Here is a 72,089-nt window from a genome sequence, read left to right on the forward strand (position 1 = left end):
TTAGTTATACAGTATAGTACAGAAATGCAACTTTTATAAGTTTTGACAAAAATAATCAATTTAACACCATCCAGTCACAGAGTCAGTGAATTTGCACTTCACCCTACCATGTGTGCAAAAAAAGTAAAACTAGTAGTGCTATTGGATTTGCACCACTATCAGTCACTAACTGTTTGAGACAGCCACACTTGGATGCTGCGGGTGCTTGACCCATTTGTATCAGTGAGTCAGTGCAGTTGAGTAGATACACTGGCTGGAGCTGATGCACAATGAGGTCATCAGTCTTATCACCTTCCTGGAGCCTCTGCTTTCACCACAGTTGGATGGGTAAGGTAAGGTTGTGAGGTCATCAGCAAGTGCTGGGAGATGAGTTACCTGAACAAAGTTCAGCGGGAGGGCTATCTGTGTCATGTATGGGCACTGTGCTGTGCGAGGGTTTAACACAGTCTAATGCATCGTCACAGAAACAGACACAAACAGGTTGTCACTCTGATTTACAGTGGACTCTCAAAGACGCCACACGACAGGAATACAAATCTATTACTGAGACTGCCATAATTTATGTTGCATCCCTGTAGACATCTTTCTTGTAGCTTCCATAGTGCATTAATCGGACATTTTTGATAAGGAAAATACAGTTGTAGGTTAGAGAGAATTTATATGGCTGATTCTTGAAATAACATGATGACAGGGACTGAGATTTTGGGTAACAAGTAGGATGAGGTCTCTTTTTTTTTAAATAGATTTAATATGAAACTGCAGATTGTAAGCTTTGAAATGATGTATCATACATTGAAATCTGAAAATAGTCAAATTGCCCTGAAAGCTTGGTTTGTCCTGGGCTTTGTTTGCTAACAAATGTAATGATCCTGAAATGTGTGTTTGTTATATTGAGTGTGTTCTTCAACATCTAAACTTGTGTACCGGTAATATGGAGGAAGGGGGGAATTGTGTGTGTGTTTTTTTTACGACCTTTTATCTTGGTTTGTGCGATTTCACGGTTACCTACTTGTTACACCTTTCACCAGACCGTGTCACAAATATATCTGATCATGTGAATAAGAAAACATGCTCTATAGACAGGAACCAGGAAGTGAACTATGAATGCTCATCTGGTGGTCAGACAGATGGAGCTGGAGGGGATGAATGCTACCAGCGGGCAGAAAGCCGTTTTAAGTGCAGTGAGATGTATGCTCCATCTTGAGTGATGCCTCTGACAGGTTATTTATGTCCCTGGTTGTCCTTGCTGTGGGGGCACTGCTGCACTCGTTTGTGGTGGGGGGTCTGTTTTGGTGCTTTTAGATGAGTGCACCTATAAGCTGGAATCCAGCACACTTATATAAGTTGGCAAAAGGAGATATTTGAGTGATAGCTGTCCTTTGTGCAGCATCTGGGATCATCGCCAAATAGCCTAATTGTAAGATCTTTCTATGGCGACAATTAACACAAAGGTGGATCATTAATCTTTATGACCACAAAGGTAATTTGTATATTCTTATTTACATAATTACATATTTACATAAGCTATACTATAAAATAGCAGTTTAGGTTTTACAAGTGCTTAGAAAAGGAGGTTTTGACATGGGCCTGTTATTTTAGATTTGAATGATGCAGCCTTCTCCATGTTAAATAACTATGGACATTTGAGCTTTGAGTGATATGGCACTGCAAAATTCACCTGGATTTGTGATAGGCATATTGGCATTGAATCACTTCATATTAATTAAAAGATACTGCCCCCATGTTCTACCCAAAAGTAAGTGAACATCTGAGAAATTAAACAGATGTAGGCCTAGTTGATAGCTGTGTGGTATACTGCAATGTGGTATACTGCAACTACTCATTCACTCAGTCACTCAGTGATCTATTCTGCTCAAGGCTATCAGGCCAGCCTAGCCATTGCCAGCTGTTGTGACCGATGTAGCTTGTCTGTTTTGGACAGCCTCCCCAGACTGCAGCCTAAAGTATGTAATGTAATCTTTCCATCACACTGTATCACTGGCATTAAGTAATGTAACCTTTCCTTCACACTGTATCACTGGCATTAAGTAATGTAACCTTTCCATCACACTGTATCACTGGCATTAAGTAATGTAACCTTTCCTTCACACTGTATCACTGGCATTAAGTAATGTAACCTTTCCTTCACACTGTATCATTGGCATTAAGTAATGTAACCTTTCCATCACACTGTATCACTGGCATTAAGTAATGTAACCTGTCCTTCACACTGTATCACTGGCATTAAGTAATGTAACCTTTCCATCACACTGTATCATTGGCATTAAGTAATGTAACCTTTCCTTCACACTGTATCACTGGCATTAAGTAATGTAACCTTTCCTTCACACTGTATCATTGGCATTAAGTAATGTAACCTTTCCTTCACACTGTATCATTCGCATTAAGTAATGTAACCTTTCCTTCACACTGTATCATTGGCATTAAGTAATGTAACCTTTCCTTCACACTGTATCATTCGCATTAAGTAATGTAACCTTTCCTTCACACTGTATCATTCGCATTAAGTAATGTAACCTTTCCTTCACACTGTATCATTCGCATTAAGTAATGTAACCTTTCCATCACACTGTATCACTGGCATTAAGTAATGTAACCTTTCCATCACACTGTATCACTGGCATTAAGTAATGTAACCTTTCCATCACACTGTATCACTGGCATTAAGTAATGTAACCTTTCCTTCACACTGTATCACTGGCATTAAGTAATGTAACATTTCCTTCACACTGTATCACTGGCATTAAGTAATGTAACCTTTCCATCACACTGTATCACTGGCATTAAGTAATGTAATCTTTCCATCACACTGTATCACTGGCATTAAGTAATGTAACCTTTCCTTCACACTGTATCACTGGCATTAAGTAATGTAACCTTTCCTTCACACTGTATCACTGGCATTAAGTAATGTAACCTTTCCTTCACACTGTATCACTGGCATTAAGTAATGTAACCTTTCCTTCACACTGTATCACTGGCATTAAGTAATGTAACCTTTCCATCACACTGTATCACTGGCATTAAGTAATGTAATCTTTCCTTCACACTGTATCACTGGCATTAAGTAATGTAACCTTTCCTTCACACTGTATCACTGGCATTAAGTAATGTAACCTTTCCTTCACACTGTATCACTGGCATTAAGTAATGTAACCTTTCCTTCACACTGTATCACTGGCATTAAGTAATGTAACCTTTCCTTCACACTGTATCACTGGCATTAAGTAATGTAATCTTTCCATCACACTGTATCACTGGCATTAAGTAATGTAACCTTTCCTTCACACTGTATCACTGGCATTAAGTAATGTAACCTTTCCATCACACTGTATCACTGGCATTAAGTAATGTAATCTTTCCTTCACACTGTATCACTGGCATTAAGTAATGTAACCTTTCCTTCACACTGTATCACTGGCATTAAGTAATGTAACCTTTCCTTCACACTGTATCACTGGCATTAAGTAATGTAACCTTTCCATCACACTGTATCACTGGCATTAAGTAATGTAACCTTTCCTTCACACTGTATCATTCGCATTAAGTAATGTAATCTTTCCATCACACTGTATCATTGGCATTAAGTAATGTAACCTTTCCTTCACACTGTATCACTGGCATTAAGTAATGTAACCTTTCCTTCACACTGTATCATTGGCATTAAGTAATGTAACCTTTCCTTCACACTGTATCATTCGCATTAAGTAATGTAACCTTTCCTTCGCACTGTATCATTGGCATTAAGTAATGTAACCTTTCCTTCACACTGTATCATTGGCATTAAGTAATGTAACCTTTCCTTCACACTGTATCATTCGCATTAAGTAATGTAACCTTTCCATCACACTGTATCACTGGCATTAAGTAATGTAACCTTTCCTTCGCATTGTATCACTGGCATTAAGTAATGTAACCTTTCCATCACACTGTATCATTGGCATTAAGTAATGTAACCTTTCCATCACACTGTATCACTGGCATTAAGTAATGTAACCTTTCCTTCACACTGTATCATTGGCATTAAGTAATGTAACCTTTCCTTCACACTGTATCATTCGCATTAAGTAATGTAACCTTTCCTTCGCACTGTATCATTCGCATTAAGTAATGTAACCTTTCCTTCACACTGTATCACTGGCATTAAGTAATGTAACCTTTCCTTCACACTGTATCACTGGCATTAAGTAATGTAACCTTTCCATCACACTGTATCACTGGCATTAAGTAATGTAACCTTTCCATCACACTGTATCACTGGCATTAAGTAATGTAACCTTTCCATCACACTGTATCACTGGCATTAAGTAATGTAACCTTTCCTTCACACTGTATCACTGGCATTAAGTAATGTAACCTTTCCTTCACACTGTATCACTGGCATTAAGTAATGTAACCTTTCCTTCACACTGTATCACTGGCATTAAGTAATGTAACCTTTCCTTCACACTGTATCACTGGCATTAAGTAATGTAACCTTTCCATCACACTGTATCACTGGCATTAAGTAATGTAACCTTTCCATCACACTGTATCACTGGCATTAAGTAATGTAACCTTTCCTTCACACTGTATCACTGGCATTAAGTAATGTAACCTTTCCATCACACTGTATCACTGCCATTGATTGTTTATTTTCAGTTATTTTGTCGCTCATGCCAGGGCTTAGTTCACGTGCAGCTAATGTTCCCTGTTACTTGACTCAAAGCTGTATAATCCGTGTTCAATGCTATCATTCCGAATGTCCTCTTTGTTACATGGACACCAAGGCTGCTCATTCATTCACTATTGTTATCTCACGACTCTACCCTAAACTACACATAGAAGCTATGTGGTAACCAACATTCTGTTTAGACTCATAATTTATATCTCAGTTGCTCCTGCAATATGTTTCCACATGCATCTGTGTTTCAGAAATAAACATAATCCAGGTGAGATTTCCCATAACCCTCTGTGGCAACCCAGGGGAACTTCCAGGCAAAATTCCAGAATAAAGGGGAGTATTTGCATTTGCAGTTGTGGGGACCTGGCTTGTTTCCAATGGGAGATTTTGTTGGTTTGGTTCTCCTGGGGGGAGGGGTAGAGGCAGAGAGAGATGGGTGGGGGGGGGGGAGGGGGTAGAGGCAGAGAGGGGGGGGGGGGAGGGGGTAGAGGCAGAGAGAGAGGGGGGGGGGGGGGTAGAGGCAGAGAGAGAGAGGGGGGGGGGGGTAGAGGCAGAGAGAGAGGGGTGGGGGGGGGGGGGGGGGGAGCAGGTGAGCCACAACACAATGGAGTATCCAGCAATGTTTTGCAAGATGGACTGACTTGATTTGGCAACCTCTTCAAAGCATCTTAGTGGGTGTTGATTATTTTATTTACACCAGGGTGATCTGCATCTGAATATGCTATCTTAACCAGGTTTCTCATAATCTGTCATTTGTCATATTTACTACTGAGCACCAAGGAGTAAATAGCAGTCTAATGCATCACCATGCATAGAAACAGACATGAACAGGTTGTGACTCTGATTTACTCACTCTCAAAGCCACCACAAGACAGGAATTACAGATCTCAGGGCGTTTGTGTAGTGCGGTGATAGATTCCCTGCCTACCAACACGACGGTCACAGGTTTGAGGCTCGTGTTACCTCCGGCTTCATCGGGTGTCCATGCATAATCTAATCTAAATGGAGTGTGAGTGTACCTGGGTTATTCTGATCCAATTGTACATGTGTTGATCCAAATCCAGGTTACTTAACTGGGTAAGAAGAGAATGTTGAGCATGTATATATAGCCAGCAATTATTTGATGGGCCTCAGGTGTGTCCAAGAGCTCATTTCCTGCAGCACATCTTCTCCATATCAGCTTACCCAGCCTCAGCTTGCTGCTGAAGTTCTTTGGCTGATGTTGAGACATCACTGTTGACACTTTCTCTCAGTTTGAGCACAATATACACTTTGTACAGCAAGATGGTTCTAAATTGCACTCCGGACAGTAAAGCTTGTTCTTATTTTACGATTTTTGGTCAAATTCAAGTTTCAATGCAACTAAATGTGACTCACATATTTTAGTAAAGACTTTAGTAAAGACTTAGACTTATGTTGTTGTTGTTGTTGATGGTGGTAGTAGTGATGTGATGGTGGTGTTATTTTAGAGCCACACTTCTTTTGTGGCTCATGGAAACAGTTATTCTTAGTGTGATTACATTATGCACAAAACAGAACATAGACACAGGCATCACGCAAGAAACTCTGAAGTGCTCTCAAATAAGCAACTCTGTTGGATGGAGATCTGGTAACTGAGACAGCAATGGTATGTTATTCACATCATTTTCATGCTTAACAAGCCAATCAGTGACCACTAACGTGGATGTGCATCTCAACCTGGAGGATTTCACTCCCATCAGGATAGAAATGTTTCCCCTATGATGAATGTAATGTCTCTGAATTTGTATGTAGTGATTTTTCATGTAGCTCTCTGGGGCCTTATCCATGCCAGGAAACAGCTCTCACCAGAGCTTCACTGTGGGAAACAAGCACTTGAGAGACCTGAGCCACAAATATACTCATCTGCTTGTTGACAGCAGGGCGAATAATGACCATATATGACTATTTTCCATTGCTCAGTAAACCACTGTCATTGTTCTTTGACCCACCTGATTTGCAAAAGTGCATTTTAAGGTAATGGGGAGTATATATATAGTCGGGTGGCTGCAGCCAGGCAGGGCCGGGCTTGGGTGGTCCAAGGCCACTAAGAAAGAGAGGAAAGAGTTGGTGGTCACGGAAGTAACCAGAATGGAGGAAGACACGTACAAGATCAAAGCTGTAAGCCAGCGGCAACAAGGGAGGTGGACAAACTGGGAAGCAGTCACCAACAGGGCCATAACATGGGCTGAAATGTGGAAAATCCCACAAGCGAGACTGAGCTTTCTCATTAGGTCCACATACGACACCCTCCCAAGTCCCAGAAATGTACATCTCTCTGGTATGGCTCAGAAGTGAATTGCCATCTCTGCGACACCCAGAACCCCAGCCTGCAGCACATTCTAACTGGCTGCAAATCAGCTTTGACACAGGGCCGGTACTGATGGCGCCACGACCGGGTCCTGCGAAAACTGGCGGAGGTTTTGGAGGCACGCAGACTTGAAGCGAATAAGACCAGCCCGTCAACATCCCAATGGCGGACACACTTCACCAGGGAAGGAGCTGAGGCACAAAACATCAACCAGAAGGAGTGGTCTGTCCTGACACCTGGATGCGAGTGGAACATGGTTGTTGATTTGGACCAGCAGCTGAAGTTCCCATGCGAGATCACCACAACTTCCCTATGACCAGACATCACCCTGTGGTCAGCCTCTGCCAGGACCGTGATCGTGGGTGAACTCACTGTCCCATGGGAGGAAGGCATGGAGGCAGCCTATGAGAGGAAGAAGGAGAAGTACAGAGAGCTGTCTGCAACATGCACAGAAGCAGGGTGGAAGGCATCCACCTACCCCGTGGAAGTGGACTGCAGAGGCTTCATTGGAAAATCCATCCCACATTTCCTAAAGATCCTCGGTGTCACTGGATCCAGGCAGAGGAAGGCACTCAGGGAACTGGCCGAGGAGGCGGAGCAAGGGAGTTTCTGGCTTTGGCTCAGAAGGAATGACGCAAAGTGGACAAAGAAAGGATCTTAGGGTCCGCTGCAGAGAGCGGTAAGGAGACATCCCTACCGCTGCCCCACCACCTGGAGATGTTCTGGGATCAAAGGGGCTAAACATCTGCGAAGGGTGGCTCCCAGCTGACGACCCTGCAGCTGACCCGATGGCACCGGCGGAGGTGCGAGAGGCAGCAATGCCTTGCAGGTAGCGAATACCTGTGCTTCCATCTGCTTGTTGACAGCAGGGCGAATAATGACCATATATGACTATTTTCCATTGCTCAGTAAACCACTGTCATTGTTCTTTGCACCACCTTATTTGCAAAAGTGCATTTTTAAGGTAATGGGGAGTATATACTGCAACAGAGCACCATGATCATATCCCTCTGTGTGAAGTTATTGGTGAAACTGTCTACTCACACCTTCAGTTGACATTTACGGTCAACTGATTCAGAGTTGCTTGTCGGAGAAGTACTTCAGTTGCCCTGAGTGGATAATGATTTTCTCTCAGACTTCCATGCCTACATGGAACACGATAGCGACTGTTCATTTTGAAACATCAGCAAATTGAGCAGTTTTTGTCAATAAGTGATGAAATAATCAATCTAGTAGCCTATTTCTTCAGGCTATAGACCCACTTCACAGCAATCGTTTTGACATGGTAAAGCAGGTGTAACCAATAACATTAATGATGTGTCCATTCCATTTAGGTGGTCCAGTGCCAGAGTACACCTGCTTTACCTCCTGCTTTACCACCTCAAAATGGTTGCTGTGAAAAGGGCCTAAACAAAATAACATGGTAACGGGTCTTTCCAGGATTTTGTGATTCTAAGCATGATTGATGTAAAATACTTGAATAAAGATTCTGGAGTCAGAGGTTGGTCTCAGATGAATATTATAGCTTGCAAGCAGAGGGATGCAGAGTATAGCTTTATGGCTGGTACAATGTTTCGTCAACTGGCCAAGACAGAGGCCAGGGCTTAAAATACAGTCAAACGAGAGGAGCTGTTATCATAGTACTGCTGAATAAAGATGGACGTCAATGGCAGATAAAGATGCAATGTATGTTCTTCAAAGAGTAGCCTACAATCAGTGTTGGACAAGTTGCTCAGGGAGTGTAATTAGTTACATATTACTGATTACTCCTACTTATTACTTGGTATCAAAAGTAATTAGTTATGTTACTCGTTACTTTACTATATTACTTTCGGTACCCCCCCTTCCGTAAAAGTGCCAGCTCCTTTTAGAACTGAATCCACTTTACGGGAACAATAATTAACCTGGCAGGAGTCAACAATCAGCCAAAAAATACATCTTTTTTTATTTGCCTATAGGACAAAAACCTAATCATGTCCTGACAACACAGTAGTCTGATATAGCCAGACCTATCTCCACACAGTTTGTTTTGGCACTGTGCCAGCGCTGAGAAAGTAATGCAGTAACTTGAAGTTACTTGGATTAGTAACTGTAATATAATTACTTTTTGGAAAATGTAATCCCTTAGGCTACATTACTAGTTACTGGGGAAAGTAATACAATTACAGGAACTAAGTTACTGTAACTCAGTTAGGCTACTGTCCACTGCCTACAATACAATACAGATAAAGACATGCACTTATCAGGATGTGGTCTGGAGTAGCAGTCTCATTGCCGGTGGAAAACATGGGGTCACAGGATATGAGAGACCTGTGCGATATGAGGTCTATTTGGTCCGGATTGAACTAGATAGCAGGGAAACTGTACGTGCCATGGGTGAGTTTGCTAGATAGATAGTTCAAATTCACAACAATGATGCTATGCTAATGATCCTGGTGACATAATTAATAGTTTAGGGTTAGTTAATGGTTAGGGTTAGTTAATGGGTTTAGGGTATTAAGCATTAAGGGTTAGTCAAAGCTTATCATTACGCATTAACAGTACATTACCTACCCTTATTGTAAAGTGTTACCAAGATTATTGTATTATCTGATAGCCTATACATTTAGGATATAAAGATAAGCCTTTGCGACATATAATTGACATTCATGCAATAGGCTACTGTTTGGTATTTCAGCCACGTAACCTATTTCTCTAGCCTATAGGGGTACAGGGAATGAGACGTCTGTAGCCTATTATTGGGTCTACCGCGGGCATCTCAGATATGATGATGTGAGCTGACAGTGTGGGGTCTTTGCTGTGACAGTGATCGCTGTGTATGGAAGGTTGTGATTGTCAGTGCTTCCATAGCCTGCTGCGCCTTGCCCAAATGGTCGCCATGCGTTATGCAGCTCAGACAAAAGAGGACAAACATGACCCAGCCTGAGTCCAGTCCCAAACACCTGCCTTTATTTGAGAAGCTGGGGCAACATTAACCCCCGGGGGGGCAGGGTGAATATTTTGTAGCCTATATATATTACCCAGGCTGGGACCAATTGCTGATGAGAGCAGAATCCAGACACATTCATTGTGATATTAAGCCACATTATTCAGGTTGCTAATATTCTCAATTTTAACAGTCCATCAATCTTGCAAACACATGTGCTGCACTGCACGCAGCTCCTACAACGGTAAGCTGAATGTTGACTGGTGTCACAAAATGAAAAATACTGGTCGTCATTCTTTATCCTTGAGGTGCTGAAATGCGCTGGTTGCCTATTAGATCTCAGACCTACTCCGACATCGCCATGGAGGGATGGAGAGGAGAGAAAAGGGTGGGGAGGGAGGAGGGGGAGCTGCGCCACTGTGCAGAGAGCTGGCGTCTGGGTGCGCGCTAGGGTGGGATACGCTGCTCGCTCCACCAGTGTCTAGTCAACCACATTAATAATACTTCCGGTTTGTACTTTCAAAATAATACGACAATTGAGGAACATGTAGCCTACTGGGTTATAACAGTTTTTGAATTTAATAATCTAAAGTCGCTTCTCAAAGTTATTTCCCGGCTGGCCCCCACAATGGCTATTTGGGCACAATATTCATATAGTTTCTAGATGCAAGATATCCTACATAAGACTGCCAAAAATCACAAAGACTCAAACACAAAAGCTCACACAAGAACATAGGCTACATTTTAAGAGGCACAATTGCGGGTAAGGGGTCACAGATGCTCCTTGAAATTATGAGCCCCACAAGATTTGACTCTCTCTTCTCCTCCTCTCCTTTCCAAAGCTTCCAGCGCCCTCGGTGAAGCCTACACCTCAGCGCCACAAGTGACAGTAGACTACACTGGACTGTTATTTTGAAGGCAGATTATTTCTTTTCCGGTCGGGCGCTGGCCATTTGTTGGCCATTGACGCATCTCGCGGCTCCAGCGGACAGCGGCAGGGAAACACACCCGTCACAGCGCGCAGTGGAGACAAAAAGCGCATCACGGACAAAGGAAATATGGGCGCGCTGGAGAGGATTCACCTCAGACGGGAAACGCAATGGATGAGCCGCTCCTGTTTCACCTACCGGGAAACCAATTAGCCCACTTTAATGAGGTGGTGGGATGCAAGATACTGCAAGCTAAAAAGGCGGAAAGCTGCGTTTAATCCGTCTGCGGATCATATGTGCTTGCGATGGCTGTGGCGGGGATATGCAACTGGATAGGGAATAATGTGCCTTTTTATTTTGTGATATTTTTCTTATTTTGTGGCCTTTCCTTCGGACAGTTGCGATACTCTGTTACAGAAGAATTGGAAAATGGAGCACTGGTCGCAGATCTGGTGCAGGACCTGGGACTGGATATTCGAAAGCTTGCCACACGAAAAATTAAGGTAAACTCCAACAGCGGTAAACGCTATGTGATTGTCAACCCCAAAAACGGTAAATTGTTTGTCAATGAGAGGATCGACAGGGAGACACTATGTGATATAACCAGCACCTGCCTTATAAACCTGGAGGTGCTTCTCGAAAACCCCAGTGAGGTGCACCATGTCGAGGTGGAGATTGTGGACGCCAATGATAATACGCCGCAGTTCCCCAGAGACGAGTATCAACTGGAAATCACAGAAGCGGCTTTACCGGGGTCTCGTTACCCAATTGACATGGCTGAGGATCCAGACATGGGGTCCAACTCAATCCGTATGTATCAGCTTAGCACAAACGAACACTTCGCCCTGGTTTCTAACAAACCCTCCCTAAATGCAAAGCACATAGAGCTTGTGCTCAAAAAGCCCCTTGATCGAGAACAGACGCCTTACCACCAATTAATTCTAAGTGCTGTGGATGGTGGGACACCAGAGAGAACAGGCACTGCTAGAATCAATGTGCGTGTCTTGGACTCAAACGACAACGTCCCCTTGTTTGACAGCTCGGTGTACAAAGTGAAACTGTTGGAAAACTCTCCCAAAGATACCCTGGTAATTAAGTTGAATGCCACCGACCTAGATGAGGGCACAAATGGGGAGGTGTATTACTCGTTCAGCAGCTACACTCCAGAGAGAGTGAGGCAGATGTTCAGCATGGACACCAACACAGGAGAAATAAGAGTGAGGAGCAACGTTGACTATGAGGAGACCAACTCCTATGAAATGTACATCCAGGCAATGGACAAGGGCCCTGGAGCTGTGGCGGCACATTGTAAGGTTGTGATAGAGGTGGTGGACGTGAACGACAACATCCCTGAGATAGTGTTGTCATCGCTGTCGAGCCCTGTGAGGGAGGACGCCCGTGCAGACACAGTCGTGGCCCTCATCAGCGTGACTGATCGGGACTCTGGTGCCAACAAGCAGGTGAGCTTGGAGATCCCCGCGGGCCTCCCTTTTAAGATCAAGTCATTCCGCAATTACTACACTCTGGTTACCTCAGCCTTCCTGGACCGTGAGACCACCGCTGCCTACAATGTCACTCTCAGTGCCACTGACGGAGGAGAGCCACCCCTCTCTTCGCAGAAGACCATACAGGTGGATGTGGCCGATGTCAACGATAACCCGCCGCGCTTTGAGCAGACGTCGTACACCGTCTACGTGATCGAGAACAATGCCCCAGGGGCCTCTCTGTGCACTGTGAAAGCTCGAGATGCAGACATCAAAGAGAATGCGCGCATCACCTACACAGTGCTCAATGACAACAACCACGGCATCCCAGTCACCTCCTATGTGTCTGTGAAGGCCGATACGGGCGAGGCGTACGCCCTGCGAGCCTTTGACTATGAGTCACTGAGAGAGTTTCACTTCCAGGTCAAAGCCCAAGACGGGGGCATTCCCCCGCTCAGCCGCGTGGCCACCGTCTACATCTACATCATGGATCAGAACGACCACGTGCCGCAGATAGTCAGCCCTCCAGGCAATGGCACACGCTCCATCGAGACGGTGCTAAAGAACGCAGAGCCTGGCATCTTGGTGACCAAAGTGGTGGCGTACGATGCAGACGCAGGTCCAAACGCCTGGCTGGTCTATGTGCTGGAGACGGCCACTGACCTGGACCTGTTCAAGGTGCACGAGCACACCGGAGAGGTCAGGACCACGCGGAGGGTCCTGGAGGACAACTCCACCTCCTTCTCCCTGACCGTCCTGGTGAAAGACCACGGCCAGCCCGCTCTCTCCTCCACTGCCACCATCAATGTGGCCGTCATGGAGGTGCCACCCAAGCTGACCCCCGACCCCAAGAGGATCATCCGCCCTCACAGCACATTGCTCTTCTCCAACGTGACTCTCTACCTGATTGTGGCTTTGAGCGCGACCACATTTGTTTTCTTGGTCACTGTGGTGGTGTTGGCCATCGTACGCTGTCACGCCTACTGCACCCAGCCTGGGTCCTGCTCTCCCTGCTGTGTGTCGCAGAAGCCCCCGCCAGACGGTGGTAGCAGTAGCGTAAGTGCTGGCGGAGGAGGCAGCGGCGGAGGTGGACCTCAGCCTAATAACAACGTGGTGCTACGGAGAGACCTCAAAGTGGAGCCTCACTACATTGAGGTGCGTGGGAATGGCTCTTTAACAAAGACGTACTGCTACAAGACCTGCCTGACAGCCACCTCTGGTAGCGACACGTTCATGTTCTACAACACGGGACGTCCCATCAGTGGCACGTGGGGCAGTGGCGCCGAGCGCTTCTTCACAAGTGGAAGTGGATTTGTACGCAGACTGAGTATGCCTGATGCCTCCCTGCAAATCTGCCCAGAGGTGTGTCATTATTTTGTTATAATTATCTTTGTCTGTATAACTGGAAGGTCATGAATCATCATGTTTACATGTGCTAATATTAGCCTTTTTGTTCTAGTTGGAACATTATTGGTTACCTTTTTTATCATGTTTTTTTTTGTGCCCTTTTCTCTCCAATTGTACTTGGCCAAATCCCCCTGCTGTCCCAGTTGTTGCTCCACCCCCACTGCCGATCTGGGGAGAGCTGTAGACTACCACATGCTTCCACCGATACATGTGCAGTCGCCAGCCTCTTCTTTTCACCTGACAGTGAGGAGTTTCATCAGCAGGACGTAGTGCATGGGAGGATCATGCTATTCCCCCAGTTTCCCTCCCAGCGAACAGGCGCCCAGAGGAGGCACTGCTGCAGCAATCAGGGCTCATACCGCACCGGCTTTCCACCCGCAGACACGGCCAATTGTGCCTGTAGGAACGTCTGACCAAGCCGGAACTACCGCTGCCGGGAATTGAACCTGTGTCTCCGTGGTGGTAGGCGAGTGCTTTTACGTCTACACTACCCAGACGCCCACAAACAACATTAGTTCCAACTAAATGTATTATGCCTTCCTGCCGAAAGTGAATGCTAGTGGGCCTCATTGTTTGTTGTGGTCCCAGTTATACTGTGCAGTCCCTCCACCCTGCTAAGCTCTCACAACACATTAGTGTCAGTCCTCGTGTTTTTCAGGTCTTGTGTTACTTCTGATGATTGAGCGATTTGTGTTTCAGTTTGATGTTGTCATCATTTATCCACTAGAACAGAACAGGCCATACTGTCTCCACCACCTGCTCACTCCCTGTGCAAGTGGGTGTGACCTTACAGTATCACAGTGTGCCTCTGTCTGTCTGTCTGTCTGTCTGTGTGTGTGTGTGTGTGTGTGTGTGTTTGTGTGTGTGTGCGTGCGTGCGTGCATGTGTGTGTGTGTGTGTGTGTGTGTGTGTGTGTGTGTGTGTGTGTGACACTGGACAGCTTCACTGGAGCAATTGGAGTTAATTGCCTTGATCAACGACACCATGAGAGTAGTTATTGATGGGGATTTGAACCACCAACCTTCTGTTCGCTCATGTCCTTCTCTGCTTTTGTCACAACCTTGTAGTTTGATTGTGATACTGGGTCAGGTATCCAGGATGGAACACTTGTAGCAGGTTGTCTGCATCATAATAATTTAAAGGACAGATTTGAAGGGCTGTTAAGTAGACAGTGGGGCCGTGTTTAGTTCATGTGGGCCCTAGTTCACTTGGCCACACTTACATGGTTTTTCACCGTTTGTTGATGTCTGTTTGTTCTGTCCTGTTTAACTGGCATGATCTCATGACATGAGTATACATGAGACTCATGTATATTTTATTTAACATCTAGTCTGAGTTGCTTACTTTCCCAGGCTTAGGCTAGGCTAGGCTAGGCTTTCCTAGGCATTTTGTAGTCCTCAAAATGCTCAAAAAGCAGCAGTAGAAGAGGTGGATGGGCATATAAATATAACCTTTAAACTAAAAGCACACTGACAGAATACACATAATATACGTACTTAACCGACTTCAACGTTAACATTGACAATATTGTATTAGACTTAGGTTCAAGCAGTCAAGAGTCTGGACATGACACCAACACGGATGTCCTGGTGTCTGTGTGTATGTGTATATATATACTGTACATATATACAGTATATATATATATATATATAGAACCTGATATATACAGTATATATTATATATGTATACGTGTATATATGTATATATCTGTAAGATCGACAGTCAGTCACTGGTGCAACACTGAGGAAATGTTTGACAAGTGTGGCAGTGGAAATGAAATTAACCTCCAGCCTCTCTCTCAGCCCTGCAAATTAGATTTAGTCAAAGAGGCTGGGTCCACCAGCAGGAAATACTCCCCTCTGAATTGAACTGAAGGACATAATGTGCCAACTTTAACTGGGACACTTGCTACTGCCTAAGCAGGTTTGTGTCTTAAACACAGCTTTTCTTATTCATAATTCTCCAGTTCCAACCACCTTGATGGTCATCTTTGGTAGTTGCTGTAAATATTGCTCATAATCATTTTATGGAATGCTTATACAATATTTACTAATGAGGAAAATGATGAGGCATGATCACCGATCATGGAAACTACATAAAAATAGCTTGATAAAAATACTTCTTGTTGTTTTCCACTGAGTTTCATACGACTGTTTGACCTGAAAGGCATAACATCAGCAGAATTTGGTCACCACCCGTGCTAAATAGGGATGGGGATCGTTAATATTTATTGATATTGATACCATTTTCGAGACTGTTCGACGATCTGAGTCTTTGTCGATCGATACCACTACTATACTTTTCTATTATTTGGTGAGAAGACGAGATGACCATCAATTCTTAACAGAACTGGTATTGCTTAACTGTGAATCTGTGACTGTTTGATTCCTGAACAGAATTAAATTTGCCTAGCCTGGTGAGGCAATTCAATTCTTCTTTGTTTAATTAAGGGCGGTTGGCAGGCAATTCAATTGAATTCCAAAACTTTAATCCATGTGTGTTTGTGCACCAGTGATTTGATTTAAATGACATCTCATCTCTCGAGACATAACATTACATTATAGGACCCCAGTGTTTCCCCTACCATTCTACAGGCCTGGCGGGCCCACCAGGCCAACGGCGCCCCCGCCAGGCCAGAAAAGAAATTGCAAAATATATAAACCTTAATGGCATATTATTGCAATACAACAATACTGGTGTTGACAGTAATAGAAGATGCCAAATCATTCAAAACAATAAGCATTTTGCTTTTAGGAGCATTGTGCCAGCATGCAGCGCTGTTCCAAAACGTGTCAACGTGTGTCGTTGCCTGGGAAACACACATCCCATAATACAACTGTTTGCATCGCATCCCATAATAGTATGATGATACTTGGGATGCCATTGCGAACATAGATGTGAACAGGTTAGCTAAAAGTTTAGCGTCGCCAGCGACGGCCCCCACCGACGGCCCCCACCGACGGCCCCCACCGTTGCGGTCGGGGTACGTTTCGAAATCCCTCCAGGCCTGAAAGATTTTCTAGGGGAAACACTGGACCCGCTATTCTCGATAGCAGTTATTGATTTTAGGGTTTTGAGAAATTATCGATTGGTAGCCTATCAATATTGGGTCTCCATCCCCATCCCTAGTGCTAAACGAATAGGAGCCATAGAAGCTGTGACATGCTGAATAGTTTTTAGCCCAACAAGCTTAAATCAACACTATTTAAGCTAAAGGAGGCTGATTTAAAATTCATGAAAATATGTTGCAGTTCCCCCTGGGACCCATTTAGTCATTTAGAATTTGCAGCAGAAAAATATTGCTCATAATTGTATGGGTGTTAGCAGAGAACCACACCATGCATTTTAATTTCACCTGGTTTCTCTCCGTCTAAATAATCTGAATAGCACATGAATAAACCAACATCGTATGAAAGAGATCACGTTTTCAAGTGAAAAAACACATTTAAGTGCAAACACAGAAGTGTCTACTTGATGCAGTATTTTGCAATGATCAATATTAATCAAAGTGAATCACCAGGGAGGAAAGAATATTAATTCTTCTGCTACACGTCACCTCAGAAAGACTATGCAGCTCAGTTCCTGTGGTCTTTTGTAACACTAGGCAGCGCTACGCGCGCTTGATTCCTAGGCTAGTTGCATGTAATCATTGCACACCAATTACATTAGTAAGAATAAAAAAAAATAAGAATTTGTGTTTTTTATAGGTATTCAAGAGTATTTTATTAATCGCCTGGCATGTGATGAGCAACAAAATGCCAACTGCAGGTCTCTCATAGAGGGTCAAAATTACCTGAGCTCGGGATGGATTGGCCAAATATTGCACACTCTACCAGATGATAAACACATCATTCTGAAAGGACCTGTCCGATATTCACAGTCCATCAACAACCATCATAATGTTGACATAACCCATGTCATAATCAATAAGCTTAGGCTAGGCAGCTGCATGCTACTCATTATGAGGTTAAATAACGTTAGCGATTTACGACTGTTACCCAAAACCAATCATGCTGTTGTTATTGGGAACAAAGTCCTTTCTGTTAATATTCTTGATCCACCTCTGGCGAACAGCTCGGTCCTCTGCACGTCCAGGGAATCTATATTTGTATGTTTATGTATGGTTTCAGACAGGGGCACTCTTCATGTAGTAAAGGCTTGTGTATTTCACATTCGATTCTCTTCCAAAGCTGAAGTTTGCCACTACTGTTGGAGCAGCTGAGAACTGCACAGCTTCTTCCCGATTTCCTAGACATCGTTGTCAAAAGTAACGTTGAATAAAAATGTAAACGTAGAAAAATATCAGGAAAAATATACACTCGAGGACAGCTTTCATTCAAACGCGCGCGCCATGTATTGTAATCCCCCAGGAGCCACCGCAGTAATGGCGGCTTGTTTACGTCCGGGACTTCGCCGGATTCGTGTATACTATAGGGTCTAATTTATGAACATTAATAGGCCTCATTTGTATATGATTGCCCTCACTAGCACACCATTCATGCTGGGCTAATACAGTCCAGAGGTATAGGATGCAGTTGCCCTGGTGATGAGGGCTCTTGCTTATTAGGTACAATGAGGCAGTAATTTGCCAGAGGCCTGCTGGCTGCTGGCTGGGAGCTTCAAGCATTCAGCACGACTACATCAGGAGCAGGCAGATTTACTCTTGTTACATACAAACACATACATAAGACTTCATCAGGAGCAGGTAGATTTACTCTTGTTACATACAAACACATACATAAGACTTCATCAGGAGCAGGTAGATTTACTCTTGTTACATACAAACACATACATAAGACTTCATCAGGAGCAGGTAGATTTACTCTTGTTACATACAAACACATACATAAGACTACAGCAGGAGCAGGTAGATTTACTCCCGTTACATACAAACACATACATAAGACTACATCAGGAGCAGGCAGATTTACTCTTGTTACATACAAACACATACATAAGACTACATCAGGAGCAGGTAGATTTACTCTTGTTACATACAAACACATACATAAGACTTCATCAGGAGCAGGTAGATTTACTCTTGTTACATACAAACACATACATAAGACTTCATCAGGAGCAGGTAGATTTACTCTTGTTACATACAAACACATACATAAGACTTCATCAGGAGCAGGTAGATTTACTCTTGTTACATACAAACACATACATAAGACTACAGCAGGAGCAGGTAGATTTACTCCCGTTACATACAAACACATACATAAGACTACATCAGGAGCAGGCAGATTTACTCTTGTTACATACAAACACATACATAAGACTACAGCAGGAGCAGGTAGATTTACTCTTGTTACATACAAACACATACATAAGACTACATCAGGAGCAGGTAGATTTACTCTTGTTACATACAAACACATACATAAGACTACATCAGGAGCAGGTAGATTTACTCTTGTTACATACAAACACATACATAAGACTACATCAGGAGCAGGCAGATTTACTCCTGTTACATACAAACACATACATAAGACTACATCAGGAGCAGGCAGATTTACTCTTGTTACATACAAACACATACATAAGACTTCATCAGGAGCAGGTAGATTTACTCTTGTTACATACAAACACATACATAAGACTACATCAGGAGCAGGTAGATTTACTCTTGTTACATACAAACACATACATAAGACTACATCAGGAGCAGGCAGATTTACTCTTGTTACATACAAACACATACATAAGACTTCATCAGGAGCAGGTAGATTTACTCTTGTTACATACAAACACATACATAAGACTTCATCAGGAGCAGGTAGATTTACTCTTGTTACATACAAACACATACTGTACATAAGACTACATCAGGAGCAGGTAGATTTACTCTTGTTACATACAAACACATACATAAGGGCCTATAAAAAAAAACACACCAACAAAGGTCATCAGGCAAAGGGTGTAACTCTCACAGCTCTCACATTTACAGAATAGAGAGAGATGGTGCTGCAGTAGAGCCCTGAAATTCTGATAAGCCGTAGAGCTCACATCGGGGGCGGGCCCGAACATGTAGGGCCCGGGCCAGGCTAGGGCCTAGATTTGAGGCCCGTGCAGGGCTCTGCAGTGTTGGACACCCAGAGTAGCTGTCAGTTGGTGTCACTGTCTTGTTTGTGTGTGTGTGTGTGTGTGTGTGTGTGTGTGTGTGTGTGTGTGTGTGTGTGTGTGTGTGTGTGTGTGTGTGTGTGTGTGTGTGTGTGTGTGTGTGTGTGTGTGTGTGTGTGTGTGTGTGTGTGTGTGTGTGTGTGTGCGTGCGTGCGTGCGTGCGTGCGTGCGTGTGTGTGCATGCGTGTGTGTTTACAATGGCGGACACAACTGCAGTGTTCCTATTGCATCCAGAGCTGGGATGTGCATCATGATTAATTGATGAGGCCATGGCTGAGCCTGACTCTGCTCTGTATGAGATCAACTAATCTCTCTACTCGCTCTCCCCCTCTCTCTCTCTCCCCCTCTCTCTCTCTCGCCCTCTCTCTCTCTCGCCCTCTCTCTCTCTCCCCCTCTCTCTCTCTCCCCCTCTCTCTCTCTCGCCCTCTCTCTCTCCGTCTTTCGCTCAGCCAAAAGCCCCGAATGCTGACTGGCGATATTCCGCATCTTTGAGGGCAGGGATGCAGAGGTAAGCACTTTCCTTTTTAACTGTTTTGTGACTTTTGACCACGTAAAATATCAAAGTTACACCTATTCACCCTATCTACATCCAACCCACCTGACCATACTGTATGACCACCCTCTGGTAAAGTATTCCCCTTTACCACAAGTTGAGCTCCCTTTAGTACAATATGTATTTAGACATTAGACTACCCATTCATTCCTGCACCTCAAACTGACTTCTCTCTGCAAACACACCCGTCTCCAGACAGTGCAACATAATACTGCAGATCAGCAACTGTCACGATCAGCAGTGACCACGAGTCTCAACATCTCTTTGAACCTCAACCCCGCCCTCTTCCTTTGGGGAAAGTGTGCGCTGCTCCCCTCGGTGGCTGCACAGCGCCACTCCTCTGCAGTGTAATACTATATAGGTCATCTACATTCTGAGTGCCACTTCCCCCAGTTGCAGTCTTTATAAGCAGGAAGCATGAAGGACAAATGAGCTGACTATGACCTTCCTCAGATCATCAGATGCACACACGCATCTATGTCTGCACGTACAAACACACATGCATCCATGTCTGCACGTACAAACACACATGCATCTATGTCTGTACGTACAAACACACACGCATCTATGTCTGTACGTACAAACACACACGCATCTATGTCTGCACATACAAACACACACGCATCTATGTCTGCACGTACAAACACACACGCATCTATGTCTGCACGTACAAACACACATGCATCTATGTCTGTACGTACAAACACACACGCATCTATGTCTGCACGTACAAACACACACGCATCTATGTCTGCACATACAAACACACACGCATCTATGTCTGCACGTACAAACACACACGCATCTATGTCTGCACATACAAACACACACGCATCTATGTCTGCACGTACAAACACACACGCATCTATGTCTGCACGTACAAACACACACGCATCTATGTCTGCACGTACAAACACACACGCATCTATGTCTGCACATACAAACACACATGCATCTATGTCTGCACGTACAAACACACACGCATCTATGTCTGTACGTACAAACACACACGCATATATGTCTGCACGTACAAACACACACGCATCTATGTCTGCACGTACAAACACACACGCATCTATGTCTGCACGTACAAACACACATGCATCTATGTCTGCACATACAAACACAAACGCATCTATGTCTGCACGTACAAACACACACGCATCTATGTCTGTACGTACAAACACATGCATCTATGTCTGCACATACAAACACAAACGCATCTGTCTGTACGTACAAACACACACGCATCTATGTCTGCACGTACAAACACACACGCATCTATGTTTGCACATACAAACACACACGCATCTATGTTTGCACATACAAACACACACGCATCTATGTCTGCACGTACAAACACACACGCATCTATGTCTGCACGTACAAACACACACGCATCTATGTCTGCACGTACAAACACACACGCATCTATGTCTGCACGTACAAACACACACGCATCTATGTCTGCACGTACAAACACACACGCATCTATGTCTGCACGTACAAACACACACGCATCTATGTCTGCACATACAAACACACACGCATCTATGTCTGCACGTACAAACACACGCATCTATGTCTGCACGTACAAACACACATGCATCTATGTTTGCACATACAAACACACACGCATCTATGTCTGCACGTACAAACACACACGCATCTATGTCTGCACCTACAAACACACACGCATCTATGTCTGCACGTACAAACACACATGCATCTATGTCTGTACGTAGAAACACACATGCATCTATGTCTGCACGTACAAACACACACGCATCTATGTTTGCACGTACAAACACACACGCATCTATGTCTGCACGTACAAACACACACGCATCTATGTTTGCACGTACGAACACAGTGTGTTCAACACACGCATCTATGTCTGCACGTACAAACAGATGCATCTATGTCTGCACGTACAAACCACACATGTGCATGTGTGTGTTTGTGTGTCTTTATGGGAGATGAGTGGAGAAAGTGTGAACACAGACTGCAGAGGACTGCAGAGACAGCATTTTGGACTCCAGTTACTTGTTAATTCAGCGGGCGTGTTTGTATGCACATTTTCCAGCTAGTGGTTTATATCTCGATTAAAGGGATAGGCCAACTCTTTGGGAGATTCGCCTATTTGCCATATCGCCCATAAACAAGATACACAATGTCTTTATCGTCATCGTCACTCTCCGCGCAGTATACAGTGAGCTACAGCCATCCAGTTAGTATTGCCAATGAATTGGAGGAACCGTTACAGCCGTTCAAGTCACCAAAAACACACATTCTAACAGCAACACAAATGTGATGAAATAATAATCCATAGTTACGTAGTAAAACAAAGATGAACTCAAGTTACTATCTGCCTGTACACAGCGGATCCACTGTACACAGCGCATGCGCCTGTGTACAGCCCATGCGCCTGTGTACAGCGCATGCGCTGTATGCAACGCCTCATGCAAACAAGGAAGTAACATCAGTCATAAGCCACTTTCACACGTCTGGAATTCAGGAGTTATCTAGAGGGCATCCGGATGGCAGTGTATGTGCGAACACGCTTTGGGAGGGTATGCGCGCTCCCGCGATCCTCCTCCTAGCCGTAGGGAAGTGTACCCCCAGCCCCAGTGGCAGGAGCGGATTGTCCCCCCCCCCCCAGAGCTCCATGAAGTAGCCAGCTCAGTGAGTGCATGAGGACAGAGACAGAAAGCCAGCGTGACAGATTATTATTATATAAATAGTCGATGTGACTGAGCGAGCAAAAAAAACATCATGCCGTTTCAGTGTTTCCAAATGAAGCTCAAACCTGCTCCGTGTGCGTCAGCCAAAAGGCTGGATTGAAAGGCTCATGGCTCTGATCTGATTTCAACGTCTGCATAGCTTCGCACAGGACACACATTTAATAAGCATTTTTGGACGCGAGGGTCGTCCCGCTTCCCAGTATTGGACATCGCTAGGTAGGGTATCTGGATCTGGTTGCGTTCATGCCTTTGATTTAACGTTTACACAGCGTTTGTGTAGATTCAAGGGCAGAACCGCAAATTCCAAGTAGCGTCAAGCCAGGCAGTATAAAACGAAAACTTCCGGGTATAACCTTCGCAATAATGGCAATTAAATAAAGTAAATGCACGTGTAATGTTTTTGTGTGTGTGTTTCGAAAGATACAGAACAGAGATAAACTGGAAGAATATCTGCTCCCTTCGAAAAGTCAATTTTAACCCGTAGTGAGTCGACCATTCAGATTTTTTGTTACTAAGTAACACAATATTTATTTTATTTTGAAGGTAAAAACGTCTAGCTTCCTGTATTCTGTATAATTCTAGTAGGTTTGATGCATTTTAGGACTGAACATAGCAAAGACCTGTTTTCTTTGTAGTGCTTGCGACTCGAGGAAATCGATGCATCTGGGCGTGAGTTGTAGGGTTGTTTAATTAATTACTAACGTTATGCGCAAACGATTATATGCCGTGAACGTTAGGCAGTTAACGCCCATTATGTATTTTTAGTTTTCACAACTCCGCATTGTGTGGTCATGCCCAAATCCCCCCCCCCCCCCCTCTCTACTTTACAAACTCTGCGGATGTGCTACTCGTGTGAAAGCAACATGCCTCATGTCTGAAAGGGTACTGTTAGTTCGGTTACTCTTTGTCTGTTTGACGCGCAGTGTGAAATCACTGCGCCTGATGGCGGCCATGTTTAGAAAGTAGTTCCGGCTATCTATTTACCTTAAAAAAAGAGCGTTTCTCTGCATTTTGGATTAATATTTCATTTCATGGTGAGTACACGCTGTTAGAATGTGTGTTTTTGGTGACTTGAACGACTGTACCATTTCCTCCAATTCATTGGCGATACTAACTAACTGGACAGCTGTAGCTCGCTGTATACTGCACGGAGAGTGATATGTCATTGTGTATCTTGTTTATACAAGGGATCTCACGCGCTACGCGCGCTCGATTCCTAGGCTTGGTCGCTTCGCGGCCTCGCTGGCCCTGCAGCTCGCGGGCCAATGAGACCAGCATCACTGAAGACATAACTGATGATGTCACTGTGGGATTTATGACATAACTGATGATGTCACTGTGGGATTTATGACATCACTGATGATGTCACAGAGGGATTTCATCAGTGGGATTTATGAGGGATTTATGACATCACTGATGATGTCACAGTGGGATTTATGACATCACTGATAATGTCACAGTGGGATTTATGACATCAGTGGGATTTATGACATCACTGTTAATGTCACAGTGGGATTTATGATATCACTGATGATGTCACAGTGGGATTTATGACATCACAGTGGGACAATCACATTGGGACATAGAAACAAACAGACAGACAGAGCCCTGGCTCCCATTTATATACTACTGATGATGATGATGATGATGACTGATGATATGGGCGAGCCGCGATATGACAAATGGGCAAATCTCCCATAAAGTTGGCATATCCCTTTAAGGCCTTATTATTCATGCTCTTTGTATGTTTTTTGTTGTTCTTGCGCCAAACACAGATATCTCAATGAAACAGGACTTACTGAAACTGTAAAAATCAACCCTTAAATGGGACAAGGTTTATGCATGTTGCAGTATCTCAGCTAATAGCGTCATGTCCCAGTTATAGTAAGCAGGTTTTTATTATTTTGACTATGAACTTATGAGCTTATCCTGGCTACAAGCAACTAGAAATTCTCACACTTCGCTTCGCGCACTCAATTCTCGTTTATTTTGTGCGCTTTGCGTGCTGCTGCAGAGAATATCCATCTTTGGGATCTCAAACCGGAACCACATTTGTGAGTTCTTATGGAGCTATCTTCTGAACTGTCCATCCTTCTGTCTTGACTTCTTGTCGTTATTAAAAAATACTTCCATCTTCATCTCTGAAATCCAGTATTCTGCCTCTAACCCCAGTAAACTGTTTTCCACCTTCTCCCCCCCCTCCCTCATCCCTTTCAGCTGATGATTTTGTCACCTACTTTGCTAAGAAGGTGGATGACATCAGCTCTTCCTTCCATCCTCCTCCAGCCTGTCCCTCGGCTTGCTTACTTCTCTCCCCTCTCCCCCGAAGATGCCCTTAAACTTGTCAGGACTAACCAAGCCACTTGCTACCCTCTTGATCCTATCCCTTCCTCTCTTCTCCAAACCATCTCCACCGACATATCCCATTCTCACTACCCTTATCAATTCCTTTTTGTCCTCTGGTCTTGTTTCGTCTGCTCTAAAAACTGCTAGAGTCAAGCCTCTGCTTAAGAAACCCTCCCTTGACCCTACTGCTATCCAGAACTACAGACCTGTCTCTCTTCTCTCATTTCAATCCAAAACACTTGAACAACTTTCTCTCCATCTCTCCCGGAATGAGCTGCTGGACCCTCTGCAATCTGGTTTCAAGGCTTCTTCTCACTCTACTGAGACAGCTCTCCTTGCAGTCACAGAGGCCCTGCACACTGCTAAGGCCTCATCCCTCTCCTCTGTCCTTGTCCACCTTGACTTGTCTGCCGCTTTTGATAGTCAACCACCAAATCCTTCTGTCCATTCTGTCTGACCTAGGTATCTCACGATCTGCACACTCCTGGTTTGCTTCCTATCTCTCTAACCGCTCATACCAGGTCTTATGGAGAGGGTCCCTCTCCAGACCCTGCACTCTTAGCACCGGTGTCCCCCAGGGCTCAGTCCTGGGCCCCTTGCTATTCCTGCTCTATTCAATTACCTTCTTATCCTATTTCTTTTACTTTTCATTTAATCTTATTTTAATGTTTTATTCTTCTACTCTTATACTCTTTTATCCAATATCTCGCTGCTGGTTTTTATTGTTGATTTTATATTCTCTTTTACCTACAAATTGTGCAATAGGGCATGTGCAATTTTATGTCTCAGTTGGCATCTCCCCACTGTGTCTTAGTGTAATGCTGTGTCTGTTCTGTTTGTGTTTACTTGTGTTTTTGTAACGCCGGATGGGGCTACGTGCACTTTTTGCGCAAGGCAAATTTCCTCCTATCCTATACCAGATCTCTTGGCCATGTGATCTCATCTGATGGCTTCTCTTATCACTCCCCCTCCCCTTTCTTGTGTGTGACCAGACTCATGCCAGACCCCTGAACAGTGTCTTGTGTGTGACCAGACTCATGCCAGACCCCTGAACAGTGTCTTGGCAAACTTCTGAGGCAATCGGAGCAACGGTGCTGTCGGTGCACCTTGCATTAGCTAGTTAGTCAGAATGTTTGGGTATCATATAATCATATAATGTATCATATAATGTCTGCACTGTTACAGTATGTAAACACACTCGTTAGCTAAATTTACATCCATACTATAGATATTAATGCATTAGGAGCCTTGCCAGACCACATGTACATTGGAGGATGACGTGACAACAATGGGAATAAAATATTAATTTGATGCATTCTACATAATCTCACTTAATGCATTTTGACATGAGGTAACAAAAGTTGTGAAACCAAGTGTAAGAAAAAAGGTTTTACTGATACGATATGAGGACAACTGGAAATTCGTCTCAGGGAGTAATGCGTTTCATGTGTTATGCCTCCACATACAGTTTTAGCCTTTCTACAGAATCTTCATAATTTTATGCTAACAATGCCGGTTGCCCGGGTGTGCAGTCTTCTGCAGTCTTGATTTAATTGGATATTAGTGCTAATTTATCTGGTGTGGAGAGTATCATAATGTGTATCATGTCATCAAGTCATTGTAACATGACATGGATTAACTAAATCATCATTGCAATTTGCTGCTGCCACTTCTAAAATGGCAGTGCCTGTAACGCACACAGACACTCACATCAACACTTAACCCCCACACTCCTACTGTCCCACACTACACAGTCTAACAACTGCAAGCATACAAGAGCAGCAGCATGCAACTCACATACATTACTGACCCACATTCCTCATCTAGACAGTCAGTGCTATCTCTGTCATATCTCACATATTAAAGCAGCACCTTATTTAAAACATCGAAGCCCACAATGCTCAGGCAAATCCCTATTCAATACAAGTCTGTTGCAGTTTGAGAGAGAGGGAGAGATAGCACACACTGTGCTGCATTGCAGAGGCCCCAGCTTGGGTAGTTCCTCCTGTATAAGCTCTGATCATTATGAATGTATAGGGGGGAAACACAGTGCAATGTGCATAGAAGCATACTTGGCTTTGTCTGTTTGTCCGAGTATTATGAGTTGTATGAAAATGAGATAAATATGAATATGCATCAATCTGGTCATTTTTGCCCCAGTGCCATTATGTTTTAAGGGGATGTTTGGGAATTTTGGCCATAGGCTGACTGATAATTGAGAACATTGTTATCTGTCACACCTCTGGTTCAAACCATTGACTGTGTATATATGGACAGGATATCAGCTCTCTAAAAGTGAAGCCAAAACAACTTAGATTGTTTTGGCTAGGGGCGGCTGTAGCTCAGGAGGTAGAGCGGGTCGTCCACTAATTGCTTTGGATAAAAGAGGTCGGTGGTTCGATTCCCGGCTCCTCCAGTCTGCGTGTCAAAGTGTCCTTGGGCAAGATACTGAACCCCAAATTGCTCCCGTTGGTGTGCCAGCACCCTGCGTGGTAGCCTGCCGCCATCGGTGTGTGAATGGGTGAATGTAACTACTGACTGTAAAGCGCTTTGGATAAAAGCGCTATATAAATGCAGGCCATTTACCATTTATTACCATTTAGATCGCCACCCTGGTGGCCGGTCCCAGTATAGGTCACAAGACCCGCCTCCGCCATGTTAGTGGATGGGACATGAGCCAAACTAAACAATTTAAGTACAGGTCTCTTCCCCCCCCAAATATGGTCTACATCATATTAGGCAGTTCTTATCATGCTGATGTATGTTCAAGTGTTAATTTTTCTGATAAGTTTGTTTTTAAGTAGTTATTTGATGATATAAAAAGGGGTGATTGACAGCTGTGACATCAGTCTCAAGCACTCACTGGCAGCTCCTATCATGACAGCCCTGCGAACTTGTGTTCGGAAATAGCAGGAATAACGTTAGGACCATTGAGTGTATGGTCAGCAGGCTCTCTATGGTGCCTTGATAGAAGTCCCTGAGGATTTGGGGCATCAGGCCAGATTTCTTTAGGCGCTTGAGGCCGCACAGTTGGGCTATTTTCACAACACAATACAACAGTGGTGGTGTGGTTGGCCCATGTCAGGTCCTGGTGGATGTTGATTACCAGGTACCTGAAGCTCTCCACCCTCTGTGCCATTGATGGTGACTGGTGTGTCCGCATTTCCCATCAGATCTGACATAGATATCTCTTGCTTATCTAGGTTGAGTAAAAGCCTACTGTAGTTTGGCGGTTAGAAGAAAGGAAGGTGGATGAGAGCAGATATGGCGTTAGGTTTATTAAAGTAGGCACCTCTGAACACATGTCTAGAATGATTTAGGTCCATGACACCTCCAGAGAGCTCAGTTCTACCATCCCAGCACCCCTCATTGATAATCCTCTATACCTATAGAACACCACCATGACATTTTACCTGTAACTATGCTTAGACATCACATTCACATGCAGCGTTTATTAGCTGGAGGAAAATAGAAAAAGAAAAAAAATTAAATTTAGTCTGAGGGAGGGTACACTCTCTTTAATTTGAGTCCAGGCGAGGGGTATACAATTTTGATTCGATAAAAATATATAAACCTTTTTTTTATTTTTTATGTTTGCTTTTCGGACTTCAACAACTACTGAGTTGCTTCATTTACACCCCTCCTGTCAAAACTGTTTGGTATGTCCCGGTGCATTGTTTCTCTTTGGCGGTCCTATCTGTCGATCTTTGTGCTTGGCCTATCCAGACAGTAGGCGTGTACAGTATCTGGCGAATCAGTGGCGCTTTTCTGGTGATAATATGGAAGTACATTTCCAGCGCGAATAACCCACTGGAACAAAGCAAACAAACAGACATGGCATAAAAAAAATATATGGGCTCTATCATTGCATCGGCCTATAAACTGCGCCCAGCGCAGCGCAGATTAGTGGGCGTGGACCAGCCCACTCCATATTTTGGTATCGGCGCTACACGCAGCCTTAAGCATTACAACCACGCCTATTAAGCTTAAAATTATGCACAGTCTGCTCATTGGAGAAGTGCAGTAAACGAGTCACAAGCTTGCCTTTTAAGCTCCAATTCCACGGAGCGATCCAGTAAAGCCAGAAAAGCCAAGCGCTCTGCTCCCCCCCTCCCTTTCATCCCCGTCTGTCTGTCTCCATATATAGGCTATTATTCCATATTATTATGCTTCTCAAACCAATCTAACTGCAGTTTAAATACTGCAAGCATGTAAATATGCCACACTATAGCAAGATCAAAGTGAAAAGAATGTTCTAAACGCATTGGCTAGAAAAATATATGTCATGATGAGATTAGATTGGTGAAAGTTTGTCCAGAATGATATCGTTTTCTCTCCCCTGCTGCACAGGTAGGATGATGCACATAAATATAGCCTACATTATGTAAAGTCATTGCATAAATGTGTTTTTATTATGCCTCCGCCGGCGATAGCCAGGCCGAAGGCATTATGGATCCGGGTTGTCCGTCCGTACGTCCGTCCGTACGTCCGTCCGTCCGTACGTCCGTCCGTACGATGTTTGTTAACGCGATATCTGAGGAACGCCTGGACGGAATTTCATCAAATTTGCCTCAAACATCGACTTAGACTCAAGGATGATCTGATTAGATTTTGGTGGTCAAAGGTCAAAGGTCAAGGTCACTGTGACCTCTCAAACGCCATTTTCAAGCTTGTTAACGTGATATCTCAGGAATGCCTTTACGGAATTTAATCAAACTTGTCTCAAACATTGACTTGGACTCAAGGATGAACTGATTACATTTTGGTGGTCAAAGGTCAAAGGTCAAGGTCACTGTGACCTCTCAAACACCATTTTCCAGCTTGTTAACGCGATATCTGAGGAACGCCTGGACGGAATTTCATCAAATTTGCCTCAAACATTGACTTAGACTCAAGGATGATCTGATTAGATTTTGGTGGTCAAAGGTCAAAGGTCAAGGTCACTGTGACCTCTCAAACACCATTTTCAAGCTTGTTAACGCGATATCTCAGGAATGCCTTTACGGAATTTAATCAAACTTGTCTCAAACATTGACTTGGACTCAAGGATGAACTGATTACATTTTGGTGGTCAAAGGTTAAAGGTCAAGGTCACTGTGACCTCTCAAATGCCATTTTCCAGCTTGTTAACGCGATATCTCACGAATGCCTTGGCGGAATTTCATCAAATTTGCCTCAAACATCGCCTTAGACTCAAGGATGATCTGATTAGATTTTGGTGGTCAAAGGTCAAAGGTCAAGGTGAGCTCTCAAACGCCATTTTCAAGCTTGTTAACGCGATATCTCAGGAATGCCTTGACGCAATTTAATCAAACTTGTCTCAAACATCGGCTTGGACTCAAGGATGAACTGATTACATTTTGGTGGTCAAAGGTCAAGGTCACTGTGACCTCTCACACACCCAATTTCCAAGCTCTGTAACGCAACATCACAGGAGCGCCTTGACGGAATTTCTCCCAAATTTGCCTCAAATGGCGATTTGGACTCAAGAATTAACTAATGGCGGAGGCATAAGTCCGCGTTGCGGTCGTTCTAGTTGTAAAAGAAAATGTGAAGTAAGTCGTCTTATTGGAGCGACATCACAGTAGGAAGTCACAGTAGAACCGAGTTACGGCTGTCACTCATCTCCTAAATTACGTTAAATCTGCGAGGGATATTTATACCACCAGGATGACGTGATATGTTTCACATAGGGTTGTGTTTTGATTTCGAGATTTTATTTTGTCCAATATTGAAATGTTCTACAATTGCATGTTGTTACACATTATTTCTATCTACCTTTCTATCTATTTAGGCTAATTTGGATGCTATTTATTATCGAAATGTATTAACAATGCATGCTGGGAGATTTCACATGTGTGGCTTTGTGCCTGTCTGCTGTCTGATGCGCGAGGGAGTGAGAGAGAGAGGGGGGACAGAGAGTGGAGAGTCCGCGGCTCCGCACAATTACGCACAATAATAGAACCAGCAAACTTTTTTTCCATCAGTCATTGACCGCTATTTAAACACAAATATTGATATACACAGAATGAAGATTGTTTCACATAAATAGCATATTGTTTGGGGAGGGTCAATCCTATTTCTGAAATCACTTGGGGAGGGTCAAGGAAAAATATATTTTGATCAGAGAAGGGGCACAGCTTTTTATTTTAGAGCACACCAAATCCCTCCAGTGACCCCCCCTTCTAAACAACGAACGGTCCCTAAAATAATTGAATTCCATTGATTCCCATGAAGTTCAACTTCTAAGAGAGGTTGCCTTGACTTACTAAATATTATAAATTAAACATTATGAAACAAATAATCAAATACGTTGCATCTGAATTTGTCTACTACGATTACGTTATGCATCAAACACTGCCTGATAGATCCCTTTTGCATGTTATGACATTCATTATTGATATATGTGTAATCTCAGATATGTGGTCAAAAGAAAAACAAACATGGCATTTCAAAGAACAGATGTTTGGATGTGGCCAATTAACGTTTATTAATGTGTTTGTTCCAGCTCGGTCCACATGGAGGAGTCCTCTGTAATGCAGGGAGCCCAGGGGATGCTGGTTCAGAACTGGCCCACCGTGTCCAGCGCTGCAGGTGAGGTGAAGTCTATCGCAGTCACTGTCTAGACTGATTTGTTTTGATTTATTAGGATCCCCATTAGCTTAGGCAAAGCTAAGCTACTCTTACTGGGGTCCACATAGAACATTAAACATCATACATGTACAAACAAGACAATCAGATAAGCAAAAATAATACAACACAGAAAAAATAAATAGAGAGTTAAGCTCTATATCCACGAGAGTTCGGCTCTATACTGTACATGCAACACTAGTACGTTTTCACTTTACAAACAAAATAATCTCACAGGACAGACAAACGAGGCGATGTGCGTGCAGCCATCTTGGATTGCACGCAGACAGAAGTAACTTCTCAGTCTGATTTACATGAATGACCAACAGTGTTGGGGGTAGCTCATTACAAAAGTAACATATTACATGTAATATATTACTTTTAGCAGTAACTCAGTAATATAACTTATTACTTATAGTATTTCAGTAATATTATACCAGTTACTTTGTCAAGTAACTCAAGTTACATATTGAGTTACATTTTATTAAATCAAAGCACATATTTAAAAAAGATACAATCATTTCCTAATCAAACTGTGTGTTTTTATGCACACAAAAAAAACACTATAGATGACAATAACAAAGGAAAAGAATGAAATTTAGAATTTTGGATTGTTTACACTGACTTCAAGGCGGTTGAAATTATTTTTTTCGGGATGTTCCGGGGCGGCAATGTCATTCTGCTGCTGCTGTTGTTTTGGTCAAAGTAATGCAAAAGTAGTGTAATAAGTAACACGTTACTCTACACAGAAAGTAATATTGTAAAGTAACTTATTACTTTCAAATGAAAGTAACTAGTAATATGTAGTATATTACATGTTGAAAGTAACTTGCCCAACACTGATGACCAATCAAAAGAAGCTACTGGTCTGCATTTAAGAAGTAACATCTCAGTCGGATTTGCATAAATGACCAACCAAAAAGAAGCTACTGGTCTGCATTTAAGAAGTAACATTTCAGTCTGATTTACATGAATGACCAACCAAAAAGAGGCTACAGGTCTGCATTTAAGACTGAGTCCCACCAGAGTTCTGAATCGGACCGTTTTACTCACAGATGAGACCTACATTTAAACTGTGGCACCTTGACATAAATCTAGCAGCACTGTCTGGAACAACGGCAAATCATTGTGTTGAAGTGACTTTTAATGCCAGATATTAAAGAGAGAGTACTTTATTTATATTTAAATTCTGGCATTACAGCAGCAGTACTCATCAATAAGATCAGTGACTTTTTCAACAACAATGAGCAACAACAGCGACATAACTTATGTCAAAACACACAAAGAGGTAGGTGTCGGCGAGAGCTTAGGAAAACAATATATTGGCATAAAAAACAGTATATACATACTGACACAGCTACTACAGCACTCTTGCATTTTCCGGAAATGTCCACGGTAGAGCATATTGTATTATATAATAATATTACTATGACTGTACACTATAGAGCGGCGATCCTCAAAGTCCGGACTCCGGTCCACATGCGGACTGAGATGCCGTCCTATCCGGACCGAGCCCTATAACCTACAAATCATTCATAACTTACATTTTCACGGACCATTTCTATTTTAACCGGCACATGCTTTTATAGTCTTTACGGTACTACTGTTTTATCTACCAGGAAGCTCACAGACCAATGCATGCGCTGCAAATCATCACACGTGATGCTACTCGGCCAATCAAATAAGCGAATCGTTTCTCTCTGTTGCTTCTCAGTGGTGCTGCGAGAGTGTGACACACGGACGGAGGGGAGGCGAGGCGAGATATAGAAGTAATTTCACATCTTACATGTCCATTCATTGTTCTTACGGGCAGATCAAAACCAGTATGTCTCGTGTGAAGTGCGGTGCGATCCTGACCTGTCTATGGAAGCGCCACACATGAGCAAACACACATACACACACACCAGGGCACACTCACTGCCCAACGCAACGGCATGCGAGGTTTGCATTGCAATTGCATTGATCGACAGACAGACAGACAGACAGACAGATATATAGATAGATAGATAGATAGATAGATAGATAGATAGATACAGTAGATAGATATCTATATCAGTGCGCTGAAGATATTACTGTGCGTAATTGTGCGCACCTCTCCTCTGTCATCTCATCTCTCTCCCCCTCTCTCTCTCTCACTCCCTCTCTCTCGCACAACCAAACAGGCACAATGACAGATGAAAAAAAGTGATACCGTAGTTTTGAGCCCCTGTCATTCAGAGGCTGTTGCATCATCCTACCTGTGCAGTGGGGGATAAGAAAAGGTAGCGAGAGAAAACGATATCATTCTGCCCAAACTTTCACCAATCTAATCTCATCATGACATCCCGCCAGGGATAGGCTATATTTTTTCTAGCCGATGCGTGTAGAACATTCTTTTTACTTTGATCTTGCTATTCACCTTATGTTCAGACCTTACAGTGGGCCAAATTCTTCCGGGTCCTTTTAACACTTCCGGCGGTCACTGCGCAAAATAAGAGAGTTGTTTTTGGAGCGGACAGTGAAGGGGTAAAATAAAGAACGTAGCCTACTACTTTGAGCCGGTACACAGCAAGCAAGCGAGTATCCACTGTTAGCCAGGTCAGATAACGTTATCGTCGACAATGACGAGCACTTTCTTGTAAAACATACCTGGACTCCAACAAAGAAAGCTTCAGATAGTTGTCTCTCCTCCGAGGCAGCGCGAGCCACTAACGTCAATAAGACCCGCAGACGTTAACGTAATTCCCTGGAATGTGAGACTTAACGAGCCAGTTACATGGCGTTGCATTCTTAGACATTGCCGTTTGCTTTTATTTGGTATGTTACATACAATTGGCTAAATTATTAGTTAATTCAGAGTTAGATGATATTGGAGAAGCGCAGCCATTTTTTATTTTATTTTATTATTATTTTTAGCCGGAAGTTTTGATACGGCCACACAACCGGGTCAAATGGGCGTGGCTACATAAGGTGAATAGTGTAGCGTATTTACATGCTTGCTGTATTTAAACTGCAGTGAGATTGGTTTGAGAAGCATAATAATGTGGAATAATATATATGGAGACAGACAGGGATGAAAGAGGGAGGGGGGAGTTAAGAGCGCTTTGGTCGGGGTTTTCTCGCCAGATTGGATCGCTCCGTGGAATGGAACATGAAAGGGACATTGTGATTTGTTTACTGCACTTATCCAATGAGCACGGTGTGAATAATTCTACGCTTAAAAGGCGTGGTTATAATGCTTAACGGTGAAAACACACCGCACGCGTCTCCTGCACATAAGCTGCGCGGCGCGACCATTTGCGACCTTGTGCGCAGCCAGTTTTCATTAGGACACCATGTTAACAGATCTGTCAGTCCACACCGAATTGCGCGCAGCGCACAGCGCGCCGCTCAGCTCAGCTCAGCGGCTGCTCAGGGCCGTTCAGGTCAGCCTGGATTTCTATTTTCCTGCGCGGCCGTCTGCGCCCGTGAGCGACTCTGTCAAGCTGAACAGATCAGATAAGGGCAGACAGGAACTCCGAAACCGGACATTCGTCAAATAAAACCAATTTCAAAGTAAAATAATGTTTATTTACGTTGTTGATTGCCCCTTTGGAAGGGTGAAAAGAGAGAAAGAGCAGTGGGAGAGGGGGAGCGGCTTCTAGGGGCTCGTTGCCTGCGGAGCAACAAGTAGAGAGCTAGGACTCGCCTTTTCTCTACAACAGCACGCACTGGGAAAACGTGAGGAGAACAGACAAATATGATGCAATTGCATTTTATAGCGAAGGTAGCCATTAACTGTTATCCCAAACATATTACTTTAGATATTTATGTCGTCATTTACTTGGCCATGATAACGAAGACAGGAGATCTGGGGCAAAATATATAGCGGACGAGCAGAGCGCGCAAAGTGAGCTGCGCTCTCTGTGTGGACACTTTTAAGCGACTTCTGCGCGGAGGTGCGCTGCGCGGCGCATGCGCGCAAGTTTCGCGTCCGGTATGTCCCCAGCGTAAGGCCGCGTGTAGCGCCGACACGAGAATAGGCAGTGCGCCGGTCCATGCCCACTAATATGCGCTGCGCCTGGCGCTAAGCGCTAATTTATGGCCGGTGGGACGATAGAGCCCTGCAAGTACAAATTGTGCAAAGTGGACATAGTGTATATGTGTGCAATGTGCATGAGCAATATGTGCGTTTAATAGAGAACCACAGGAAAGAGTCCGGAAGTGTACTTCCGAGTTCGTGAGAGGAAAAGTCTATGGGATTTAACATGTGAGTTTCACTTAAATGCATAAAATAAGGTATGTGGTTAACAAAGGTTTATGGGAATGCGAATTTGGGTTCAGCATGGTAATCTTCACAAACGTGAATAACTTTTATGACTTGGAACGTAAATGCGTTTTTTTTTTAAACACGATTTTGAAAACGCTTCAAAAGGCATAAAAATGATTCACGTTTGTGAATCATGCTGAACCCAAATTTGCATTCCCATAAACCTTTGTTAACCACAGACCTTATTCTATACATTTAAAGTGTAACTAACCCCCAAAACACTTTTTTTCCAACTTTTAACCAATATGGCTTTTGGGGTGGTGTGTGAAGAATTCTGGTAAAAATGTCCACATTTGAGACCAAACTGATAATATTCTACAAGCTTTATCATTTCCAGCAGCATAAGTGCCCTCTATGGGTTCAAACCTGCTTTTTGGGGGGCGGGGCTCAAATGAATGGACGATTTGGTACATCATTACGTCACGGTGGTATTTGCGCGTGGTGTACCCCAATGTGAATCAATTGTATTATCAGCTTTATTTTATGCATTAAATGTAGCGTAAGCCGTTCGGGTGCTGGGATAACGTAATGCATTATGTGTAGTTGGCTACTGTGGCTAATGCTAGCGGCTAACGTTAGTTACTTTACATGGCAGTAAAACGCCACTTAATGACCAAATTGACATAACTTTTAACCATTTCGAGTAACACTCTTTCCATACGGACCACTAGCGTTGGTTAGTTGTTTATAATGTGGCTATATTTTGTACGATACACTGAAAATACTGCCTGTCATATAAAATGTAAAAAAAAAGAAAAAGGGGTTGGGACTGGGAGGTGTCGATGATTTGATTTGACAGTTCTGGGCACTGGGGTTGGCGTTGGCCAATCCTGGCGTGTTGCACCCCCAAATCGAGTGTGTTCTGCCGCTATAAGCGAGTGGGTTCCGGGACAACCAGTCTCTCTGAGGTGCGAGCCACTTACGTTAAAACAGTGTGGTAAATACAATATTCCTGGAATGCGAGTTTAACGAACCAGTTACATGTCCTCTGCATTCTACATCAAATTAAGACATTACTGTTTGTTTTATTTTGTATGTTACATAGCCTACTTATTGGCCAAGTTATTAGTTTGCCAGAAATTTGGGGGGTAAGTGCCCCTTTAAGTTTTCCACTGAGTAACCAAATGGCGGCGATTTCTGGATAAAACCTACAAGAATATGTCATCCCTGCGGTACTCTCTGAAGAAGAAAAAAACATCACATGGATGCAACTGGGACGTATCATGAGTGATGTACCCTGGGGTCATAGGATGTTTCGGGTACTGCAACATCATACACCCTCGCCCAGGTGACCCAGGCGGGGTTGATCAAGCCCCGACTTACGTCCCAGTAGCTACCCACGGTCAGCCCTCTTAGGGAAAGACAGGGCCACTCAATCCGCTGCTCTGGAACTACTCTGCCGGGACCGGGAGGCTCTGGCACGTGGAGGGACTGGGCTCTGTGGGTTGCCCCCTGTCCGGGCTCCTCCTACGTCTCACCAGGTCCAGGACCTGTGCGTTGCACCAGACTCCCCCGCTCCAAACATTTCATTCCGGTATGATGTTTATTGGGCCGTGGTGGTACTGCAGGCTCCACTTGCGTCTTGAATGGCCCTCCTAAAAGACCACTCGTGGATTTGTTGGGCTTATAGAGTTATGCTGCTCTATAGCTGTAAGGGTTAAAGCAGCTACGAGCAAGATTTTCGATTGTTATTAAACAGTCTAAATTTAATATCGATGCATCACATCTTACCTCTAATAGTAGACGAGACCAACGCAGAGTAGTCTCGCTTGAACCCCGAGTGAATCGGCCAGTGTTGTCTCTGTCTGTGGCCGGGGCAGATCAGGAAGTGAAATGAAACGGTTTGCGGCAGCTACTTCGGCCATAACCACAAAATAACAAAATTACTTCCAAAAAAACTGTTAGAATATAACGAGAGATGTTCGCGAGAGTAGCAAGCCCCTGCATGGCGTTCTCCTTGTTTATGGTCTGTTGCTAGGCAGAGCGAAACGGCGGAAGGCAGGCAGCTGCTGTAAACCATTTTGTTTCACTTCCGGGTTTATCCGGCCGGTAGACAGATAGAGAGAGAGAGCCCCCTGGTGACGCGAGGTTAGTAGACAGACACAGACTCTATAATCATCAAGAGAGCAATCTCCGATTCACACGGCTTTGGTCTCAGCTACTATTATAGGTAAGATGTGATGCATCAATATTGTAATTATACTGTTTAATAACAATCGAAAATCTTGCTCGTAGCTGCTTTAAAGGAGAATTTCGTTTTTTTTTAACCTGGACCCATCTCCTGGCATTAATTATGATTTGGCCACTCACCCAGCGATCTCCGCGGCGTTTCTGGCCGTCCTAGCGTTGTTTTGAGATCAATAGCGTCCAAGTCAGTTGTAAAATGGAGCTGATTTGGGGCCAAGTGTGAGCCTGTCTTTCCTGCATCTAAATAGCTATTTTTATTCCTGTTTTCGCCAAATATCGTCATAATCTGATCCCTCAAGAACCACCAGAGTGATATTTCGCCAAAGGCTGTTTCCTGGAGTCGCACAGGGATCAAATTACCTCAAACGTGATCTCGGTCACCAAGTCTTGTGAAGTCCCGCGATACTTTCCTGCCGACCGGCCAAGTACAGGTAGGACGCTTTGCGGTGGTGGTTTTAGCGTAACCTATGTGGGGTTTGGCATAACCTTCGTTATTTCGAATCCCACATAGGACTGCCACTGACGTCGATTTTTTTTTTTGACGGTGCTACGTGGATCAATGCCCCCCGCGTCTCCTATGGAGATATTGGAAGTATTGAATGTGTATAATCTATTTTACCGACCAGCTAGGTGGCGACGGTCCTCTCCCGACAGAGATAAAGTCAACCAAAAGCAGCCGCCTCCCGCGGCTGCTTCCTCCATTCTCAAGGAAATGGCTTGGCGATTTTACAGTCAGAAACGAACGAGCCTCATTCTCATACTGTAGGCGGGGACGCTTTCGCGCTGCTGCGGTGGGGGGTTCCAGAAATGGACTGTGTGGGCAGCATAAAGCCTAGAGTCGCATGGGGCTTCATCGGGGCTCTCAAACCCAAGAGACGAGTGAGACCTATCCACACTCGCTGCCAGGGAGGGAGGCTGCTCAAACTCGCTGCCAGGGAGGGAGGCTGCTCGAACTCCCAGCAGCAGAGCACTCGCTTGTGACAAACGCAGGCTGAAAGCCACTAGACACGCCCACGGAGGGAGGAGTTGAAGGAGAGGGCGTTCGGAACTATATTGTTTGGATGTCTGATCTCTCACTGATGCCAAAAATAAATGGTTAAAGTGACTGTTCTGCCTGTTTGATTGAATTTCACAAAACTGCGATTATCTCAGCTTTCACTCTCAGACGCTAAAACCATGCTGTACTCAACGGCTAATATCTACATAACTACTAACTCTACAAACTAACTCTTTTAGACAGAGAAAGCACACATTCTATTAGTACTTTTGTGAACTTTGTGTTGACAAACTCCAAGCAGAAAAGAATCCTCGGCTCTTGTAAAATGAGCCAGAATCCTCAAAAAAACGGCTTGGCAAAAGCTACCTACAGTAAAAAAAAAACGGCTGGCAGTCAATGTGTTAATATGTCACTTTTATAAGTTTAGAAAAAAAAATAGACGGTCAAAGTAACGATTTAGATTACCCTTGTGTGCTCAGTTGATCAAAATTACAGCTATTTAGAAATCTGGTTTTCGTTTTCAGCTTTATTTTATGCATTAAATGTCGTTCGGGTGCTGGGATAACGTAATGCATTATGGATAGTCAGCTATTGTGGCTAATGCCACCAGCTAACGTTACTTACTTTACATGGCAGTAAAACGCCACTGAATGACCAAATTGATTTAACTTTTAACCATTTCGAGTAACACTGTTTCCATATGGACCCCCAGCGTTGGTTAGTTGTTTATAACGTGACTATTTTTATAATGTTTATAACGTACTCCGGTTTCCGGTTTATAATTCGGGTCTGAATACAGCCGAGTATAACAAAGGAAATGGCAAGCTGCAACAACCAAGTCACGTTAAACCGGAACTTGTACCCATAATTATTTTACAGTGGGGCATTCAAAAATAAGGTGGGTAACCCTTTTCACAGCAATCAAGGTTGTAAAGCAGGAAGTAAAGCAGGTGTAACTAATAACATTAATGAGGGCCCTGGCACTGGAACTCCTAAATAGAAGGGAACCATCATTAATGGTTTTGGCTACACCTGCTTTACTTCCTGCTTTACCACCTCAAGACGGTTGCTGTGAAAAGGGTCTGTTGGCCATTATGTTTCTGATTATTATAATAAGGGACAACAAAACGCATTGCAATAGGCTGTACATGGAAGCTACCTATATTGTCTGTTAAACAAAACCCATTAAGCATATCTTACTATAAACTACTAACCTATCTACATATATACACCTATGGATGTACAATGACAAGAATAAAGCAGTGCACATGTATTCTAAAAAGCTCATCTTAAGCCCTGAAAGAAGAAGACAAAATACTGGTGATCACCATGAGGTAAATATTTAATTTCATTATTGTTTATTTGTATAAGGACAGATACACAAACATATAACATTTAGCAAGACATGTTTGATGTCATGTATCACATTTGTAGCCTAAGCTCATTTGCAATGCTTGTCCCTAATATGACTGATCAAGTGACTGACTGATATGTAGGTGATCTCCAATTCCCATGCAATGAAAATAAGAGCTTAGCTGAGATGCCAAAGGCCTGGAGGCCCTTGTGGAGAGCCAGTGATAGACAATAACACCCTGTCTGTCTGTCTGTCTGTCAGTCAGTCAGTCAGTCAGTCAGTCAGTCAAGTCAGTCAGTCAGTCTGTCTGTCTGTCTGTCTGTCTGTCAGTCAGTCAGTCAGTCTGTCTGTCTCTCTGTCTGTCAGTCTGTCAGTATACATGTGTGTGAACGCTTTTCTCTCCGTGGGAGACTCGGAGAGAGACCTTGGGAATGATGAGCGAGAGGGAGGGAGAAACTAGCAATTCCCACTATGTCTCTGCAGTTATGCTGTGATTTGGTCGAGCAGATAGAAAGCTACCACCCTGGTCTCAAAGCAGAGTGCAGAGTGTACTGCAGACTTCTCAGTGGTGCCTGCCTTGTTGCAAAAGGGAGTCATGTGATAGGAGTATCAGCAGCCAGTCTTGTATTGCAGTTTGCTCTTCTTGTTGTGTCACCTTTTCATGTCAGAGGTGAACTGTTATTATTATGATGAAGCTGTGCATTAGGCTGCAGTGCATCTGAAGGTGACATCATGTGACCCATGGCACAGAGGGAGGGAGATACGGCTGACTGATGCTGCTGGAGGGGCTGAGAAGCTATTATCAGTAATAAGAGAGGGACATAATGTGGAGAGATCCTGTAGCATTCAATAGGGCTGTATTGCATATACTGTATATATAGTAGTATATATAGCGGTATTGCCACTGATTTCCCAATTCGATACACAAGGTCTTTGTACACCAGGGCTCCCTTGTAAATGAGAGCTTGCTCTCAAGGGACTCTCCCTGTATAAATAAAGGTAAAATAAAAAATAAAAATAAAAAAGGTCCCGATTCAATTCGATGGCCGATACAATTTGATATATTTCAGTAACAATACCAATTTGCTTGGATATGAAAGAGATTCTCAAAGAATGAATGCTGTAAATTGTACAAGGAACCCTCTAACCTGGTGCATTATTAAATATATTAATGTTTACAAGATGTTTACGAGATCTCGTTGCGCTGAGAATCAAACCAAGTGAGTCTAGCGGTTAAAGCCTCAACCATCCAGTATAATCCTCAATATTGGGATTTATGAATCTATATCAGTTCCTTCAAATGAATGTCGATTCTATATCAATATACAGTGTTGATTTTTTAAACCCAGCTCTAGCATTCAAAGCAATTTGGGAAAGGGAGAGGAGCGCAGACACAGTGCATAGGGGGGATGGAGAGAGAAAGCGAGGTGTGGGGGGATGGATGAAGAGAAAGGTTAAGAGGATTGGCAGGTTCCTGCAGTAGTGTTGTTGCTAGGGAACGCCATGTGACCTGTTGCTAGGCAACACTGTCTAACTGAAAGATTGCTGCAGCAGCCGCACCCTCCATCAGCAGGGAGTGGGCGAAGGCAGTTTCCATGGCAACCAGTCATATCTCTGAATGGAAGATTTAGCGAGAGAAAGGGGAACAGGGGTATAGGAGGGGAACAGAGAAGGGTTAGGGTACTTTGCAAGGACAGGTATTAAGAAGAAAGAGAGTACTAATACTAATAAGGAAATAATTCAGAATGCATGTGATAAACCGTGCATTTTCACACAAGGAGAACATGACTCTCAAATGTGTGCATGTGTTAGAACACGTTTTGTTTTTTGGCAATGTATCTCAGATTGCACGATTTTGAAAAAAGAAAGATCTAATTATGACTGATATTGCAATTCCGATATGATTTGCGATATTAGAGGGAATGATTCATTTAAATTGAAAAACATGTTACTGTAATGATTACAATGATTACTGTATGGTGTGATTTTTGTGCGGATCTGTACCAAACAAAGATGTTTTCTTAAGTCTGCAGAATATGCTGTGTAGGTCAGGACATCTCTGCTGCACCACAATATTTAATTTAAACTGATATTTTGACACATTTCGCCTTTAACAACTCCTTTCGATTTGAAAATTGTTGTGGTCTATATTGCAATTTTGATTAGATTTCGATTAATTGTGCAGCCCTATCTCAGACAAGACAGGAAATAAGACGGCCTACTTTAAATGTAATTTCAGGTTAAGACGAAATGAGGCTTGAACCTCCCAGATATCTAGGTATCATGGCAACATCCTCACAACTGCAGCTATACTGACCTGCTTACCAGCAGTTAAAGCATAAGACATTTATACTGACCTGCTTACCAGCAGTTACAGCAGAAGACATAACTATACTGACCTGCTTACCAGCAGTTACAGCATAAGACATTTATACTGACCTGCTTACCAGCAGTTACAGCAGAAGACATAACTATACTGACCTGCTTACCAGCAGTTACAGCATAAGACATTTATACTGACCTGCTTACCAGCAGTTATAGCATAAGACATTTATACTGACCTGCTTACCAGCAGTTACAGCAGAAGACATTTATACTGACCTGCTTACCAGCAGTTACAGCAGAAGACATTTATACTGACCTGCTTACCAGCAGTTACAGCATAAGACATTTATACTGACCTGCTTACCAGCAGTTACAGCATAAGACATTTCACAATGTTTGCTGTGAAATATAGGCTAATATGAAGCAATGGCAGTTGCAAATAATCCTCCATGTTAGAGACACAATGACACTTGGTAAGCAGAGCCTGTCATAGCTGAATGCATGCACTCCTCCAAGCAGTGCCATGACCTGCTCTCTCTCTCTCTCTCTCTCTCTCTCTCTCTCTCTCTCTCTCTCTCTCTCTCTCTCTCTCTCTCTCTCTCTCTCTCTCTCTCTCTCTCTCTCACACACACACACATTTGATTAATACCTGCAGAATTCTCATTAATAGTGCCATTGGTTAAGGTTAGCTACAGCCAGTGAAGAACACACTGGGACTGCCAAATACACCAAGGCAATTTCACTTGATCAGACACAAACACTTGATACTCTGGCTCAGTCCATCATGCTGGGGAATACAGATGGCTCTAGCCTCATCAGGTGTCGTGTTACAGGGCAGGCTTTGAATGTGTTCCTCTCATCTATGATCAAACTACTTTGGCTTGGTTCTCGTCTCGGGCTAACATTCATTTCCCACAATCAAAGACCGTCCACCACAAACTCAAATGTCCACGTTTGGTTTGGGCTATTGGGTTAGCATCGGCATGACCATATAGCTTAGTACTGAAGGCTCTTCGGCCCTTACCTTTAAGTAGCTCTGGCTTGTATTGGCAACGGCGTTGAACCGCGTCGCCTCTCTGTGTCGGATCGCGGAGCAGCCCGGCCCGGGCCGCTGGCTCTCCCCCTCGCAGGTCCCTACAGTACCAACCTTGGTGGATCCAAGCGAGTTGTGTTGGGCCGATGCCACAATGTGCAGAGGGGCTATCAAAATATCCCACAGACACACACAAACATCTACTGTGTTCAGTTCAATGTCAGCTACACACAAACATCTACTGTGTTCAGTTCAATGTCAGCTACACACAAACATCTACTGTGTTCAGTTCAATGTCAAACAGTCAATAAGGGCACTTCCTGGTTTCGGTCAGCAATGTCTGTTCAAAGTTCAACCCTTACTGCTACACACTGCAGCATGGTGACGTTGATCCGCATTGACAAACATTTCCTCATGCGCTCCCTCAAAGCTCCCACCTCCCATTGCTCCTCCATATCTCTCTAACACAAGCCAACCCGCACGTGACATGGCATTGGCTTTGCTCGGTAAGGTAAGACAATCAGCGCAAAACCCCCGGACACGCACAAATCCAAAATTGTGGCTATGATTGATGGTCAATAATAACCAATGATTGCTACTGAATGATGTGACCACAACATAATAGCTTAAGACTGACAGTCTAACCAATAAGTCCTAAGTGACATCAGTGGATCTGATCATCACGTGTAGGACGGAACAGGAACTATAGCGCTGTGATGGTATACAACTTTCTTAACAGCAGGAGCAGAGTAACATAGTGTACAATTTGTGGTGTTCCCGTCAGTCCATTAATAATCTACCACCACACTTACCTTCCACGATCAAATGTTGTCATGCTTGATATTTGACGTTTGTCTTCCCTCAAAAATAATATTATATATATATATATATATATATATATATATATATATATATATATATATATATATATATATATATATATATATATATATAGTTATATATATAGTTATATATAGTTATTTTTTATTTATTTATTTAGCACATATTAAAACATACAGAAATACTGATAGTTATCAAGATAAACAAGAAAATAAATGTGCAAAGTAGAGGCAAGAGACCAGCAAGGGCCTATACGAGGCCTCTACTTGTATAACAACATTTCTACCTTAAGAGACTACACATAACACCAACCAAGCTTTAACAATATTTATTGAATGTAAGATTTAACAAGATTTATTGAATGTAAGATTGTCTTTGGCGGAGAGCTCCTTGGCCAAAAGGGGGATCAGCCACGTGACCGGGAATCGGTCACGTGACGGATGATCAGCCACGTGACGGCGGACCTGCCATGGATTGGCAGGGGCGTCGGAACCCTCCCCCTTTAGGAAAGGAGCCTTCACCTGGTGGTACTGGGGTGGAAGCCGGGGAGGTGGTGGGTTGATGCTGCAATGCATAGGAGACAAGAGCAATAGACAGGTAGGAGGGGCACTCCTTTTAACCAGACCGCTTGGACGAATGGCAGGCTGTTATTGGATAATTGAATGTGATGACGTAACTAGTTCCGTCTCTTGGTAGAACTTCCGTAAACTCCCATAAGTAGAAACAAAATCAGCAAGTATGAAATAAAATAAAAATTTAACGAAAAAAGAAAAGAAAGTAAAGAAGAAGAGCCAAAACATGTATGCAGATAAGAGATATTGATTTAACAGGGATTTTTTTCATTCTTGATTTAAAGATAGGCAATGATGGACAGGTTCTGATTGAAGGGGGGCTGGAATTCCATAAGGATGGACCTCTATATCTAATGTTAAATTGACCTAAATTTGTGCGGGAAAATGGAAGGTGAATGTTATGTGATTGTCTGGTTGGATATGAGTGGACATTAGAGTTCAATACAAAGAAGTTATGGAAGACAGTAGGTAAAAAGGATTCTTGATGCATACATTTATACATGAAAACAGAAGTCTGATATACGTTTATATCGAAGATTGACAGTAAGTTTCCTGAACAGAGGGGCGGATGGCTCAAATCGATTTGATGATGTAGCCCAGGGGTGCCCAATACGTCGATCGCGATCGACCGGTCGATCGCGAAGGTAGTGTGGTAGATCGCATGGCATTGAGGGGAAAAAAAAAAAAAAAAAATGTACATAGTGCCGTAGTGAGGATGGATGATAGGCTAATAGGCCCATTTGCCACTTGATTGACGTACAGGTAGCCAGTCAGATCTCATCTATACTGCGCATGCAAAAGTTAGCAGCCTATCATCCATCCTCACTATGGCATTTGCCACTTGATTGACGTACAGGTGCGCCAGTCAGATCTCGCTGTGGCAGCCAAGTTTGTATATATATATAAATAAATATGTTTGGTAGATCACTTTGACTTGGTCATTTTAAAAGTAGCTCCCAAGCTGAAAAAGTGTGGGCACCCCTGATGTAGCCAGTCTTAAAAATCTCTTTTGGATTAGCAGGATTTTCTGGAGAGAATAAGGATATGTACTGGCCCAAACAATATTACAATATGATAAATAAGGATATATTAAACTATAATATAGTGTCAGAAGACAGGTGTGATTTACCAGGGATGAAATCCTTCTGATAATGCCATAAGACTTCATAATTTTATTACATACATAATCAATATGGTTTTTCCAGGATACATTTTCATCAACTAAAACACCAAGAAATTTTGAAGGAGACACCTGTTTTAATTCAATATTATTAATGAGCAGTTTTGAATTCTGCTTGGAATAACTTTTGTTTTTATTTCTGAAAATTATAAAATTTGACTTCTTGGCATTCAAGGAAAACTTATTTAACTGGAACTTGAGGTGTATGCTACAATCGTATTGGCCTCTCTGATCAGGGAACAAAAGTCTGAATGTGCGACAACAATGGCTGAGTTTCCCAACAAAGAAGCTTCTTAAGAGTTAAGAAGCTTCTTAAGGAGTTAAGAAGGCTCCAAAGAAGTGTTGTGTTTCCCAAACGCCTTCTTAACAGCCTTCTTAACACATCGCTAAAGAAGGCTCTTAAGAAGCATCTTAACTGGAGCTGTCCACCATCTCGATGTGAGAGGTCCTCTGCGGCCCACTAGATGGCACTCTGAGCCCACCAGTGGGCCACGACCCAGTGGTTGAGAAACACTGTTGTAGAATAACCTAATCGTGGTCATGTTAAACAAGAACTTCTTCTATTAAACATTATTATTTCAGACATGGACTGCAGTTCAAATTGCTTTATACACACAGCATACAACAAAATTGCGAGAAACACTACAGAATTTAAGTGACCTTGGGTTCTGTGAAAGGTGCTATATACTGTAAATCCACAACATTCTTATTATAAAAGGAATCCATTCTGCTTAGAGGAATATAGCCTACGGTAAAACATTTAAAACACAAGTAACCATACATACAGGGAAGATTTTCAAGTGTTCCCCAATTTTAAACACTAAAGGGTGCATGAAAGAAAGGAAAAAGGGAAAAACACAAGAGGAACAGTGGACACAAGTATCTCCTTTTGCCTGACGCGGCTGGATCTGCCAGTGTTTCGTCATTAAGAAGGTGTTAAGAATGCCCCAGACCCTTCTTACAAAACCTTCTTAATGAAAGATCATCTTAGCGCTAAGAAGCTTTTGGGAAACGCAGCCTTCTTAACGGAAGAAAATTTTAGGCTAAGAAGCAATCGGGAAACGCGTTGGCTTCGTTGGCTTCTTACGGGGACCTTAAAGGCCGTTTCACACCGGTGCAGATTTTCGCGCGAATATTTGGCACGGAGATTTGCAACAAAATGTTTTAATGAGTTGCAATTGAACCTTGCACTCCGAGGCGGAACATTCGTGCGGGGGTTTATTTTTCCGGACGGACTTTGACTTCGGCGGATTTTCGGATGCGGCAAGATACGTTTGACCAATGAAATCCTTTATTTACAACTGACGTCACATTGTAGTATGGAGCTGCGCTGCTGTTTGGCATGGTGATGATTCAATTTGTGTTCATAGCCTACTGTAACGTTACAGGCTATCTATAGCCTTCCTAGCGTGAACGTCCCCCCCAGTTTCGTCACAACCCTAAACCCAGCCAATGTTGGTATCATCTGCAAATAAGATGGACAGAGCAGATTCGGAATTCAATGCAAAATCATTTATAAAGATTAGAAATAAGAGAGGCCCAAGGATTGAACCATAATATAACTTGGTTCTATTAGAAATATGACCATTAATACACACATATTGCTCCCTGTTTTCAAGGTAATCACCAAGCCATTTGATGACAACATCCTGAAATCCATAACGGTGGAGTTTTGACAGTAGAATACTATGGTCCACTGTATCGAAAGCCTTCGATAAATCCCCCAAAATACCAATTGCAAACATGTTGACTGCTGCTATTCAGAACTACAGACCTGTCTCTCTTCTCTCATTTCTTTCCAAAACCCTCGAACGAGCAGCTTCCGATCAACTTTCTCTCTATCTATCCCATAATGACCTCCTTGACCCTCTGCAGTCCGGTTTCAAGGTGTCTCACTCTACTGAGACAGCTCTCCTTGCAGTCACAGAGGCCCTTCACACTGCTAAGGCCTCATCCCTCTCCTCTGTTCTTGTCCTCCTTGACCTGTCCGCTGCTTTTGACACAGTCCTTCTCTCCATCCTGTCTGACCTAGGCATCTCAGGATCTGCACACTCCTGGTTTGCTTCCTATCTCTCTAACCGCTCATACCGGGTCTTATGGAGAGGATCTCTCTCCAGATCCTGCCCTCTTACCACCGGTGTCCCCCAGGGCTCTGTCCTGGGCCCCTTGCTTTTCCTTCTCTATATCAGATCTCTCTGTCATGTCATCTCATCTCAAGGCTTTTCCTATCACTGCTACGCAGATGACACTCAGCTTTACCTTTCCTCCCCCCCCTCAGACACCCAAATCGGTGGCACGCATCTCTCCATGCCTCAAGGACATTGGTGACTGGATGTCTGCCCACCACCTTAAGCTCAATCTTGGTAAGACAGAGCTACTCTTCCTCCCAGGGAAAGACTGTAGGTTCTCCTTGTACAACATCTGCAAAATCCGCCCATTTCTCACAAGGGAAGCGACACAACTCCTGGTCCAGTCACCTATCATCTCCCGTCTGGACTACTGCAACGTGCTTCTGGCCGGCCTTCCTGCCGCTGACATCCGTCCGCTTCAGCTCATTCAGAACGCTGCAGCCCGTCTGGTATTCAACCAACCCAAATTCTCTCATGTCACTCCCCTCTTCCGGGACCTTCACTGGCTTCCCATCTCGGCACGCATTAAATTCAAAACACTGGTTCTGGCCTACAGGGCAGTACACCAGACAGCCTCTCTGTACTTACAATCTATGGTCAGGCTCCAAATCTCTCACTGTTCCCTCCGCTCCTCCACCAGCGCAGGACGCCTCGCCCCTCCTCCACTACGGGGGCTCAAAAGTCGCTCATCCCGTTCGCGACTCTTCTCGTCCCTGCCACCTCAATGGTGGAACAAGCTTCCACCTTCGGTCAGGATGGCCGAATCACTGCCGATCTTTCGGAAAAGACTAAAGCCATACCTTTTTAGGCTCCATCTGGGCCCTTCTTGAACTAACTTCTTTCTCTCTCTTAAAAAAACAAAACAACAACTTACTAACTACTTACTACTTAACGTTACCACTATTCCTTCAGAAGTTGTAGTTGTCATAGACTGTGTTGCATAGTTGATTGCTCTATTGCTGACAAAAATGTGTTATTGTAAGTCGCTTTGGATAGCGTCTGCCAAATGACGTAATGTAATGTAATGAACACTTCTTTTTTTTTTTATCCCATTTTTATCCCCCATTAGTGCTAATTTTAATTTATTTATCCTGGTTGCTGCTCCACCCTCTGCCGATCTGGGGAGATCTGAAAACTGGCTCCATGCTTCCTCCGAGAGATGGGCAGTTAGCCAGCCACTTCTTTTCACCTGACAGGGGAAGCTTCACCGGTAGGACATAGCACGTGGGAGGATCACGCTATTCCAACGAGTTCCCCTCCCTCCGAACAGGCGCCCTTAATGACCAGAGGAGGCACCACATCAGCAACCAGGATATTGCATGTTTTGGTGAAGGGGTTCCTATATGAAGGAAATCCCTGGGAGTCACGGGGAGAACATAAAAAAAAAAAAAAAATGAACACTGAAAGGCTGACCAAACTTTAGCCGACGTGGCCTTCCGGAGCGGCCCTGGCCGGTCACGACACTGGGCCAGCTCCACTCGGTGGTTGTATGCATGAGGAATCCAGTAATTTTTTCTTCTTTAGGAATCGAGATGACTAGTATATAGACGGTTTTAACTTGACAACAATAACAACCATCACAACCCACCTGAATATCCGGTTTACTTCCTGTATACATAGCTGAGCGCAGGCTGATATTCGGCTCATATTAAATGTTAACGTTAGGCCGTGTCTCCGACAGACACATTAACAAGTTAGCCTATTTCGGACTTTATTTTTTGTAGTAGTTGTTGTTGTTGATAGTTGCCATAACAACCACCCCTGTCGGAAAGACGTGCATACACTGGGTAGTAGGAAGCGTTGTTGTCCGGTACGCGGAGCTAGCCTGAGAGGCTAATAAAAGCTGTGTTACAGAGTAAGCTGACTCAGTACGTTATTGCACGCATAGGCCTATCTTTACATAAAAAAAAATAGAAATAGAAGTAGGCTATGTCAGTGTTTTCCCCTGAACAGCTTAGAAAGTGGACACTGTCAATAGTTAGCACTGTGAAGCTGATACAATTCAGGTTGCGGTAATAATGCAACATTTAAGGATGCCAACGCCATAAAACACAGAAGAAGAAGCGGAGAAAAAGGAAATGCTGTGGGGTTGCAGCTGGTGAAAACCGTCTATATATAGTTGAAAGCAATAAGGGTTTTTTCCTCTGTAGCACGATATGGTTCATGTATGCAAAATCATGTTAAATGATCAAATTAATCTAATTGAATCCAATGGTAATTAACAAACCTGAAATTTTTAAAATTTAAAATTTTAAATTGCTTGTCACCAGCAGAAATGTGTCACTGTATTAAAATATCTACAGTATCTAGAGCCCGACTGATACTGGATTTTTTATTTATTTTAAAACAATTCAGATATTGGTTAGGCACTACTAGTATTATCATGATGATTCCACTGAAAAACGCCCTAACAAAAAAAATCAAGCAACTCCACACACTACTGTTAGACTACACTACACTACCACCTTCTGCATCATGCACAGATTAGCAGGCGTAGCACCCACAGAATTACAGAAATACACAGGTCACCAGCCCTCTGATCTCAAATAAACTTCCCTCATATTGCCTCCAACAACACGTGCAACCATGCAACACAACACATTCCCACTTCCATTTCGTTCTCTTTAGCGATGACGAGTGGTAATTGCAGGTGAGATCCAAAACCAGTGTTGCATAATATGTGACATTAGTCAGTTTCTTGGGCCATAGTAAAACCACCCGTGATGCTACTGTAGCAGAGACCAGAAAAAAGTAGCTCATTATCCAACTTCACACAAGAGATGTCGGCAACCTAGTTGAAGAGTGAGTCTATTGTGTTAGCTCCGCCTACCCTCTCTGGGGTGTCTCCAGTCCACGATAGATAGTGATTTACATGGAAATCTTTGAGATTATAAGTATCAACATGGACGATCCAAATAAAGTGTTGCCATAGTCTCGTGACAGAGTATCAGAGTCACTACCAATACTGGACCAAATGCACTCATCCACATCCACTGCACCTCTCTTTTACTCACTGTTACATTCCCAAAATGCTCCAGGGGAAGAGCGAAGAGGGAATGAACACCCACTCCACACCCGTACAGTAACACTCACCAGCTGTGTTTATGAGCCTGTTTGTCCTTCACCAGATGAGAAGCCACATTGTTTTCTTCCCTGAACTGTAAAAGGGGTTGAAATCAGAAATCAGCCAAAACAATCTGCTTTTCTCAACAGATGTACGTCTGCACTAGATACAGACGGACATACCACACTGACAAACCATATTTTTTTATCGACCTAGCTAGCTAGGCTTAGAGCATTACCTCCATGTAATGTTATATCTACATAAATACATTAACAACTGGAATGGCACTCTGATAATCCCCCCACAATTTTGATAGCAGAAAAATCTTTTCAGGATACACAGATCCATGTTTAACGTGCCTCTGTGCATCCTGTGCGCTGCGCATGGAGAGGAGAGGAGGATTTCAGTCTGTCCTGTCTGCTGATTATCATTCTGACCAAACAAACCTGCATGCCTGCATATCCCGATCTCCCTGCTCATCACACTGATAAAACATTAGTCCAGTAGAATAGTGGAAAGTTACGAATGAAGTTGTAGCCTATCAGCCACGTGCAGGAGAGCGCAATCCTTTATTGTTGCAATACAGTGCGACAAGTGCACTGCACACAAGGCAATCGATATTTCCATTCACCATTTAGGTATAAAATGCGCAAGATGTTATGCAAATGGTCTTGGATATTGTTTATATTTGCCATTGTAATAGGAGCAGAATTTAATTCATGGTTATGCTCATAATAGTTATTAAGTAGGCCTATGCCTATGGAAGTATGAAGTGAACTATAAATATAGATAGCCTACAATTATGAAATCTGAGTTGTTTGATGACCTGCAATATATTATACTTATTTGATTTAATATAATACTATTTGAATCTATATGAATATGAGCTGTTTATTTAGTTTTTTGTTTCTTCTCTACATCATCCAAAATCTTTCAGTAGGCTAATAAGCTACCACACAGTGGTTAAACTCAATCTCTGTCCCCGCCTCTTCTTTGATTGGCCAGCCTGACCCATGGCCATTACCAGGAATAAATTAGGCTAATAGCCTATAAGATACTTAGATTTGAAACCTTGTACAACATGTTTTGGCAATATTAGTCTACTTGAATATGGTCATGTCAAAAGAGAAAAGGGGGAGGACCTTTTCCTTTGTGTGTGTTTGTGTGTGTGTGTGTGTGTGTGTGTGTGTGTGGATTGTCTGAATTGTCTAACCCAGTGATACTCAACTCGCGGCCCAGGGGCCAGATGTGGCCCACGATAGGCTGCCTAGTGGCCCCCCGACCATTTAGACTAACCCATTATATTTGATTTGTTTCCCTATTTCTGCACACTGTGGTACCAAAACAGTCATGGAATTGTATAAATTTGGTATGGCTACAAAGCTCTTGTGAATCCAAAGAGCCCAATCACATTAATGTGTGATGAAATATCGCCTCATAGTAACCATTTCAAAATGTGATAATAAAATGTTTTTTACTTGACCTTATACTGTATACAATGCCCTATTGTGAACTCTAGGATAATCACAGCCTTGTTAAACTCTCTAGTCTAGACCTATTGTAGATGCATAAAATTGTATGGGATGGCCAGGTACATTGAAGTGTGTTTTTCTGAGCCATTTTCAGAAAATAGTGCTTGTCATCCAATCGTCAACACGGTCAAAATCGCACAAATCTCCAATTCGCAAAAGTTGTTACACAGCATCACGTTTCCCCCCCCAACCTCCCCCAAGGTCATGAGGTCTTCAGGTGGTGTTTTGGGGAGATTTTAACTAATGCACTTTATTATTTGAGTTAAAGTAGTCACAGTATTTCTTATTCTCTAGCCTCTGCATTTTGCTCTCAAACTGCACCAGATTGATTCATTTTGACTGAAATGTACAAAATGTTCACCCGGGGGGGCATGCCCCCGGAACCCCCTAGGGGGGCTGCGGTCCGGGATATATCAAAATCTCACTCCAGCCAGATACCCAAAGTTGGCAAACCTGATTAAACAAGCTTCAACATTAAACATTAAAAGTAATTTGGCTAGCATGCTAAACTTTATTTTGTTTTTACAACAAAATCTGTTTGTCCTTTATCAATATTAAAGGAGTGTGCTTTCCATTTTCATGAACCACCACCCTAGTCCAAGCAGTGTGTTTCTATGGCAACTGATGACAACACAAAATGCCTCCTGAAATCTCCTGTGCCCCTTCTAGACATCACCCTGTGTAACATGAGCCGGAATTGAAAAAACATTTCCCTTCAGTAGTCATACAGTCTCTCTTGAGACTTTAAATTATTAATTTAGGGATCCTGGATCTTCACATGATAATTCTTTAATGTGGCTTAAAATAAATAGTTTCTATTTTTAGCAGTATAATGTCAATTATTTATATCAGTCTGCTTTGTAAATGCAATAAAGGTACCTGACCTTTCTTGCTATATTGGATACTGTGTGTATGCATTGGTATGAGTTTGCATATTAAGCTACATGTAGCTTTGACTCATCTACCTATGATTTGTTGACCATTTTGATAGCATCCTTTACATCAACTCTCTTTATAGCATCCTTTACATCAATTCTCTTTATAGCCCAGACAAATTATAATCTGTTCATATACTCCATATTCATTGCGGGGACTCTGCGAGACTCTGTGTGGACCTTGTGTATTTTCAGAGTAGTGTACTTCCCAAAGGGACAGTGCTTGAAATCATTCCAGTACTCCAGCGATGTCATAATTAGCCTACAAAGACAAATCAAACAGAATGCCTTTGCTGGGGCCTGTTTGATCTAAATAAAAGACAGACTGAAAGTAGGTCAGTGCAGAGGGAACTGGTGTGAGCCTGGCTGAGAGCACCGTGTCTGCAGAAAACGCCCACCCCCCTCTTCCTTACTCTCTCCCTCTCTCACTGCCTCTCTCTGCCTGCCCCTCTCTCTCTCCCTGCCTCTTTCCCTCTCTCTGCCTGCCCCTCTCTCTCTCCCTCTCTCTGCCTGCCCCTCTCTCTCCTCATCGATCACCCTCTTCCCTTTTCATTGTCATTTGTAACCTCTTGACCTTAACACATTCACTGCCAGACGTTTTTTTTTTACTGTAGTTAGCTTCTGCCAGAGGTTTTTTTTGAGGATTCTGGCTCATCTTTCAAGACCCGAGGATTCTTTTCTGCTAAGATTTTGTGAACACACAATATCTCAAAAGAACTAATAGAATGTGTGCTTTCTCTGTCTAAAAGAGTTAGTTTGTAGAGTTAGTAGTTATGTAAGCATTAGCAGTTGAATACAGCATGGTTTCAGCGTCAGAAAAATTATTCAGAGATAAACGGCTTTTTGTGAAATTCGATAGAACAGTCACTTTAACCATTCATTTTTGGCATCAGTAAGAGTCAGACATCTAAACAATAGTTTTGAACAGTAATTTCCTCCATAACAGCAGGAAACCCCCCTCTGCTTCCAACTCCTCCCTCCGTGTGTGTTCTCCTCCTGCCTCCCTGGCTCTCCAGCGGGCGTGTCACAACGAAGTTGCTGCTGCCTGGCTGCTGCCTGTTTGAGCGGCCGCTGTTTGAGGAAGTCTGGGTGGACTCGCTCGTTTCGTGGAGTTTTGGTTGAGAGCTTTGATGCGATTCTGGTCATATTTATGCTGCGTGTTTCAAAGTGTGCATCCAATCTATTCTTGGAACCCCCCACCGTTGCCACCGCTGTGCATCAGCGCGAAAGTGAAAGCGTTTTCGCCATCAATTTTACAGTATGAGAACGGCTTCGTCGCGCTTTTCCCTCCAGTTTTGGGTCGCCTCTTTCTACTGTGGAGAGACATGTCGACACTCAGTGGGTCGGTAAAATAGATTATACACATTCAATACCTCCAATTCTGGTGTAGGAGACGTAAAAGGGTTAGATCAATGTCCCACCGTCAAAAAAAAAATCGATTCTGAGAACGTGTTAACACGTCCTTGGCAGTCAACAGCTGGATTCTGAAAACGTGTTAACACGTCCTTGGCAGTGAACGTGTTAACTATGTTTCATTTCCCACTTTACATACTCTTCTGTCTATATATGGTCTCTCTTTCCACATTTTCTCAGGGTCTTATTTCCACTTGTTATCTGAGTTCTTTCTCTGTCACATCCATGTGGGCCCGGCGCCACGAGGGGGAAAAAGGGGGCTTTGCCCCCTCAGTTCAATTTTCTGCCCCCTCACTTTTTTTTTTTTTTTTTTTTTTTTTTTGATAGAATAGTTCATCTATAAAGGCCAGTTAGGCAATGTTTGTACCTGACATGTTTCGGCTGCTGTTTCTGCAGTCTTCATCAAATTTGATCAGTTTAAGTTGATGTAGGCTACCCCCTATAGCTCTGTTGTTTCAGAATTGGCAGGGAAGCGCTATTTGCTGTGCTTTGGTTGTCACAAGGTGTCAGAGATGTAGCTATTTATTAAATTTGAACCTCACTGCATGATGTAGTGATCATGATGTGATTAAAACACACACACACACACACACACACAGAGAGAGAGAGAGAGAAATCAGCTGCACCCAAGCACACAGCATGCCATGAGCAGAAAGATGGAGACAACGCATCTGATCACTTTATTTCTTTAATTTAATGAACCTGGCACTGACTGGCTATTATTTTGTTTATATTTTTGTCGATTTTTGCAGCAATTGTTTATTCTATGACTTTTCATATAGACATATGTTCAGAGTGCTCCAGACAGGTCCCGCATTTCACGTTATGCAAAGCTCAGCTCTATTAATGCCTTAATCTGCTGCTGTGAAATAAATGTTTTATTTGATTTTGAATAGTAGTCTTTCTTGTGTTGTTATTGCGCTTTTCAGAGGTTATTATGGTTAAAAAGTCCAGAAATAGGCATAGCGGGCATATAACCTATGTTTTATGATATAAAAATATCATATAAAAAAAAGAAAAATCAGCCCCCTCCCCAGTTATAACCGCCCCCTCAGTCATTTCATCCTGGCGCCGGCCCTGCATCCATGAATGCATATTTGGATGTCGAATCCCTGTTTTCGGCATGTGAGAGTAGGATTAAGGTTGTACGAGTCACATGGCTGTGGTAAACATCCCTCTGGTTTGAAGGTTAGGCCCCGCCCCTCTAGTGTTCTCTCCTGCTGTTATAGCTGTCCTGAACATGTCCACTCCCTGTGGCCATCTCTCCATTGTCATACCACTGCTCTGCTGGTTGTTCATTTTGATTACAGCTCATACAGTATACTCGACATGTCTGTTTTATGCGGGGAAAACTGCCGTTCCTCAAATGGCCACTTAAGGCTGGCTCCAAAAGGGAGTCATTCCCCATTCACCGCCATGTTAAAATGCCCGACTTTACAGCAGAAATAAACATTTTTACAGCCTGGTTAAAAAAACGTTCACCATTCATGACAACTGTAGCTATATATCTCACCCGTTGAGAGTAAAATAGATGATAAAATAGACTAGGCTATGTTTTGGGCGTGATTGACAGGTCGCCTGTCCAGTGATTGTGCAGCTTGCTGATCACGGACCAATAGCCGGCAGCGCTGTTGCTCTGTGGGATACCCCTGGTCTCACGCCATCTTACACGAGCTGCGCAAGAACCAAGATGGCAATGGCTAAAACGCCAAACTAGAGGCTTCAAAACGGGAGTCCACAAACCAATGGGCGACATCACACTCACTCTGTCCATCTCTCTTTACAGTCTATGTTTTTATGAGCATCTCAAAATATTGAGAAACAATAAAATTAATTCTCTTACTAATATCACCAATATGTGTTAAGATTTTTTGATAATTTAAGACATGACATGTGACACATGACATGACGTGCTTTCTCTTATCTTTTTCCTTTGTGTCTGCTGGATAGATGGAGAGGGCGGCGGGGAGCTGTCTCCCCCGGTAGGAGCCGGGATCAACTGCAACAGCTGGCAGTTCCAGTACGGTGCGAGGCAGGCAGGCTACGGCCCTCCTCAGGCCCTGACGAGGCCCGGCGAGATTCCCCCCGAAGCCTTCATCATCCCCGGATCCCCTGCCATCATTTCCATCCGCCATGAGCCGGGACCTGTGGATGACAAAGGTGACTTCATAAGCTTTGGCAAGAAGGAGGATGCCAAGAAGAAGAAGAAGAAGAAGAAGGACAAGAAGGACAAGAAAGATAAAGGAAAGGATGATGGGGAGGAGTAGAGGAGAAGGGGTGACTTGAAAACAGAGCTACCAACACACTACCATCCAAATTACAGAGTCAGACAAAACAAAACAAAAAAACCAAATGCATATTTGAAAAGCGAGGGAGCCTCCTTGTGGCATATTTGCATAGACACTGTACAGTGGTCAAACCTTCAATAGACGGGACTTGGCTCCGCGACATGCTAAACAAAACCTCTTCTCTTTCTTGGCCCATTTTGGTCTAAAGTTTTAAGGAATTGGGTCGAAAAATTGTCCTTAGTGGCCAGACATCCTCTGGAAGAAAAGGCTGGACCAAATCAAACTACAGAAAGGATTATATTGGATTAGATTAGCCTTTCTGTGATGACCATTTTGCTGTCCCACACATTGCTGAAAAAGAAGCACTATATGAGCGCTAGCAGCTAATGCTGCCCACTTGGGCTGACCCGAATGCTTCGAAGCTTTGACCGTCGCCATGGTAATCTGCATCCAAATTGGTATTCAAAGGCTGTGATTTTTTATTTTTTATTTTTCCCCCAGGGCACAGCGGTCATGCAGTCAGTCAAATGCTTGACTGAAGTGAATTCAACTTGTTTGTTTCTATGAAGTAGCTCCGTTATGAGCGTAGCTAGATTGCTCTCTGCCATGTTATGTTCCAAAAGCCCAGTGGCCCAGAAATCTATCCGTCAGTAATTCTCTCAATTTTCTGCGAATATTCACAGGTAATTCTTACTGAAGCTTCGAAGCCCCAAAAACGGTATTGGGGACAGCACTACTGCCCATGGTTGGCATCTCTGTCTTTACGCAGGCCCCTCCCTCTTTTGCTTGCTAGGTGAAGAGAAAGTTGATCTAAAAAGTTAAACAGAGGCTTTCATTTTCAGTAATACGGAGGCCTTGTATAAATTAAGAACAAGTATTTTGTACAAAATATAAAAATGAAAAAGTAACAGTGCACCTGACATGTATGTACCGAGGAATTACCGTCTTTAAGACATTGTGGTGGCTGAGATTACAAGCAGAACCACATATAAAGAGCTCTGTTTCAGTGTAACATAGCACAGTGCAGAGGCTGAGACCTGGACTGGGTTGCACCAACTATGCGCAAGTTTGTTCCCAAGTTAGGGCATAAAGTCCATCCTAGTGGGTTAGTAACTACTAGTTTGTAATTAGTGACTTCTAAATTCAGTTGTACCATGAGCAGTTAGGGCATATTCTACTAGCTAGTTATGACATTAAGACATTATTATGATTAGCAGCCAATTACCTTGCTGACTAGATTAGCTTTAAAATTTCAGATTGGTAAATAAAACTATTTGACTCTTGAGTTGCAAAATGGGATGGAATTGACTGAAGAAGAAGAAAATGATGCTGTGTGCAGAGAAAAACTCATGCTTTACTGTTAGTGAGTGCAATTCTGTGAGGTTGTATCATTTGCACCTGCTTTAGTGCTTGCTTGAGTATTTAGTTGTTACTTACTGTAGGGTTACGTTGTAACGCATTTTGTGGCGCCACCTCTTGTATTTTAGCGTAAATCGGGACTTAGTGGCTACTTAGGATATTAACTAGGGAACTTACGTGCAGCTGATGCAACCGGCCCCTGACCTTGCCTTCTCTCATGGGAATATGGCACAGGTCAATGAAAACTCACTGTGTATTAGCACACACACAGTCTGAACAACACACACTATCATACACAAACACTAACTCTCTCTCTCTCTTCCTCAGACACACACTCTCTCTGTTTCTCGCTCTCGTACACACAGACACACGCACACTGACACACACACACACACACCATAAGAAATTATATAAAACTACACACCCCTTTCTGGATGCTGCAGCTGCAAGACTGGAGGGCCACCCTTTCTATGGGAGTGTATTATATGGCTGGAACGCAGGAACATGGCTTGCTGCTTCATTTCTGTTCAAGCCTGATCCCTCTCTGCTTCTGTCTTTCAATGTTAAGTAGTTGTTCTTAAAGTCCTGACCCACTGCCTCAGCCGCTTCAGTGCTTGTAGGATTTGCCTCTCGCTGCTTGTTTTCTCCCTCTACTCCTGCTTCTTCTAATCAACACGGTTGGACATCTTCAAGTCACTCTCCTCCAATGAATTGTTCAGTTGTAATACAGTAACATCATTATGTGTCATTGCATATTTACACACAGAGACATGCAAGCATACACACACACACACACACACACACACACACACACATCTTTGGTTAGCTTCAACTTCAACTTTGGCGTTTAAACGAAAGTGTCTCTTCAGATTGCTCATTGTTGATGGCTGTGTCATCTCTCCCATCAGTTCCACTACACATTGCATTGTAAGGACCTCTGGCAGGTTAGCAATAAAGTGGACTGAGCTTATGCTGCACTGGACAGAAAGTGAGAGACGATGGGGAGGCAAAAATAATTAATTGAGTAATAAAACAGCAGTCATTGGAGCATTTTGTCTCATTCCAACACAGAAGGGGAAAAAACTACAGCACAATCGATTGGGCGAGCCATACCTCTTGTACACCAGCGCAAGCACTCTGGTAATTGCTGTGGCCACTGCTGGTGTGAATTGATTAACCTGGGTGGAGAACTCAATGACCTGGATCACAGAGTCCCAACACCATTCCAGCTCTGCTCAGCTGCGGTGGATAGGGGTTGATGATGGTTGGAGGGACTTTGGTGCACCAGTGAGGTAGCAATGTGGAAGATGATGGGCACTTTAAGGGCTGCCACTTTTAGTAAAAGAAAAAAAATGTTTGAAAAAATATATATTACTGGGAGAAATGTGGTCAACTTTTGGCAACACAAAAATGCTAAAGAAATATGACTGAATTTCCATCACCCAACATTTGCTCTGTCAAGGGGTTTAAAATGATTTCAAACAGTAATAAAGTGTAAGCCCTAATGGGAGTTTATAGAAATTGAAAGTGAGCTGCAATAGTAGCCAGAAAGCAAACAAAGGAGGAGTGAATTCATGTGTGAACAATGAAAGGTGGCAAGAGCTTAAAGTTTTGCCTCATGGTTGTATGCAGATATTAGAAACGCAACGTGCGTGAAGAAACTTTTCTAAGCTGTGATGACCCGAGTGTGACCCGTGTTAACATGTGAAACCCAGGTGTTGTGTGGAAGAGAAAGCGCATTACGGCCAGTAGATGTCACTGGAAAAGGATTGTGAAGGGAAGTGTCATCAGATCTCACCTCGGTGTTTCTTTTCTATCGTATTACCAGTCACAGTAGGGGTAGAGAGGTCGTTTTCGTGCTGCTATTGGTCTCAATCCCTCCCATACACACATGCTCCCCGTCCCCTCCAGGTGTACCGTGCTGTCAGATCACCAAGTGGCTGTTTGCATGTTATAAGCAAAGGAAACAAATACTATATAGATAATATATATACATATGTTTTTCCACTGATAAATGAGTATTGGAATACATATACAGTACCTCTAATACACTTTCTCAAAGACAATACACACACCCCCACACACAAAGTACATAATACACCATTTGCAAAAAAATTGAAAAACCGAAAGGAATCACCTTTTCTATCCTGTTGAAAATTACTTTAACCTTCTAGATATACATAATGCTGTTGTGTTATGCTATGAAATGCCTTTTTTTGTTTATACCTTTTGATTTTCATAGATAATAAAAAATAAATGATTTACCTTGTGTTAAGCTTTGGAAATGATGATGATCAAACAAACACTGTATCGTGAATTCAAATCATTTACTCACCTTCCATATCTATTCCTTGCCCAGTATAGAAAAAAACAAGAAAACCAAGAAAAAAATTCAAAAGATAGAAAATGTTTGAAAAAATAGAAGAAAAAGTTGATGTATTCTCTGCTTGTGTATAGTGAATGTTCCTCAGTCATTGGGTGCCTGAGTGGCACATACCAGTCGACTGTGACAGTGCAGATCTGTTAATAACTTTTTTTGTACACCTGCTTATCATTGTAAAGGTGATAATAGTGATTCTTATGATTTACTCAATCTGGTAATGTGTTTTGTTATTAATAAGTCACAAATAAAATGTTTTCTTAAATATCTTAAGCTGTCGTTTGACTTTATTTCAACTAAAAGAAAGAAGCTTTACTCATAACTCAACGTCTTGGGAACGTTCTCTTTACAGTATACTGTATATTGTTTGTAGAGTTGACAGTGTTTTGGGTTCTGGAAAATATAATGTATCTAACTCGCTGGGAGTGCAGTGTGGACTTGCCATGGCGTTATTTACTTCATCAATTACCTCACACTCCTATCCAGAGTGACACTTATTGTAGCCACATAGGCTGCAGGCTGTCCCTGTCATATTTGCTTCATGAATTGAGAATCATTTACTTCCTGCAACTGCATGCTGAATGACTGGAAGTGACAAACGCATACACCCTCTAGTGGTTTCTCAAGTCTAGAATATTTTACTATCATTATTTCCAGCTGCTCTAAATGTCCAATGAAAACTCAGCTTCTGTTGAAAAGCAGGGTTTCCAAACACTAATTTGCCCCCGCTGTTTCTGATCGAATGAAACACAAAGGGGCTGATTTCGGCTGATTAATTAATAAGTCAATAATATAGAATGGGATTAATGATTGAGAAATACTCATTTGAAGCATGTAACTTTTGTCGTATAACCGTTATTATTTTAAACACATCAATCTCTCCTTTCTTCTGCCTCTCCCATTTACTCACTTGCATTAATCTTTTCTCTCTCTCAAATCTCAATTTGACAGCCCATTCACCCAGGGGGGGGGGGGGGGGGGGGGGGGGATTGTTGCCTGACTCAACTTCACTATCAGGTCTTTCTGGGGATCTCTGGCCATTAGCTGATACTCTCTATACCTTCACTTGGTATTAAATAAACAACATGCAAAAGCCATAGATTAGTAGGTCTTTGATCAATTATACGGTTATGAAGATACATACACTTGAATAAATGCAGTTCTTGATTTCTTAAAACATCAGTGCCACCAACCTTCGGGCGGCTGTAGCTCAGGAGGTAGAGCGGGTCGTCCACTAATCGCTTTGGATAAAAGAGGTCGGTGGTTCGATTCCCGGCTCCTCCAGTCTGCATGACGAAGTGTCCTTGGGCAAAACACTGAACCCCAAATTGCTCCCGTTGGTGTGCCAGCACCCTGCGTGGTAGCTGTCGCCATCGGTGTGTGATTGGGTGAATGTACCTACTGACTGTAAAGCGCTTTGGATAAAATCGCTATATAAATGCAGGCCATTTATCATTTAGGCCATTTAACCTCTAAACATAAGCAAACAATGTTTAATAGTATCGCTAATAGTAGCAATGTGATACTCCATGGACCTCAGTGTTGACTAGGACAGTGTGAAAATGTGCCTCCACTCCTTTGTTGATATCTTTAACATGAGCTCCATCTATCTGGAGACTGGAGGAAGCATCCATCAGACCTACCCTCCTCCTCCCAGAACCCATTTCTGCAGCAATACTGACCCCTACAGGTCTCAACTCAGACTGTCAACTGACCCATTATATCACTCATATTAAAGGTATAGTTCTTTTTTGATGCGGGGTTGTATGAGTTACTTGCCAAGAGTCAGTGTAACAGGCAGTAGAATGCAGCCGGTGTGGTCCTAGTTTGGAGAAATGGAGACCGGGTGTGTCAGGCAAGTAGAGTGTGAACAGGGTCATCAAAGAAAAACGTAAAAAAGGAACAACAGAGAAACCCCCCCCCCCAGAAAAAACAGAAGAATATAGCTGGAACTGCTCAATCAAAGCACCTGGCTACAGTGCAGATTTCAGCTGAAACAGGGCATAATGTGTTTTCAAGTCAACTTGGCATCTCAGGCCTTATGGAGACTGGGATTACACCAGGTGAGCAGTAGGCCTATGTAACCTTTTTTGTTTTGTTTTTTATGTTTTTGATCGTGATGCTGTTCAATAATAATAATAATAATAATTGATTGGATTTATATATCGCCTTTCTCAAAGTGCTTCACATATCAAGGGAGGGAGGGGAGAGAACTCAACTCATCCACCACCGATGTGTAGCACCCACCTGGGTGATGCACGGCAGCCAGTTTGCGCCAGAACACTCACCACACATCAGCTCTCACAGTGGAGAGTTGAGGACTGAATGTGCCAATTAAGAAACGAGGGATGATTAGGTGGCCATGATTGAAGGAAGCAACACTGTAAGTTTGACAAGCACAGCGTTTATTTCTCTCAACAGTAGCCTATACAGCAGGGGAAGATGTTCTTCTTTATAGGGATCATCATGGCTCCGATCCAAGTGGGGTACGCTCGCAGAATCAAACCCGGCCACCATATCAAAGCAGTTCGTATGGTAGGAGAAACGTCTTCTCACATGAGGTGTGACATACCGCTGCACAAATGTCCTTCTGATTGAAGCGTGTTTCTTGCTTTCAGGCCATCATAGCACTGATCCCAGCATTTCTCCTCATTGGGCTATCATGGAATTTAAAGATGCGAGACCAAGCTGATGGTATTTACCAGGTCAAAAAAAGAGCCCCAATCTTTACCTCAGGTTAAAACACTGCAGGATAGACCTATAGAAAGAGTATCAACTTACAAATACTTGGGTTTTTTAATAGACGATGGTCTTACTTTTAGGTATCATATAGAGTCCTTGTTGAAAACGCTGAGACTCAAGTTAGGTTTTTTTTTTGTTTTGTAGGCAGAGGAGCAGACACGTCAAGCGAACATGGCTATAGTAACAGCCGTCATGCCAGAGGGACCACTGATGCCCTCCTCTTGCCTCAAGAGCAGCGCCACTGGCCAATGGATTCATGCGCCAAGGTATTTGCCATGCTTACCCACACAGAGACAGGTCCATATGGGATCCGCAAGCAAAGGTTGGTTCCAGTTTGAGCCCAGAACAGAAAGAAAAACAAACTTTGATCACGAAATTAGTAACATTTGCTTTCATGCATTTCCACTACCATAAGCCGTCTCCAATGTGCTCTGCTGCCTTCAAATGGAACTTGTGGTTCCACATGGTTACGACATGGTTACAACGTGGGTTACAACATGGGAAGTCATGTACAGCTGGAGGGCATATCCTCCTAGGTTAGGTTAACAGGTTTCAACACAAAGCGACACCCTTGATCCACCTGACCGGTAACCATGATATGATTCCACCGAAAGACGATAAACGATCATATTGAATTATCGCGCAGCCCAAGGCGGCATACCTGTGCGATAATAATGTGTTTAATCAGCATCCTGATATGCCACACCTTGCCAGGTTGAGGGATCCTCTTGGCAAACGACAAGTGCTCACCAACATGGATTTAAACCAATTTGTCAACAAAATGTGAGAGAAATAAGCCTTTCGTGTGCATAGCATTTTTTTTATTTCAACTCAACAAAAACAAAACGGTTATTTTTGCTCAGTATGTTCTTGTTGTGTCTAGGCTATGATCGGGATTGCCTTCTCCCTGGGCTTTACTGTGGGGCCGCTGATGGGTGCCTACTTTGCTATCAACTCCGATAGAGGAGACGTCGTGTATCAAGCTCCGGCTCTGCTGGCCTTGGCCTTCAGTGCTGCTGATCTGCTGTTCATTTGGCTCATGCTGCCAGAGACTCTCACTAAAGACGACAAGGTCAGCTTTGGAAATACAAACTGTTCATACAGAGAAATTGTAACGACTCAGTTATACTTCTACTAGAACTATATATTTAACTTCATGAACAAAATGTGAACAAATGACATGTTTGCAGCTGCTATTTACAAATTCTTTCAAATATTGAATCTTGGCACACTTGTAAATCCTAAGCTGTCACTTCAAATGTAGAGCACGCTTATGTGAATATTTTCTCTTCTCGTGTTTTGCTACAATACGTGGGGATCTGGCGAGGAATGAGTCAGTGGGTGAGAGCAGGTACAGCATCAGAGTTGCCACGGATGTTTTGTTAATTTGTACCTGCTTCCTCGTAGGTTCCCTCGGGGTTCGGGGACTCCAGCGATCTCCTGAACCCAGTCGCTCTGTTCCATTTCTCGGCTGTAACCAGGACAGAAGATTCACCCTCCAAAGAAAGTGAGAAGTACATTTGTACTAGGGAAAAAAGTGAACAGCGATCACACTCCAAAAAATATATAAATAACTTTGGTGCAAGGCACATAGAATATCAAATGAGGAAGGCCTGTGTGCTGAAACTTGTTTGTTGCTGTGCTGCTGCCCTACCCAGACTATATGGTTCAAACACAAACCTGCTGTGATTCAAGTACAATCCTCTTAAATAACACCTCTTTCTGTTTCTATCTTACAGTGAAAAGTGACAGTTCAACTGATTCCTCCTCGGCAATATTTCCCCAATATATTTTCCTCCTTTCCTCCTTATGACCCCCTCTCTCTGCTATTCATACCCATACAGAGGCAAGTTATCTTCCTGCTTTGGAGTTGCCCTATGCTTTTGACTAATCATTTGCAAACTTATCACTGCTGACTCAGGTCACCCATCAAAACGTGTAGTACACACCACCACACATCTTCCTTACAAATACATACAACAGGGTTTTAATACTTTGCCGCCATCTAGTGTGCTGGGGAGGTTTGTGTCCAAAAAAAAACATAGATTTGAGATGATACTTGTGAAGTCTTGATGTAATTTCAATCAGAAAGACGACTACTTTTTTCTAGCCTATATTTATTCAAGGGAGTCTCAGCAACCCTTTCTTTTTCAGGAGTGGACACTGCCCAGTACAACCACAGTCTGATCTGCTGGCCACTGAGCAGCTCTACTGGAGCGGTTGGTTCAAAGGCAGGGGTGTCCAAACTTTTTGAATGGGGCCAGATTCGATAATGTGAAAATACCGGGGGGGCTGGGGGGGGGGCTACTTCTCACATCATATGGGTTATTTTAAAAATCATATAATACAATTATACTTTAAGAAGCTGAGGGCCACTTAAAATGGGTCCGCAGTTGGCCCCCGGGCCTGGACTTTGGACATGCCTGCTCAAGAGCACCTCAGTGGTGGTAATGAGGGAGGAGCAAGTGCTGCCTTTTCACTTTCCCCACCCAGATTTATCTTGCTGGTCACGGCGATTGAACCGACAACCTTCTGGTCACAAGCTAGCTTCTCCAACCATTGGGCCACCACTGCTCACATCCAGTTTCATTCATACTTCTCTATCCAATCACAGTTATCCACACTTTCCTATGCTACCAATAGCCAATCGGTGCAAGCCATCACTGCCTCTTCCTTTGCCGCTGAACTCATTACCTAAGCAGTTCAGAGTATTTCAAGTTCCCGTCTCTTGTAGTTTCGCTACTCACCGATATGTTGCCACTCTGCAGTTGCCATCATTCCCCTGTACCAGTTGTTTCGCCCCAACGTCATGGCTCCAGATTCTATGCCACTACGCATTCCTGACACCCTCCTCTCATAATCGCAGGAGCGTCCTCATGGAGCCATACACCAAACTTTAATCTTGTTTGTTGTATCAATAAATGTTATTTTGAACCTTTATACTAGTCTCTCATGAATGAAGCTCTGTTAATCAGTTTATTTTGCAATGTGAATCATGAGGCACACAACTCAAGAGTACACAAAACAGGTGAGGTGATAACTTATTTTCAACAATATTTCAACAAGAAACCATGACTTGCCAGATTGCAAACTGCATTCATGCAAACAAAATGCTTAAAGCTTTCATTAGAAGGATTCATTCAACATTGTTTTTTTCGAACCCCCCTTTTTCTGAGCTGCTGCCAGCCCTCTCCACCGTTGGGAACCTCAATATTGCATGCGAGCTCCAGAATAGAAACACCCAAACTAAGTGAAAATGATTAGACAATATTTAGGCAAAGTCAAATTGAGTCAAATTGCTGACATCACAAGGACATAAAATGATGAATTTATGATGGCCATATTGTTTACATTTCTCCTTCACACTATCTAAGAAGGATTCCTACCTGAAAACATCAGCAGCAGTGCCGTACTCCCCCTGAGCAGCTCGGGGGCCATGTATCTGGCATCTCCCTCCTCGAGTAGCCTGGGTAAACCCATCCCCCACGTGACCTGCTCTCAGACCTGTTCTCAGTGACTGGGAACTGAGAGAGCAGGTCACGTGGTGGCTGGGTTTACCTAGGCTACTCCTGGAGATCATCCTTCCCTTTAAGGTCTGTCCCTTTCCGTGGGAGCTCAAGCAGCAGCCCAAAGTACCCCAGCTTGAGACGTCCAGAGTTAGTGAGGAAGACGTTGGCGGGCTTGAGGTCCAAATGTGCAAAACCGTGGGAGTGCAAGTGCTGCAGCGCTGAGAGAAGGTCGCACAGGTGGGCCCAAGCTGCAGGCTCATCTGGATTGGAAAGTTTCAAAAGAGAGCAATGTCAATAACAACGAAACCTGCCTGAGAGTATGAGATTTAAGTGTAGAAAAACACATCGCACAGTAGGATGATCCAAATACCAATGCAACAACATAATGCATTCAATAAATAAAGTGCATCTTATTTAGGGATGGACATTTTCTGAAATGTCCTTAAAGCTGATATATGATGGAAAATATTAGTGGTTTCGGAACGGTGACTTTTTCAAACTGTGGTATACCTTGAAACCATTAAATGACCTATCAATCAATTAAAAAGCATATTTTTTACATAGGAAATATGAAATGCATGCCGGAGTTACACCCCTACTCTTGCGAAGAGTGCCGATGGGATCTTTAAAGCCATTTAATGACCACAGAGAGTCAGGACCTCGGTTTAACGGTGCTCACTCACAGGACAGAGTCCCTGTCTCTGCCCTGGGGCATTGGGGGAGATTATTCATCAGATCAGATTATTCATCAGACCATTCGGACCAGAGGGGAAGAGCACCTCCTACTGGTCCTCCAACACCACTTCCAGCACCAGTCTCCCATCCAAGGAGTATCCTAGGCCAGACCTGCTTAGCTTCCCAAGGAAAGCCAGTAATGTAATGCAGGAGCCACTGGTGCTGACTGTTCACACTCAGCAGACAGCTCTATAGTTCCATTTCTCCAAAAGGGGACCACGCTGGCTGCATTCTACTGCATGTAGTACACTGACTGTCAGTACCTCATTCAAACCCAACATAAAAAAATCTGAACTATCCCTTTAAAGGTCCAGCGCAATAAGAATTGCATTTCTCAATTTCATGGTATAATTTAACAAAGGATTATATGTAAAGTAATGTAAACAAAGGATGTAAAGTTAGTCAAATTATTATACCTGTCAGCACTATGGAAATTTCACTCTTTGGAAAAACTCCCTGTGGTTATCAACAGAATCAAACATATTTAGAATTTCAATATATTTCCTAGTGTAAATGATGCCACCTACACCCAGATTTTAATGAATGTTCAGGTTGGACAAGATGCATCGTTACTCAGGTGCCAGCCAGGCCAGCTTGCAACGCTAGCCAAAATCTCTGTGCCTCAATTGTTATATTGTTCCAGCACTGGATATTTGTTTGCCAAGGTTAGAAATATTGGCTGTGTTGGAAATCAATGTCAAACTTTTCCTGGCTCAGTTGAAAATCATTGCACTGGATCTTTAAAGAGTGGTAATTCTCTAAAGTTTAGAGTCTAAACAAAATCAAAAGTATTCATCACCTTGTTTCTGTATTCCTCCGCCAGGGAGTTGGCTGGGCTAAGGTGGGGACTGCCCCCTAGTCCGACACCTCACGAGACCGACACCTCATGGTTTTGGGTTAGGGTCTGGGGGAGGTTAGGTTTAGGCGTGGGGGTGGGAGAGGTTAGGTTTTGGGTTCGTGGGGGTGGGAGAGGTTAGGTTTTGGGTTAGGGTCTGGGGGAGGTTAGGTTTAGGCGTGGGGGTGGGAGAGGTTAGGTTTTGGGTTAGGGTCTGGGGGAGGTTAGGTTTAGGGTTAGTGAAAAACGGGGAATATAGAACCCGGGGAACATAGACATGATCCCCTGTCCAATGCCTCTTTTTTCGGACTCGTGAGGTGTCGGACTCGTGAGGTATCGGACTAGTGCCATGGCACCGGCTAAGGTTAGGTTTTCACTCCTCCTTGTTTGTCAGCAGGATGTCTCAAAAAGTTATAAACGGATTTGCACGAAATTTGGCAGAAAGGTTGGTCATGGTCCAACTTAGAAGCAATTCACTTTCCACACCCACTGACCAAAAGGGGCAATAGAGAGGGAAAGTGACCGCCTACTTCCTGCTTCAACACTGTACCAGAGATTTTCATCCGCCATTTAAAAATGGGGTAACACTTTACAATAACATACACAAATACTATAGTAGTTACTAGTAAACTAATCATTAACTAATACTTAGTTAATGAGTAGCTAAGGAATAATTTGTCATTAGTCAATCACTAGTTAATCATAGTTAATGAGTAGGTAGTCATTAGTTAATGATTAGTATCTAAGTTCCTGAGTAGAGTAGTTAATCAATACTTAATGATTACTAAATGTCAGCTCGTGAATATAGTAGTTAATCATTAGTTACTGATTAGTCGGTCAGTTCCATGAGTAGAGTAGTTAATCGTTCGTTAATGATTAATAAATGTCAATGGGTGAATATATTAGTTAATCATTAGTTAATCATTAGTTAAGGTCAACAAGAGTTATCTCAAGGCCCTGTACAAATAGAGCAGGTAGAAGACGGCTCTTTATTTTAGAAACAACAATTATTCATGTTGTTGTGGGCTAGATCAGCTAAATTCTGGGTGCTAATGACACTGTCTACCCTCGTTTGAGTGACATATCTGGGAACCAATACAAGTCATGTAATTTTTTTGTTATTCATTTCTTCATTTGTTGAGATGGATTCTGATGGATTTTGAAGCTGAAATTAATATGCTATAACATCAGCTGGATGGGAGGTCTAGTCCGTCATGAAGTGCATCCATCCACTGTGTTTTCATAGGGTGGGGGGCAAGGCAGAAACTCCACAGTAAGCATGGTTACATGGAGACTACAAAATGGCTTATCTTTCTTTGGCATATTGTTATATAAGAGGCTACATCCTGGCCTTGGTGGAGGATGTCAAAGGAACTTATAAAAAATTCAGCAAGTTGTTGTTTATAAAGTGTAGGCAAGAAAATAACTTTAAATGACTTTCATTGACTTGGGGTTCATTTTCAACTTTTCGAACAGAGTCCACCGTACTTTGCAAAGAATAAAACGCTTTACAACAATTGAATGTGACAGATAGGAGCTCCCCGAGCCGAGGGGGACAGGTTGGTAGAGCCGATCATTCCTGTTAAGTGCTGTGATTGTGACAAGCCCCTCTATCAGCCTACAGTCACTAAATGGATCATTGAATTTCCCACAGTACAGCCATTTATTTTTGATAGAATTACTCCACTTGAAGAGTTTCGCTCTGCATGGAATTGTGTCCCTTTGCTGATAAGTATTTTAAAATTGAATGTCTATGTAATTGAATGTTTATGTATCATGTTTTAATGTATGCCTATTTTAATCTAAGTGAGCAATCTTCATTTAATTAATTACTTAATTGAATTTGATTCAATGTCATCCATTCATTTGCTGGATGAAAAAAACAATTAATTCAGGAAGATATTAGATATTAGATATTTATTGGCGGTGGCGGCAGCAGCAGCAGTGTGAGGCAACAGAAGTTTGCAAGATCAGAGTAAGAGGAGGCCATATTTAAATGGACCGCCTTGTTGTGAAAAAAAAAAAAAAAAAACTCGTAACGGACAAGCCCGTCTTTTATTGTCACACGAACACCACAATACATGCATGCGGCCACAAGACACTCATGCTGACGGTGGCCGGTGAAAAGTGTCCTCTGCATTTAATCCATCCAGGCATGTCCTTTCCTCCAAGGGGCAGGCCAGGAGCAGTGGTCGCTTTCTCGTACAGCGCCCGGGGACCAACTTCGGATG

General features: G+C 43.1%; 2 protein-coding genes across 2 annotated transcripts in view; both read left to right on the forward strand.

Moving 5' to 3' along the window:
• Positions 1–7,674, forward strand: part of LOC310772423 (protocadherin-10-like) — a gene marked incomplete at both ends in the record, with an annotated part of 44,205 nt that extends 36,531 nt beyond the window's left edge. Inside the window, one exon of the mRNA XM_083632233.1 lies at positions 7,399–7,674. Within this exon, the coding sequence (XP_083488359.1) occupies positions 7,399–7,674 (276 nt within the window). The remainder of the gene's footprint in view (positions 1–7,398) is intronic.
• Positions 7,675–11,173: 3,499 nt separating this feature from the next.
• Positions 11,174–58,277, forward strand: pcdh2ac (protocadherin 2 alpha c; the record flags this gene model as incomplete). Its single annotated transcript, XM_083646184.1, has 4 exons — positions 11,174–13,714; positions 20,338–20,396; positions 32,040–32,125; positions 57,961–58,277. 4 exons carry the CDS (start codon positions 11,174–11,176, stop codon positions 58,275–58,277), a joined length of 3,003 nt encoding a protein of 1,000 aa, XP_083502310.1.
• Between the last annotated feature and the right edge of the window lie 13,812 nt (positions 58,278–72,089).

The sequence above is a fragment of the Poromitra crassiceps genome (assembly GCF_964638095.1).
Source record: "Poromitra crassiceps genome assembly, chromosome: 1".
Lineage (NCBI taxonomy): Eukaryota > Metazoa > Chordata > Actinopteri > Beryciformes > Melamphaidae > Poromitra > Poromitra crassiceps.